The sequence below is a fragment of the Schistocerca americana genome, chromosome 5 (assembly GCF_021461395.2).
Source record: "Schistocerca americana isolate TAMUIC-IGC-003095 chromosome 5, iqSchAmer2.1, whole genome shotgun sequence".
Taxonomy (NCBI): Eukaryota; Metazoa; Arthropoda; class Insecta; order Orthoptera; family Acrididae; genus Schistocerca; species Schistocerca americana.
The window spans coordinates 689026220-689098308 of NC_060123.1; positions in this window are offsets into that span (position 1 = coordinate 689026220).

A 72089-nucleotide genomic window follows, 5' to 3' on the forward strand; every position below is an offset into this window, starting at 1 on the left:
GTGGTCGTTTGGTGTAGATCAGAGTGTCTGAATCAGAGGCAGAGGCAGTTCTGTGACCATATGGGCTGCAGATACCATGACTTGGGTTTCCGGGTCTGCTTAATAGAACAGGAGTCGACTACACACAGGAAGCGGCTAAAAGGGAAGCGGGTGCTGTGTGGAAGGGACTGGGTGGTTTTTTAGGTTAGAGGGTCCCATGAAACCACAGAAAGGGTGTCCGACTAAAATTTGCTTTACAACTAATTCTTACTTATCTTACATGTAATCATATTTTCTATTAATACATACTGATCTTTTGTAGCAGGCACTCATTTCATCATTTTAAAGAATAATTAATTTCTATTTACTCTTCAGACAATTTCATACACTCCTGGAAATGGAAAAAAGAACACATTGACACCGGTGTGTCAGACCCACCATACTTGCTCCGGACACTGCGAGAGGGCTGTACAAGCAATGATCACACGCACGGCACAGTGGACACACCAGGAACCGCGGTGTTGGCCGTCGAATGGCGCTAGCTGCGCAGCATTTGTGCACCGCCGCCGTCAGTGTCAGCCAGTTTGCCGTGGCATACGGAGCTCCATCGCAGTCTTTAACACTGGTAGCATGCCGCGACAGCGTGGACGTGAACCGTATGTGCAGTTGACGGACTTTGAGCGAGGGCGTATAGTGGGCATGCGGGAGGCCGGGTGGATGTACCGCCGAATTGCTCAACACGTGGGGCGTGAGGTCTCCACAGTACATCGATGTTGTCGCCAGTGGTCGGCGGAAGGTGCACGTGCCCGTCGACCTGGGACCGGACCGCAGCGACGCACGGATGCACGCCAAGACCGTAGGATCCTACGCAGTGCCGTAGGGGACCGCACCGCCACTTCCCAGCAAATTAGGGACACTGTTGCTCCTGGGGTATCGGCGAGGACCATTCGCAACCGTCTCCATGAAGCTGGGCTACGGTCCCGCACACGGTTAGGCCGTCTTCCGCTCACGCCCCAACATCGTGCAGCCCGCCTCCAGTGGTGTCGCGACAGGCGTGAATGGAGGGACGAATGGAGACGTGTCGTCTTCAGCGATGAGAGTCGCTTCTGCCTTGGTGCCAATGATGGTCGTATGCGTGTTTGGCGCCGTGCAGGTGAGCGTCACAATCAGGACTGCATACGACCGAGGCACACAGGGCTAACACCCGGCATCATGGTGTGGGAAGCGATCTCCTACACTGGCCGTACACCACTGGTGATCGTCGAGGGGACACTGAATAGTGCACGGTACATCCAAACCGTCATCGAACCCATCGTTCTACCATTCCTAGACCGGCAAGGGAACTTGCTGTTCTAACAGGACAATGCACGTCCGCATGTATCCCGTGCCACCCAACGTGCTCTAGAAGGTGTAAGTCAACTACCCTGGCCAGCAAGATCTCCGGATCTGTCCCCCATTGAGCATGTTTGGGACTGGATGAAGCGTCGTCTCACGCGGTCTGCACGTCCAGCACGAACGCTGGTCCAACTGAGGCGCCAGGTGGAAATGGCATGGCAAGCCGTTCCACAGGACTACATCCAGCATCTCTACGATCGTCTCCATGGGAGAATAGCAGCCTGCATTGCTGCGAAAGGTGGATATACACTGTACTAGTGCCGACATTGTGCATGCTCTGTTGCCTGTGTCTATGTGCCTGTGGTTCTGTCAGTGTGATCATGTGATGTATCTGACCCCAGGAATGTGTCAATAAAGTTTCCCCTTCCTGGGACAATGAATTCAAGGTGTTCTTATTTCAATTTCCAGGAGTGTATTTACTCCATTCCCACTCTCACAAAACTTATAACATCCAATACCATGACAAATTTTAATACTTCACAATAAGACATAAGAAAAATATACACATCACAAGATGAAACTGGGAGTACAAAGTGCATCATACTCCAAAAATAATTCTTCTTAAAACACTTCACGAAATTAAGTGGACGTACAAGGTATTTGTACACAGTATCGAGTAGTAATTCACAAAGACTACTGTTCATTCACACTCAAGGGTAAACCATCATTTCATATGACAAATTCGATTGTCATTTGGTATGGATTGCCGTAAAGTCTATAGATGTAATTTTGCTTGTTAGTGCATTCACAATTCAGTTCTCCAGGAAACACAACTGTCCAATAAAAATTACAGTGCAATTAAAAAATCAGTACAAACATTACCATTCCTAAAAAATCATCACACCATAGAAAAAGTTACGTCAGTTCGAGGCACAGTTAATGAGTCACATGAGAAGCAGAGTATCGCTGTCTGGGTATAAGAGGACGCAGTTAGGGTAGATAATCATTTTTCATTGGAAGTCTGTTCATTTTAAAGTAGCAGAGGGAGCTTAGTTCGACATAAGGGAACCTGTTTGCGATACATGATCATCCACAGCATAGTGTTTTTCCTTACTATGTTGCACATACACATATACTAATCAAAACCCTTTATTCAAAGCGTAGGTGACCTAGATATGGTTAGATAAATTCAAGTCTTTGACCAGAACACACCTGAGTGCAGTGAAATTTTTAGTTGCAGGTATTGAATGATTTGAGTAGTGTCTTTTGACGTTGACTTAAGTAGTCTCTTTTAATAGTGAAGGGTTACTGTCCAACAGCATTTGAAATTGTGGGCTGTAGACAGTGTTTATGGAAGGGAAGTGGTCAGAAATCTTTTCTAACGCAGTAACAGTTTGAGTTCATTCGTGTAACATTAGAGTTGTATTTTCCTTGCAACATGAAACATAGTCTCCCATTGTCTGTGAAACATTCAGTAAATAGTCAGCAGGCAACTTTAAGTGTTTCCTGGCATTGTAGACAGTGCATCTGTAAATGACGTCGCTGCCGTTAGCTGATTTGTGAGGTGACAAAGTGGCAAGACTCCCTGTGGCGACAACAGCAGATCGGGGATCTCCCCATGGCTTCGTAAGGCTGGCGGACAGCGACCCTCACCTCTCCTGCCCATTGTAGTCAGCTTAAGCTTTTGGATCATGGATCTCTCTTCTGGTAGCGACTCCAAGTTATGTACAGTAACTGCAGCCACAAACTAGAGACGTGGCCTGTTGGCCCAGTTTAGTTGTGTATGTGTCTCATGCCTGCCCAAGGTTCAACGCCTATACACTTAAATGTACCATTTTCCATTTGCTTTTTTTTTCCAAGCTCAAACCCTCGTGTAATTTTGCGGCCTCAAAACAAGTTTACAATGAGGTTACAGAGGCATAAATACATACAAATACATAATCCTTTCTTATAACATTTTCATAACTACTCTCAACATATTCAGTCATTACTTAACTTTCGCATCATGTTACATTGAGATTCAACATATTCAGATTATTACACTATCTTTTCCTCAAGTTACATAAAGATCTAATTATATTCAAATTATTATTACATTTGGTGCTTATTAAATGCTTACAGATTTAATCACCTTTATGTGAACTATTGCTGTCACTTCAAGATTATTACTAATGAAATGAAGGTAATTAATAATTTAAATGAAATTCAATAACACAACCTTTCATAATATGTATTCTGTTTTCTATTAATATTCTGCTTTTCTACATAATATTATTCATAAAATTTCCAAACGTAGTGTAAATCTCCGTTGCCTAGGTTCCGCTAAATTGGGCAGGTCCCCATTACATGCAGGAGCCAACTACACAGGTAGCTGGGGCTGTGTGGTGTGAACTGCGCGGATTTTTAGGTTAGGGGCTCTCAGAGAAACAGAAAAGGGGCTTCGGTACCAAAGGGTGCAGGTTGAACACAGCAAGAATGTAGATCTAGGTACCATCGGTACAACTGTTGTAAATTATGTAGCTGTGTTGGGAGGGAACCAGAGCTCCAAGCAATATTAAAGAGCACTGATACTCAAATCGTTGTAGGCACTGACAGCTGGCTGAAACCGGAGGAAAGTTCATCCAAAATTTTTGCGAAGAATGTAAGGGTGTTCAGAAAGGATATGCTAAACACAGTTGGCGGAGACGTGGTTGTTGCTGTTGGAAGTAGTTTATCTTGTAGGGAAATTAAAGTAAATAGTTCCCGTGAGTTAGTAAGGGTAGAGGTCATTCTTGGTAACCTGAATAAAATAATAATTGGATCCTTTTTCCGACCTCTCAACTCAGATTATGCAATTGCTGTAAGGTTCAAAGAAAACTTGAGTCCAATTTCAAATATGTACTCGAGTCATACAGTTATAATTCATGGTGACTTCAGTTTACCCTCGATATGTTGGGAAAATACTTGTTTATATCCGGAGGTCCACATAAAAAAATTTTCAGAAATTGTTGTAATTACGAGGAATTAGTTTATGAGCCCACTCGAATATTAAACGGTTGTGAAAACACATTTGACCTCTTAGTAACAAATCAGCTAACGACGAGAATCCAAAACGATACAGGTACTAGTGAGCGCGGGATTGCCTTGGAGAGACTGAATATTGTAATTCCAAAATCCTCCAAAAATAAACGAAACATACATTTACTGAACAAAGCAGATAAAAGTTCGCTCGACGCCTTCCTCAGAGACAATCTCTGCTCCTTCCAGATTAACAATGTAAGTGTAGACCAGATATGGCTTGAATTCAAAGAAATAGCATCGACAGCAGTTGATACATTTATACTAAATAAACAAACGACGTAACTGATCTCCCCCCCCCCCCCCCATGGTACACAAAAGCCGGCCGGAGTGGCCGTGCGGTTCTCGGCGCTACAGTCTGGAAACGAGCGACGCTACAGCCGCAGGTTCGATTCCTGCCTCGGGCATGGATGTGTGTGATGTCCTTAGGTTAGTTAGGTAGAAGTAGGTCTAAGTCTAGGGTACTGATGAACCCTGCAACGGGCAAGGATGTGTGAAGTCCTTAGGTTAGTTAGGTTTAAGTAGTTCTAAATCTAGGGAACTGATGACCTCAGATGTTAAGTCCCATAGTGCTTAGAGCCATTTGAACCATTTTTTGAAAACAATACGTACAAATAACTGTCAGCACACACTCTTCCACCTCTGGGTAGGATGTCAATGCGCAAAATTAACTTCCTGTCTCAGAACACCCTGGACATCCCTTTCTTGACCGACACAATGTGTTTGAATTTCGTTTTCACCGGAGATCCACCGTGATGCCAGTGCGTTGACTGCTGCCTGGTTTCCGGGATCAAGTGAGAAATCCACGTCTTACCGGCCGTGATGATCCTCTGGAGGAACTCGTCGCCGTCATCGCGATACCCCTGGAGAAATGTTAGTGCCGCTTTGGAGCAGCGAATTGTCTGCTCGGGTGTCAGGTTTTGTGGCAGCCACCTGACACACAGTTTCTCGAACAGCTGGGGATTAGTGAATTTGTTCTCCAGTATGCGGTGCTGCACCAGCTCAACCAGGTGATCATTGATGGGGGACGGTCGCCCACTGCACTCTTAATCATGGACACTTGGACGACCTTTGGAGAAAAGCCTGTAGACATGACAAAGCCTGACGATCGATTTAGACGAGCGCTGTGCTTTGTGCACTGAGGAACCTCATCACTGGCCGAACCTCGCAGGCGACGGGAGAATGAATAAAGAAAAGCCATTCTGGGGCACTGCTACCGCGGTACAAGCACCAGGCGGAACCTGTCTGGCAAACATTTGATTGTCACGTAATAGATCTGTTGCGCATGCGCAATTTTCCCGTGTAAAAAAGGCTACTTCAAAGGAAACATCAGGAAAGTTACTTTCTGGATGCGACCCATATTATGCTATACCAAAGAGCTACCAATGATTTAAAGTCCTCCCCCTAATACCCACATTTGTCATAAATTACTTAACCTCAAAACAACTGTGGCGACACAAAAGCTTTTAATTTAACCCCCACTTTTGTTCATTGTGGTCGTCAGTCTTTTCATTTATCATCTCGACTCTAAAATTCGTCATGCCCCCTTCCACCCTTTAAGTTGTTTCTTTACTTATTGTGGGATTCCTTCAGATTGAAAATCAGTTAGCAAAAAGATCAGAAGCATAATCTGGCTCTCAACACATACAAAACTTATCCATGTCAGTTCATTTCAATTCTTACATCTTTAGATTACCTGTGTGTTTTTTATATCACTCTTTATATGTTTGTTTTACCCTTTGTACCCCAACACACTGTTATTTGTCTGTCTCCATATTCAGGGGCAGACTCAACATTCGTGAACACACCTTCTTTTAATATGGATGTCCTCGTTTATTTTCTCCAATGTTTGAATTCTATATTACATGGATATCCTCCTCGCTCAATTTTCTGTCACATCAACAATACCTGCAGATACAGTAAGTCATCACATCATAAAAAGCTTCAGCGTACTGGACTCACATACCTCCATACAGAATCGTTCTGAAATGGCAGCATCTCCCCCTACGTCTGCTAAAACTAACTTTACAATGTCTCTACGCGTCTGGTAAAACCTGGCTTCTTGCTGAGCACGTCATTATATCTGATGTGCCTACAATAATTAACCTTCAATATACATTTCCCCATCAGGGCATCTACGGCCAATGATCTGTCTGATGTTCCTCTTTTTCATGTCTCTCTCCTGCATCATCGCCTTCACTCTGACTGATAATCTCGCTTACCCCACGCAAAACTGTTCCATGCCCATATATTTTACTCCGTAGGATCTCTTGATGTTAATTCTATTACTTCTTCCTTACAACTAAATGGAGACTACATATTATCTCATGGTTCAGTTGTATATTACTTTTAATTGCTTAAATGCTCTGATGTGCTAAATATTGTCAGTAGGCAGAGATTAAATTAAATGCTGTAGTTCAATGTGCCCGCCCCAGGTATTTTTCTGGTTTCAAGAAATAATAAAGATACGTTGTTACACTCATTCTTAAATCTTTCAACCCTCTAATGGACATAGCCGAACTCACAATAAGTCCGAACGGCAATTTGTCAGATGATGACGAGAGGCATTACGTAAAGATGACGTATATTTTGGACATGGCAGATACAACCTCATCAGCCAATAACATATCTCGTGTCAGTGGACGATAGAACTCTGACTCTTTTCATTGGGACAACTAACAACTGATTATTGTAAGAACTAACAGTAGGTTCAATGACAAGCTGCTGTAATATCTTATCTATCTCTGATCTATCCTGTCTGTATAAACCTATGGTGTAGGGTAGGAGCCGGCCGAAGTGGCCGTGCGGTTAAAGGCGCTACAGTCTGGAACCGCAAGACCGCTACGGTCGCAGGTTCGAATCCTGCCTCGGGCATGGATGTTTGTGATGTCCTTAGGTTAGTTAGGTTTAACTAGTTCTAAGTTCTAGGGGACTAATGACCTCAGCAGTTGAGTCCCATAGTGCTCAGAGCCATTTGAACCATTTGTAGGGTAGGATTTAACAATGAACTTGCTATGCTCCTCTCATACAAACTGATAAGGAAAACATGTAATCACATCTGGGTACTCTGAAAATATTTATGAATGACGCTGTAATAGATTAAATAAATCTCTTTTGCCCCTTTCTCTGCCTGATCAACACAACGAACTTACTTCTGCATTTCTAAAAAGGTATAAACATGTCTTTGGTAGTAAAACTAAAAAAAAAATACATGATCACGACTCTCACATTCAACTGGCTACCGACCAAATGACAATACTCATTTATTGAGAAACTTAGCTTTATTAATACCAATGCATTTTCATAGCGCGCATTATCAAGCGTGGGGCGTGGGGCGTACTTAATGCCCATCCTAAAACATAATGAAAAAATATTAAATTCGTTATTTATTTTTGTCTTACATCAACAACATAGTTTTTGAAGACATAATGATTTGTAAGTAGAGACCGCAACCTGAGAATGTCTCTTAGCATACTCCTACCAACAACAACACACCTAGAGTAATGTGTAATACCAACGGGACGTCGGAGTACTTTACGTCCAAGGAAAAAAATATTTATAGAAACGCAAATTTGAATTTTACTGACAACTTGCTAGTTAAGATGATTTTGATGTGTAAGTGGAGTCCTGAACCTGGAAATACTGAATACGACACTCATCAGGGAAGTAACTTCTACACTTAACGCTTAAATTTTTGTGTTAACTTTAACTGAAGAATTAAAATATGAGATCTGGAAGAATAATTCGTTAAAAACCGTTAACATTTTTTCAAAATTTTAAAATTTAGTGTAAATAACTAAATAAAAATATTTCTAAATGGTGGGCATAAAGTGCCCCCGCCCCTATCTGACCTTGGTATTGCGAGGGTTAAGACAATGATTTGAGTTATTTTCGCTAAATGCACATTCGACTAATACCAGCTTTATTGCAGACCCATTATTCGTTACTATAACTTTACCACAATAGAAGTTTGTCAGTCAGCCGCTGTGGCCGAGCGGTTATAGGTGCTTCAGACCGGAGCCGCGCTGCTGCTGCGGTAGCAGTTTCGAATCCTGCCTCGGGCATGGATGTGTGTGATTTCCTTAGGTTAGTTAGGTTTAAGTAGTTCTAAGTCTAGGGCACTGATGACCTCAGATGTTAAATCCCATAGTTCTTAGCTGTTTCAAAATGGTTCAAATATCTCTGAGTGTTGACACACGCTGAAAGAAGGCCACAGTTCAGACGTTCCAGTGAGTTGTCAGTTGTATTAATGACGTCACGTTGGCACCAAAGAGTCACCACAGTTTTGCCCCGTGCCATCGTGGACGCGGCACACGATGGGGAGGGTGACACACCCCCTCTTACCCAAATTTCACCCCGTTTACTGATGCGTCTGTGATAGACGTCAGAACCGCAACTCCCAGGGCTGCAATCACGCGGTTTCCTAATGGGTGGCCTCGAAAATATTTCAGACGTCCCTACGCTGAGAATCGACACAAAATGGTCTCAGGGTGTGTCATAAAGGCGTCGATGAAACCAACCCTTCGTCTTGTGCCTTACCAGGCTGATTTGATGTGATAGTGTGCAACATTACTATCCTCTCACTGCCGTTATTGATGGATCATTTTGGAAACTGCTTCGGAAAAAAAATACCCTGTTAGATGGCCATTATGTCTCGGTGAATCTGTTAGACCATAGGCAAAGGAGACAGCTACCCTTTTGGTCCACATGGACTGGCCACTAATGTAAATGCGTTTCCGAACGCCTCTGGCCGTGTGATTATAGAATATGTACTCGTAATACTCGTAGAGTGTTTACTCCTAATAATCACTCAAAGCTTTTTTATTTAGTAGAAGACGAGCGTATTACCTTAGCTATTCTTTTAGCCCCAGATAATTGTTTCGCAGTAGTCCATCACACTCAACAGCACACACGGCGCGGAATACCACGAAACAGGGATGAGTACGAGCTCAAGACACAGTGACATAATATTCCTACAGTGGACTATCTATATATATCACGATTCAGGATGTAGGTTATTTATGCTTTTATTAAGCTCTGTCCCAAGAGTACGTTTTACAGAATACAACAGTGTAGTCCTACGAGCCAGTAGCTGCTGTTTATTCACAGAAAAAATCGATATTTAGTTTATTTATCATCTCTCTGAACTTAATGATTATTAAAAATTTAGTAGTATAAATTTAACGACTCATCAGCTGTCTATCTTTTATGAACCAATCCAATACGCACTTCATTTCAAGTTTGCTGTTCTTTCCACGCGGAAGTAAAAAAAAAGAGAATTACTATTTCTCAGTTAATACCAGAATCTAACCACTCGAGGATACTTCAACAGCCACTTTTAATAGTTACAAATTATTGTAGATATTCTGATTTTATGCTGATAGCGCTGCAGTGTCCTCAGGTGGTGAAACGGAAAGTACATTTGTTTTATATGCTCATAAAAGGGCAATAGGATCTCCCTATCCAGTGGGTGTCGTATATTACAGAAAAATAAATATATTTTCATCCACCAATGTGTTAACGTAATTTTCCACTTAATTATTCACGTAGTTTATTTCGATAGATAGTCAGAGTTTTCGTGAACACACCACAGTATTGTTTGCTACAGCTCGAATTTTATTAATCATTAAATGGAACGACTGCTTTTGCTGCCTTATGAGTCGAAATAGAAATAATTACCTTGAAGTTGCACGTTATCCCTCCTCTCACAAGAATATCTTAAATTTTTTTCTGTGTTTAACTTCAGTTTATTTCTTTGAATGAAACAAATACGCCACCTTAGAGCAGAGATGTTCCTTGTATCCAACACAGTTTTAACAATACCAGCGACAAGCTCAGTGATTACTGCCACGGTCGTTCTCCTCACACATATAAGATAACTAAAAATGTATCTTTCCTTTTGTTCCTTTCTTTCAAAAATATTAATACTATTTTCTTATGGTTATTACTTCAGATTATTTATGATACCTAAAGCAACTACTTTCATTATTGATAGTTAGTATTTCTGTCGTCGTGACTCAGCGATATAATAATCTTTTAGAATTCTATTCCGAACGACAGTACCATATAACTTAACTATCACCTTGCTGACGTTTATGAGCATAATTAGTCGCGGGTGAAGGTTATTAGCCTGATTTCGAGAAAAATAAAGAAAAAGCTCTATTTTGTGTTGTTATAGAAAGAATCTTAGCTATATTTTGTAATAACTCTTTCTTCCTTAGCTACATAGTAACATTTCACAACAATACTACATTGGCATATTGTGACGTTCCAGTCTTTAATGGGTTCATTCTAGGGTTAAGGTGTGAGTAGGTAGGGATCCAAATTTCCAAATTTCTGGTTTAGAACACGGGTTTGTTTTATTTTCAATAAATAGCCATCGCTTTACTAATCTAAAGCGAGGAAACTGCGTGTTGCTTGACGAAGTATTGTGTCGAGTGTTCTCTTACTTCTCCATACAGAATCCCATAAAAAAAAAAAAAAAAAACCACCTCTTAGTCGAGGTATCATCAATCACTGTTCTTTCGTCTTCTAAAACTGAACAGGGCTGACAGCCCCCCCCCCCCCCGCCGCCCCCCCCCCCCCACACACACACAAGAAAAAAAAAACCTTCAATTAATTCTGTGTAGAATTTCGATAGCTTCCACACAAGAAACTTCCAACAATTCCATCCATAAAACAGTCGTCGATTGCCTTTTGTGTCCCTACCAGACCAGTCATCTACTCCGCCTACAATCTTGAGTTTAGTAACGAATTGGTAATCAACCAGTGTCTCCTAACAGTAAACCAGCATACACTGCGTTTCGCGAAACGCTAACATCGGTCAAGAACCACAATTTTTACCAATATTATCATCCGAAATATTTCATCAATAACCACACGCATAGAACCTTCACCAGTATCGTTCTTAACCTCGAAGTATTAATTCACAGCACCAGAGTCTAGTTACCAAACGCTTTTGTAAGTCTGTCTCTGGCACTACAATTATTTTCTTTGGTACCGTTTTAATGACTTTTCTTTAATTTACTAACCTCAAACAGCTGTAGCTATACATGCGCCTAGCATAGACTTTCTGCCTTTCCTTGAGCTCTAATTTCCGCCTCGGGATCTCGGATTTGAAGGCTGCCCTTATTACGATCTAAACCGACGTACAACCATTTACTCGACTAAAGGAACAGCACTACATTCGTGCAACAACATAAAATTTGCATTTGCTTGGCAATGGGGTTGAGCAGTGATTCATAGCAACTACGGCTCCTGACATGAAGAAATTCCCTGTCGGCCGAGCAAAAACTGCCCTGCCAAAAGTGTAGTAAGGCCCGTCCAAACTCCCAGTCCTCTAGTTACAATCATTTTACAACATATCGAACAACACGTTGTACTCTACCATAACCACTAGTTTACATCTCACACAAACTTCACTCTTTCTTAATACGTCTGATAATCCTGAGGCTGTCTGCCTTCTGACTCAATTTTTTTGCATTTTTCTTTTTTTCTTTCTTTAGTTTTCGTTCATTCCCACTTCTTATCACACATCTACAGGTTAAATATTCTCCATTTGCCGTAGTGAGAAGTAAAGAAGGAACATTGTTACCCCAGATGCATCAAAATTTCGCTTAGGGCAGTTATGATAAACAGCTTGTTATCCCCATCACAAAGCAGTAGCTGTGAATTCAATGTTGGAGCATTTCTTATTACACAGAAAAATCTGCAGATGAGGAACCTCACAGTTGGTGTCGATAATAGGTCTATCTGCTATGCAACTACTGGTGAAGTTAAAGAATGCAGCACAAACAAATGCAGATAATTACGTTAGTTGATGGGCCATAAGCAGAATTGAGAACAATGAGGGTAAAATTGCTTTAATATCAAATGAACAAAATTATGAAGACCCACACACCTTTAAATATCTGTAAAAAATTATGAAACAAGCAAAATGTTTTCCGCAATGAGTGTGCAAAATACTTGTCTTCTACAATGTACAACATTTTCAGGAGTTATTTCAGTAATTTTTTATTGGAAAGCACTTGTGAAGTTACAAACAAATTGGTCCACACACTGATGAGTCACTGTGCTCCTGTAGAGGGTGTTTGCGAAAATTGTTTCCTTTTACTGGCCAACAAATACTTTACGGTGCTGAATAAAGCATAAGTAAATAAAATAAACGACTCTTCTGCATCTCGGTCATCGTAAAAGAATGTCAAACTGAAGAAACTTATGAATGTGTGATGTAATAACTTTTGTAAGACGTCAGTTGTAAGTAGCGATATAGTCTCACATTCAGTTCGCTGTCGAATAAAATTGTTTATTCACAGCAAAATATTTCTCTTATGCCAAGATTCCCAACCTATAATTCATTAAATGCCTTCTTGTGGCCATTGCTTTACATATGCCCAAAAAATGATGGAATGAAAGAAATGATTGATTATTATATTTTCGCTACTCATACAGCAAAACTGCCGCATCCAGCAGGACCTTTTAATTTAGAGGAGGATATGATCAGAGAGATGGGGGAAGGAGGAGACGAACTAGAGTGGGATGGAGGAGATGGCTGAGGCAGGGAGAGAGGTAATGAACAGAGAAAGGGAAGAAGAGGAGATGAGCAGAAAGAGGAGGCACAGAGAAGACAGAGAAAGGAAAGAACAAGAGATGGGCAGAGAGAGGAGGAGGAGATGGACAGAGAAAGGAGGAGGAGCAAATGGACTATCAGAATTGTAATAAACGCATCCCTCGGCAAAGCCAGGAATTCAGTTTGTTTTAATACTAGCTGCAGTAGCTAGAGTTTCCTTTTTTTTTTTTTTTTACATAGGAAATTTAGCGACCATAGATAGCGAGATAGTTAGTCACGTGGAGCAACGACTATACTCTGAACTATGGAGATGCTTGAACGTTAGTCTCTTGCGTTAGAAACATTATGCCTGCTGTGGACAGTGTTATTAATTATCAACGAAAGAAGCACAGGAAATCTATTGCTTTCACATACGTAACACTTCCAATAAATAACAGACTGTACACTTACGCTAATGCAAAACGAGGAAAAGTTATGACAGAGAAATTACTTGAATAGCTATTCTTGCTATCACAAAAACCGCGCGTCGCAAATCCAACCGAACACAGACCAAAATGGTACCTTAACAAAGACGTAAGATACAAATGTGAAAGAATCCTAGCGCAAATCTCGATGCCGTTGCAGTTGCAATATTATTTATGTTCTAATTACTGCTGTCAGAGATATCAGACAAATACCAGTCGTCGTAGTTGATGGATATGCTTACACTTCTCGGTTTTTTTGTATTCGTATTTGTTAGTACTTTTCATTCCCCACCTCTAAATGTAGCAAAGCACGCAGGAAATTCTCAACCAAATACCAAGTTCCTGGGGCACATCTGTGTGCGGCGTATTTATAATTATGTATTATTTATATTTTAGGACAATTAATCTGCAAAAACACACCACATGTCATAAAGAAAGCATGTAAACCGTCTGAAGATGAATCACAACGATTTGAAACCGGTAACGGTACCCTTTGAATAAAGGAACTGAATGTAAATTTGTGGCTGGTTGCTGTCCTATCATCATCAACATTTGACTTCATGCGACAGGCACGGTCTCCATCATGTCATCATATGACAAAATTGTAGTATTCTAAGTACTATCCTACAAATGAGAAAAATGGCTGGAATTTTTGGTGTGCTACAGCTGCTTGTCTGGAGATGTTCTAAAGCCCCAATGGCGGATGAGGGACAGCATGAAACCAGATATGGATGGTCTGCCTGAATTACCTCTGAACACTCGAACAAAGAAGACATCAAGTTACTCTTTCAACTTCCTGTAGACTCCTTTACCCCATCTTGTTCGAACCAGTCTTTAGAGGCATAAGCGTGGTCGGCATTACACACGAATGATAAACGATATCGCTTTCGTCCTTTTGCAGCCCAATACATGGAATCTTCGCCCTTCACGCAATCTTAAAAAAGCATTAGTTTACTTCTACCAATTGAATGATATACGCAAGAAGAGAGATGAGCGCAGCTTATGCGTCTCGTTTTGAGGCTCTGTTTCTCTGTAACCATCCCAAAGGTCCGAAAACGACTTATCCCGCGACGTCTAAATGTGCATATGGGGAATCCGTCATTTGAACAAAAGTGGGTAACACACAATAAACTAGTAAAAAATGTGGATGGCTTTGACAGTGCGCTGTAGCTACGCAGGCAATGGTGCATCGGATACAAGCTTTTGTACTCACAGGAGAGGTTCCATGCGATGACCATAGCCGCATTAGTCCCTTGGAGAGAAGTTGGCATGTCATTTCGATTTCACATCGTCAATGTGAGGTTGCGAAGGTTACAGTAACCAGGCAGTTTAGCATTGGATACAAGCTACCGGACTCCAAGGAGAGGTTCCATGTGGTGACCGTATTTGCGTTATTCTCTTGGAGAGAAATCGTCATGGAGCCTCTAGTTTTCAATTGCGATATGATATCTGTGTCACATCGTTACTGTGATTGTGCAAGGGTTACACCAAATTGGCAGTGATGCATCGTATAGAAGCTACTGGCCTCCAATAAGATGCTCCACGTGGTGACCATAGCTCGATTAGTCTCTCGGACAAAAAAAAATGAGCGTATGGCATTGGTGGCTGGCAGACCCCTCGCGGGTCGGTTTGGCCGCCACTCCACAAGTTCTTCAACGCCACTACAGCGACTTGCGAGTGCATGAGGATGAACTGATGATGAAAGACACACAACACCCAGTCATCTCGAGGTAGAGAAAATCCCCGACCCGCCGGGAACCGAACGTTCATTCCCACTTCTTATTATACATCTACAGGTTAAATGTTCTCATCATATCGTGATAATCTCACCGCTGTTACAATTCTGTTCTTCACTACTTCATTTAGCAATAATAATTCAGTTCTGTTGATAACCTTTCTACTCCACCCACACTCATACGTACATTCTTACCACAACGCAAGGTACAATTCCTTCTCTACACCGTCTATCCCACAAAATTATGTTTACCATTACTTTTAGCAACATTAGCCACCAAGTACTTCTTAATATGGTGAACATTACGTTTCCCTACTTCCTTATCATTATTAACTTCTTTCAGCGCTACTGGCGTAGCATGAGGACACCTTTTAGCAATAAATGTTCGTTCAAACAGGTAGAAACACTTTTTCATATTATTATTTAATTTCTTCCTTTTATAATGTCCTCTTCATAGCACTAAATCTCCTATCCTGTAAGGGTTTACTTTCCTTCTCTTCCAAATCTGCTTTGTCTGGTTTCAGCACTCATCTTTAAATTGGTATCTACATGCTTAATTACTTCATATCTGAAGCTAGTTATTGCAGGTGGATACTTAATCTTGTCAAAAAGACGATACATTTGTATCTTGCTTTCTGTTATCTCTCTAGGCGCCACTAGAATAGTAACAGGAGGTTTATCTTTCAGTACCCTCTCAAATTCTCGAATAAATTTAGGCCAAGTCAAATTCCTCTTCGCACAACAAGTATGTCCAGGCCTCCCAATTAAGCGGATAATTCTCGCTCAAGATTCGATTTGGGTGGCGTTTGGCTATTAACAACTCTTGTACTTCGTTCTGTTTCAAGAAATCTTGAAATTCATAAGACACAAATTGCACTTCATTGTCTGACAAGAGTCGCTATGGTGTCCCTACGATAGGGAAATAAGACTCTCCAGGATATGCATAACTGTATTACTGGTCGCCACCTTCACTTGACACAATTTCACAAATTTGGACTAAACCTCCGATACATGCACAGCAAAAATCTCTCCACCAACCTCTCTTGACAATAGTCCTCGAATATCAACTGCTGAAATATCTCACACAAACCTTTGGGTACTACTGCAACAGGCTGCACTGTATCTTTCTGATTCTTAATCTTCGTTTACTGGCACACCTCACAAGTTCTCTACTCCTTCCTAGCTATCCTACTCTTACACTTTTCATGCAAAATAATAGTTATGTAAGTGTGCAATACACTAGTTTATACCAAAATACCCATAAACTCTGTTACAAATTAAGTTGGTACTGCGACTCTTCCTCTAAAAGGTTGTGGTAAGTTGTTAACGAATAAAACGTCATTACAGCAAATCCACTTCCCCTTCATTGGTTTCCCTCCTTTTCAACCTTCCTTGAATTTTCTAAGATGCTTATCCTTCGTTTGTTCTCTACTAAGATTTTTTTGCAATGTCTCTAACTCTTGCTCATATTCTAAATTACGAAATTTGGAAACTGAACTCCTTCCCCAGTTCACAACTCCATTCGCTTTCCATTCCACAGACAGGCGAGATAGTGCATCTGACGCACAATTGTCCTTTCCTATAATATATCGTGTTTCTAAATCATACTCCTGATGAAAAAGAAAACATCGCATCAAACGAGTGTGCAAAAGCTTCCTTCTCCTTAAAAATATCAATTGTCTTTGTATAGTATGAAATTCAATCTTTCTCCCATAGGATATATACCTTAACTTTTTTATAGACGTTGCTACTGCTAAAGTATCCTTTTCAGTAACTGAGTAATTCCACTCACAGATGATTAACATATGACTGGCAAATGCTAATGTCACAGTTCTTCCATCAGTTACCGTTTTCTGGATTACCTGACAACTCAATCCAAATCCTTACGCATCAGCAACCACACAAAACTCTTTGGTCATACCTGGATGCCCTAACAATATAGGATCACTAAGTTCTCGTACCAAAGCATCAGACTCTTGTTGACAACTCTCATCCCCTCTCCAAGATGTAGTCACTTATAACAACATATTAAGGTGCACACAATTCATTATATTACGAGGAATATTCCTTCTGTAAAACCTAGAAAAGCCTTCAGCTGCGCAGTCCGGAACCGCGCGACTGCTACGGTCGCAGGTTCGAATCCTGCCTCGGGCATGGTTGTGTGTGATGTCCTTAGGTTAGTTGGGTTTAAGTAGTTCTAAGTTCTAGGGGACTGATGACCACAGCTGTTAAGTCCCATAGTGCTCAGAGCCATTTGACCCATTTGAACCTTCGGCTGTTACCCACTTCTAGGGAAAGGACAACATTTAATTGCCAACAACTTCCTTGGGTTAGGTAATGTTGACTCTTGACTTACAATGTTTCCCAAAAATTCCCTAAGATTTTCAACTTTTAAATAACATTTCTGTGTGTTTCTTCCGTGTTCTAGACATTACTAATAGATCATCAACATATACAAATACTTTACTTAATAATTAATCTTCTAAGGAAAGGTCAAATAATTGAATGATCTCTGATGCACACAATTCAGTCCAAATGGTAGAACTTTAAACTGATAATTTCGCATGTTAAATAGAATTCCGCAATTCCACAGCGAGTATAACCTGGAAATGGCAGGCCATGAAACCAACCATACTTAAATATGTACTTTACAGTCACCCATTGAAGTCCCCCTGTACAGTTTCTTCTTTACATCAGTTTAAATAATGTAACTGATCTAATATTTCCAAGAGGGGTTGGATCTGAGTCCCTCACTCCTCTACCAGTCTTTCTCTAACACCATCTGGTAGTCGAGTAACAAGTTATTCGACGAGATGCAACTCGTTTAATTCATTTGAATGGTAGTTCATAAAATTGCGGTAGCCTCCCCAGGTCTCGTTGTATTTCTGTGGGCCAAACTACTCTAGTCTTAGTAAGCGAATACGTAAGGTAGATCCACAAATCACCAACTGAGTTTACAGTGACGTCAAGGTGTTGACCGGCTATTAGTTTCGTATCACAAAGTACCAATTTTAGTATCTTTCATCGTGTGTGTAATAACAACAGTTAATGTTTGAGTCAACCTGTAGAGCGAGGACTTGTACTCAACAGCATTAGCTAAGGTACTCACAAAATTACAATGAAATCTTCGTACAGGTGATGCTGTCTAAGGCGACAGAGTGTATATATTTTACTTTCCTGTACAAGGTAAAGCAATCAAGAAATGGCTCTGAGCACTACGGGACTTAACATCTATGGTCATCAGTCCCCTAGAACTAAGAACTACTTAAACCTAACTAACCTAAGGACATCACACAGCACCCAGTCATCACGAGGCACAGAAAATCCCTGATCCCGCCGGGAATCGTACCCGGGAACCCGGGCGTGGGAAGCGAAAGCCGTCATGACATGAGACCCAAAATACAGGGCGAATCCGAACTCTTGAAGTTCTTGTGGGCAGTTTATGAGTATTTCAGTATAAGGGTTTCGTGGTCACCAGCCCCTCGTTATAGAATAATAATGTAATGATGATTTATTCAACTTTTTTACCACATTTACGTATATTTCTTTGAAAGTATCCTCACAGTAGTAATAAACCATGTGATAAGCAATCCACAATAGATTCTGAACAGAACAGCGTAGCGCAAAAACCCTCGGACAGTGCTAGAGTACAGTGATGTTTTTCTCTGTGGCTATGGGAACAGTCAGCACGGAGTCGTGGCAGCCTGCCACCGCACTCAGTCAGCCCAGACACGAGAGGAAAGTCGGCCTGTTCTTCGTCAGTAAACTTATCCGCACTGCAGTGTATCACTGTGACACTATCGCAAATCCAAACCCAGGCAGAAACTTAGTGAACCCTACTGAATACAACATGGAGGACGAAGAGTCTAGCGGGCTTGTTGTTATCAACAAAAAGGACAATAGATAAATGGTACAAACGTGTTTGCAAACGAGACACACAGCACATATAGTGGACACTTGCAGTAATGCGCATATAATTTCCCTACAATACAGATACAAACAGAAAAGGGAATAGGAAACCAAACGTAATGCAATTGCTCGGTAAAAAGCAACCAGAACCCGTGGATCAATGATGCCAAAATGATGAAAAAATGTCCCTGTCAAACCAAAGAAGTTTTATCGCTGCAGCTCTACTTCACCTACCACGATGAATCCTGACTTTAGATAACAGTCGAGTGTGAAGTATATCAGAGTAGTACACCTCTTGTAACTGCTATCCAATAGTTGTGAAAAGAGCCATCATGAAGCCATAATGCTTGCGTTCTGATAACGACGCCTTGCCTTTCCTAATATCGATATATTACAACATGATTTTCTTTTGAAAACAGAAATATTATTGTACGGGATTTATAGGCAGTTTCGAAAACGAACATAAATCAGTTGATTACATTTGACTATCGCTAAGTTTGTAGCTGCAGAAACAGCGAACCAGCACTCTTCCAGCTGCTGTTCCAGAGGTGAAGCAGCAGGAGTAATACGTGGACTTGCATCGGTATGGAAAAGTAAAGAACGCAACCCATGCAGTATTACATTCAGTGCGTAGCTGCAGTAATTAGATGTGTTAGAAGTTACAGAACTATAAAGGTTCGCCTCGTTTCGCACACAATAAAACTCAATTTTGGTTGCTATAGACTTAACGGCATTCACCGTTGTAGGATGCGATATTATTTATTACAAGACCAATACAATGATGCTAAATTGCGCTTGCTACGCTAAGCCTCTCTTCTTATGGTCGAAATCGATGTTGTGTGTCCGGATTGAAAGTGCGTATGGGAAGTAGTGCGAGTTCGTCTTCTCCCTGACCGGCACCCAAAAATTTCGTATTTACAATTGAGTTAATCGAACTAAAAAGAAAGTAACTCTAAAGGTCTTCCGAGCCAACATTAATAATATATTGTGCCTCGACTATATCGTACTCAAGTTCCGCCACCTTACCGGAGTCTTTGTCTTTTTTTTTACGACCAAATGATGTATTTGTGTGTATTATCGTGACACGAATAATGATTCATATTTATGTGCGCAGTGACGTTCATCTTAAGTGTCTCGTTTTCTCAGTGTAAGTTTCAACATAATACGATTCTGTACGTTGACTTGATGTTGACAACAGCCACAGTTTTGATACAAAGTTTCCACGTATTTTTCTAAAAGGTGATTTTATTTCCATCAGCATGCATTACTACCCTGCAACTTTTATATTCATCAGCGAACAACGAATTGTGGGAAGCAGATGGTAATTATCTGTATGATGTAAGGTAAATATTAAATTGTTTGACGGAATGCTAAGCTAAGTAGTGACAATTTTTGTTTATCGTAGTTGTTGTGGTCTTCCGTCCAAAGACTGTTTTGAAGCAGCTCTCCATGCTACTCTATCCTGTGCAAGTCTCTTCATCTCCAAGTAACTACTGCAACCTACATTCTTCTGAATGTGCTTAGTGTATTCATGTTTTGGTCTTCCTCTACGATTTTTACTCCCCATGCTTCCTTCCAGTATGAAATTGGTGATCCCTTGCTGCCTCAGAATTTGTCCTACCAAACGATCTCTTCTTCTGGTGAAGTTGTGCCACAAATTTCTCTTCTCGCAAACTCTATTCAGTACCTCCCCATTAGTTACGTGATCCACCCGTCTAATCTTCAGCATTCTTCTGTAGCATCACATTTCAAAAGCTTGTATTCTCTTCCTGTCTAAACTGTTTATCTTCCACGTTTCACTTCCATACATGGCTACACTCCATGCAAATACTTTCATAACAGACTTCCTGACACTTAAATTTTTGCTCCATGTTAACGAATTTCTTCAGAAACACTTTGCTTTCCATTGCCAGTGTACATTTTATATCCTCTCTACTTTGAAAGTCATCTTTTATTTTGCTCCCCAAATACCAAAACTCATCTACTACTTTAAGTGTCTCATTTCCTAATCCAATTCCGTCACCATCACCTGATGTAATTTGACTACATTCCATTATCTTCGTTTTACTTCTGTTGATGTTCATCTTATACCTTCCTATCAACATTCTGTCCATGCCACTTGTGTTTATTGAAAAGAAAATTTCTTTTCAGGTAGCATGGGCTAGAAACTCACAAACTTTGTCAAGCACCTTACAAAATTGTGCTGTTAAATAAATCTCCATTAGAAACGTTGGCTTCGTTTGGGTGTTGAAATACTTTTGTAGCTCAAAACGCAAGAAAGTTCGACGAAGGTGACAAGAAATGTTGATTATTGCTGATGGCAGCGTATGACGCGTAATTTAATATTATTTCTGTTCTCGCCATTTAATTTGTAACACAGCGAAAGACCAGCACGGCGACTGAGTTTCTCCCTGTGTATCGGCCTCTCCATCTGCTGGTCACATTCAGTAAATGAATTCTCTGTCTTTAATGGCTTTGTATGGTAATGTAACAAAATGACACGGTTAGAAAAGCACAAGAATTTAATTCATACAACCGATTGTGGGTGATTGCGTGCTTCGATTTTTTGTAATTCTGGTTCGTACAATAATTCGAGAAAAGAGAAGCCTCGTACTAGACGTTCGGCTTTGCAAACCGGATTTAAATACTCGACCGCAATTTACACGTGACTCTTCGCATAGTTTTGTCGTCCTGTTGCGCTTCTTTATACATCTTGGACACATATACATAATTAGCAGCTCTGCTGGCACAGAAATAAAAATATATAGCTTCACTTTAGAAAATAATTTCCGTGATATTATTTAGTAAACTGATAGGAGGTAGGGCCATAACTAGATATATGACTAATAAACATTCATTCGAAGAGCTTTATACGTAATCTACAGAATAATCTTAAAAGTTTCTCTTAGCACATCGGTGCAAGCACGCTTTATCTTGTTCTTATTAACGATGGAACGTGATGAAATACATTTTTATAATAATTAATGAACTGAACGTTGACAAAAATTTTGATGTGAGTTTTACAATACGTTGACTACTATTGAGAAAATACCTTCGTTTTGGATATAGCATAATACCCCACATTCATTTCATCTGTGTCTCTCTTCCAGGTCCTAAGTACTGCTGCCGAATATAGGTCAATTCCACCGACATGCCCTACACGGAAGCTATCGTCAAGATTTACGAACTGTAGCTAAAATAATTCCTTAGTACATCAACGCAAGCTGTCGTTCTCACTTTTTTTACATTATCAACATTACATGTCGTTTTGTCCTAATATCACTCAATAGGCGTAATTACTGAATTGAATATCGATCAGAACTTGTGCTGACGGTTTTACAAACATTTACTGCTATTCACGAAATTCCGTGTCTTGCAATTTAGCGTAATACCCATTACTCATTGAATTCTGTATCTCTGTTACAGGTGATGAGCGCTGATGCAGAGTGTAGGGCCGTTCCACCTCTATAACCTGTACGGGAGCAAGATGTGGAGGTCTTGTTGAAATACCGTGAGTACCTTTCGGTGTTGTGAGGATGCGAGTAGCAACGATTCAAGTAGTGTAATGGTTTTGATGAGGTGACTTTGTTACAGAGCTTACGTTATATATCAGCAACTTGTTCCCGTATACCAGCTGCGTCTGCTATAATAAACACGATATGAATGCAGCGCTGCGTCTTTGTTACTTCGTTGCAGTCTGCTTTATACGTTACGTGCTATGGGCATTCTGTGACATTTGCTATGGGAAGGATATTCAGTTCTGCTAGTCTTACAGCTAAAGTCACTTTACCGATCATTTGTATTAGGAGTGATGCCAGGGAAGCCTCGTTTTAGGGTATGAGCTTTTACTGGTCGTGTTCTCTTCGTTAGCCTGGTCGTTGAGTAGCTAGGATATGAATTGTGTCTGTCAGTGAGTGCACTCGTTCCTGACGGATCTTTCAACTAGATCTATGTGGTAGTAAAAGAGATAGAGAAAACGATGTGGAGATCTTAATAACTCTCTGGTTTACAACTACAATCGTGTGTCATATTTCCACTAAATACTGTACTGCTAATGGGCAGCACACAGCCCTCTGAGATGGTCAGTAGATTACTTCACAATTATTTTGATCATGTCAAATAAATTCTGTTTACAGAGGGTGCTATCTTCATTATTATTTGTACGCTAACAGTGTCGACAACGTTGGGTTGCAGTAAGTACTATAAGATGTATTCACCTTTTCTGACATGCAAGAGCAGTAATGATAAGTATTATAGCTGTCTATGTACATACTGCAATTATGACACATTATTAGTCCGTAGCAGTAGATGACAGTGAGCTTTTGCAGATAGATGTTGTTTAGAGTGATGGTGAACTTTTATTTTACAGGCCACTGCTACCGCCACGATGTGCAGTCTGAGCCATCCCCGAGACCCGCGCTCACATATGTAATATCAAACGTGGCAGCAGGCAAGGCGGAGGCGAAACAGCCCGGCAGCAGCCGCCGCAGCAGCACCGGGATGTGGTTGTGGCAGAGGGAGGCGAAGAGGAGGAGGAGGAGGTGAGGGAGGCCAAGACCTGCCGCGGCCTGCTGCGGCGGCTGCTGGCCTGCTGCTTCTGCATTAGGCTGCCACGAGGCCGCAGGTCCAGGAGGACCACCAGGTGAGTCCGGCCTGTTGTGCCGTGTGTTCAGAATTCTTCAGCGTGGAACTTACCATGTAGCACAGCCGAATTCGTGAATGTGCCGTAATTACTGCCCCACACAGTGACCAATAGGGTTGGAGGGAGTGGGGGAGGGGTGTTTGGGCTTATCCAAATTTATGTTCTGAAGATGTGTGTGGGGACTTTAGTATCACTTCTCATGTTTCAGAATTCTGATTGTACGGAAATTGCTCACTCAAGTTCAAAGAATGCCTATGAAGAATGTCCAAATTCCAAATTATAACAGTAACTCAAGTGTCAACGAGTTTTGGTTATTTACGTGAGATAATCATGAATGTGTTTTAATCAAAGTAATCATAACTACTTAACAGTTTTGCATGGCAGCTACATGCATAATATCTTGTATGCATAATTTGCCCAAAAATTATTTTAAGTTTATGAATAAATAAAATTAAAAATATTTAATTAATTTCAGAGTTTATCCTGAAGAAGCGCTGACACCTGGCAGTCAGGCTACGCAGCAGAGCCCTGTCGTCAAAATCCTGGTATGTATTGAGAGAAACGTGTACAAAACTTACAAAATCTTTGTAAAGACATATAAGATGCTACTACTTGTCCAATAGCCGTATCATTAATTACATTAGTAGTTAACTGAGTAATGATAGAGAATACTTGGCATCATTTCACCTCAAGGAAAATTGTGATATACAGTTAATTGTACTTATTACAACAGAAGTCTAGCGAAGCTTAATTTAAATAACACTAGCAGTAAATAGTAACTCAGTCTGTGTGTGCAGTGTAATCTATGAGTCACGATGCAACCTTGGCTCTACCTGTAAAACAATTAATACTCTACGAATAAGCAAATGGTACAAAGTGAAAATTGGAAATTATCATATTTTTATACTTGTCATTCGCTACCACAGATAGTAGTGTGGATAGTTTGAGGTAGGATCCTCAGCCCAGGTCTTGTCCGTCAAATGGAAGCTGAATTGATAGTAATCAGATGGTACCCCATCTGGAAATATTTAGGGAAGATTTCCAGATTGGTATATGTCTTTAAATTAAGGTCAGCTGTAACACTCGTCAGGAAAATGACCGTATCTGCCCTGTTACACATGCTTAGGCATATGCCCTTGATAATTCCTGCTGGGGCATGTTCCTATCTAATCAAAATTAAAATGATTACAATTTCCCGGTTCTGTCCACTGTTTTCGGAGATTTGTCTTGGTTGTAAACTGTTGCAGTCACTTCTCCATTATCCGAAATCGAGAAACCTCTGGCTACATTAAATCCTCTGGGTATCGCATAGGTCAAATTGTACCAGTGTTAGCTGTTGGCTGGTAACATCCAAATTGATATGTTCTCATATGTTAATCAGAAATGCTACATTTTTAGAACACAAGAACTTGCGTTAGACGTTGGGATTTCCTACAGATAACGACGGACTGGGATGTTACATACTGGGATACAATGTGAAAAATTCCTGTCTTTATTCCTCTATATTGCACGTTGATACATACAGAACAGTGGTCAAACGATTATGAGTGAGGCGTAATCAACATAAAATTTCGAAATTGTCATGCCTTTCCCACTTTACCTGACGCGTTGATACACATTGTAGATACGGTAATGAAAGGGTGTGTGAGTACTGACCATTTCCATTAATTACAGATACAAGAAGAAGTGTCAAAATAAACATACTTTGTTTCTCATTCAAATCTTCATATACACTCCTGGAAATGGAAAAAAGAACACATTGACACCGGTGTGTCAGACCCACCATACTTGCTCCGGACACTGCGAGAGGGCTGTACAAGCAATGATCACACGCACGGCACAGCGGACACACCAGGAACCGCGGTGTTGGCCGTCGAATGGCGCTAGCTGCGCAGCATTTGTGCACCGCCGCCGTCAGTGTCAGCCAGTTTGCCGTGGCATACGGAGCTCCATCGCAGTCTTTAACACTGGTAGCATGCCGCGACAGCGTGGACGTGAACCGTATGTGCAGTTGACGGACTTTGAGCGAGGGCGTATAGTGGGCATGCGGGAGGCCGGGTGGACGTACCGCCGAATTGCTCAACACATGGGACGTGAGGTCTCCACAGTACATCGATGTTGTCGCCAGTGGTCGGCGGAAGGTGCACGTGCCCGTCGACCTGGGACCGGACCGCAGCGACGCACGGATGCACGCCAAGACCGTAGGATCCTACGCAGTGCCGTAGGGGATCGCACCGCCACTTCCCAGTAAATTAGGGACACTGTTGCTCCTGGGGTATCGGCGAGGACCATTTGCAACTGTCTCCATGAAGCTGGGCTACGGTCCCGCACACGGTTAGGCCGTCTTCCGCTCACGCCCCAACATCGTGCAACCCGCCTCCAGTGGTATCGCGACAGGCGTGAATGGAGGGACGAATGGAGACGTGTCGTCTTCAGCGATGAGAGTCGCTTCTGTCTTGGTGCCAATGATGATCGTATGCGTGTTTGGCGCCGTGCAGGTGAGCGCCACAATCAGGACTGCATACGACCGAGGCACACAGGGCCAACACCCGGCATCATGGTGTGGGGAGCGATCTCCTACACTGGCCGTACACCACTTGTGATCGTCGAGGGGACACTGAATAGTGCATGGTACATCCAAACCGTCATCGAACCCATCGTTCTACCATTCCTAGACCGGCAAGGGAACTTGCTGTTCCAACAGGACAATGCACGTCCGCATGTATCCCGTGCCACCCAACGTGCTCTAGAAGGTGTAAGTCAACTACCCTGGCCAGCAAGATCTCCGGATCTGTCCCCCATTGAGCATGTTTGGGACTGGATGAAGCGTCGTCTCACGCGGTCTGCACGTCCAGCACGAACGCTGGTCCAACTGAGGCGCCAGGTGGAAATGGCATGGCAAGCCGTTCCACAGGACTACATCCAGCATCTCTACGATCGTCTCCATGGGAGAACAGCAGCCTGCATTGCTGCGAAAGGTGGATATACACTGTACTAGTGCCGACATTGTGCATGCTCTGTTGCCTGTGTCTATGTGCCTGTGGTTCTGTCAGTGTGATCATGTGATGTATCTGACCCCAGGAATGTGTCAATAAAGTTTCCCCTTCCTGGGACAATGAATTCACGGTGTTCTTATTTCAATTTCCAGGAGTGTATTAGCAGTTGGAAGCATAGATGCTACCATACGAATTATTGAATCACAAACAAAGTCCATAATATTGTTGCAAAGCAGTATACTTGTACTTATCGGTATTGTTTTATTTGGAGGATAATAACAGTCTACATTGTGATTCCATGATGATACTACAGAGTCTCAGGTTTGATAGAAAAACGTAACGAAAGCGGCCATGGTGAGGACTTAATTGAAAGTTGTAAGCGAAAATTGCTCCGGTGTGTCTGGCAGTCGCCCTTCTGCTGCAGGCCCTTCGTTGTCCGGAGGAATTGGAATGGATCGAAAAAGCAAACTGGTTCATTAGATATGGACTCCAACGTGCATACCTGAAGAGCTATGAGCAGTTGTTAACTTGTTCAGTAGAAGACGTGTATTTCACACTAGCCAAACAACTGATAGCTCATTAGGTATGCGTTTTAGGGCCCTTGTTTGCTGGATATTTTTGTTGTTTTGGTTCACACTACCTAATCCCAAAACACGAAAAGCGAACAATTAGCAGTAGAAGTGATATACTGTCAGAGGTATCAAAACTATTTTCGGTCGTTTCTGGACGAGGGTCCCATGCGTTGGATTGATATATTTATCGCTCTCCATCACCCGTGAAAGTTTGTAAGATCATCACGGACCAACCCCGTGTAGCTCGCATTCTCTGTGCGTTCTTCGTTCACGCCACCATTTACAACAATGATCTAGCGCGCAGTATAGTGTGATGTTTCTATTTAAACAGACCTAGAATTTCGTTAACCCTATATTGACTGCAGTGACTTCATCTGTTGCAGGAAGGAACTGTAGACGAGATGAATAACAAAAGATCGGAAAATATCGGTTATCTTTTGGAATACAAATACTGACAACTCTTTGTTTTGATAGGTATATGTTTCACTGACGGGGAAAGTAATCCTGAAATAATCTAACTGTGTTTTCCAGTTGCAGGAAACCTACTCGACGGAGAAGCAAGAGCTGGTGTCTGCGTGGGTGCTGAAGCATTTTGGAAGCGGCCAGGACCGCTGCAGGTGGGTGGAAGGGCTGCACGAAGAAGCCGACAACACACAAGTGGCAGAGGTAACGTATTGCACAAGCTTTAGCTATGCAAGCAGTGGTGAGCAGAAGTATAACATAAATAATAATTCATATATACTAGGCACAGTAATGTGGTTATGTATCAAAGACTAAATCGTTGTGTCTCAATCTGATGTGAAATTGAAATTTTGGTGTGTGTGTTTACACCCTTAATTTACAGAATCAGAATATTTGATAAGAAACTAAGCGATTCCAAATAAGTTTGTTTACAGATTTTGTTCCATTTGTTGTCTAGCTATGCTTACTTATTTCAGTATTTAAATGTCAGCCATGTGCCTACCGCAGGATGTCCCTGTAATAGGAAATAACCAAAACAAAAACAGCACTTATTAACCCACCCCACTAACGCCCCAAAATACAAATAACTGTTCTAACATGTCTCACATTTAAACAATGTATCAGGGGTTCTGAAGACTGGAGATTATCAGTTAAACTGTCGTGGAGCCAAAGTGTTTCAAAAATGAAGACTGTGGAAAGTCATAAATTACCAGTAGACGTAATCGGATAGGTATTATTCATACAAGAGAATAGAATATTTTGAGTTACAGAAATGCACCTGTAATAACAGAACCGCAACAGTTGTTGATGAAACAGGTTCTTGGATCAAAAATACAAATTAAATCCAAGTTCTTGTCCGTGACTGCCAAACGACTTACTCTGAATATTATACCAAACTTTCATTAACAGATTTGTTCTGTGAGAACGGTCCAGTGAAAGTATATTTTTATTTATTACTAACAAAACCGGTTTTTTTAACTGCCTAGTTAAATGTAATGGATTTTAGTGAATTATTCACGAAAAATGTTTGCAACTGTTTAGGGGAGAGTGTCAAATGACCCCTACTGTGGTGTCGGGAGAAGAAGGTGTGTCAGGTGTCGTAAGTTTGGTGGATCAGCTCTGCCTGTCGTCGTAAATATTGGCAAACCCAAATTTTTTCAACGGAATGCAGTAGCGAAATGACGTCTATTGATTGTTACATACGAGCTGTCTGTGTATTCAATTAAACACGGATTCCTTTAGATATACAGTGAGATAGGAAAATGTAGTATAGTTATCTGGCTTGAAGGACAAAACTTTAGTCACCATAATGGTAGTGAAAAGAAAAATCCTGGAATGTAATTATCGCAGCTGAGTTATTGGTACTGGAACACAAGAAAGCCATGGCTGTGAATTAGTGAATCTAAAATGCAAAAACAAATCCGTAGAACCATTAATTCCTTGTGAATTTCAAACATTTTGCATCAGCAGAGGATGAACGTATAAAGGATCTTGCTTCTTTGAGTCTTTTCAATAGTATTCTAGCGTGGATTTTCCTTTGTTTGACATTTCCTTGAATCTCTGCCAGATTTAAAAATCCTAAGGGTCTTTTTAATACAGGTTTGGTGACAATTCAAGTATCAAATTAACGGATACCCTAAAGCAAATTAAAATAGAATTTTGGCGTTGTTTCCATCTTAAGAAGAATAGAGGCAGACATTGAATAATTTTTTTTATATCCCTGATCTAAGAAATCATAGCAAACTGTAACAACAGAAACTGAATAAGAATATTGGAATAAAATAGTGGTCTGGCACTACTCATACGTGAGTGTAATGAGAAATCAGCACTAGCTGAGTTACAGACCTGCTCGTATAGACTAACGTGCTGTGAGCTAGCTGGCGAGACAGGGAGGTTGACCAGACACGAATGTAGTGCAAATATTGGACTCACGACTACCGGTCTGGTCCACCAGCCAGACTAAGTATGATTTTTACGAGGTTTTTCACGCTCGTTAAAGCGAATGCTGGGCTGATCTCCAATCTCCACCTCATAAAGATATACCATTCACAAACAGCTGCATAACGAAGACATACAGATCAGCGTTTGAAACATTCGCAAACATTTGAAGAACACAGCTTTCCTCCATTGCGTTTAACTTATGGTTAGTAGAGTGGCACAGCTTTCTCGCTGGGAAAAGTGTGTTATTCAATGCCTCTGAGGTAATATGAAGGTTCTATAATGCAGCACTTATAAAAAAATATTAGGTTATCGATTATCAACTAATCGTCATGACATTGATCTTCAAACGTGGGCGTTGCAATTGAGCAGAAAAGTAAAGTATTTCAAGGCAAGCCCCAAATCACTATCCAGTTTTAAACAGACACTCGAAATTGTGTCATGGAGAATAACAGAGCTTATAACTAGAAACAATAAAAGCGACAAAAATTATGTCGAAAGTTTCTTTTTACAGTTTTAATGATATACTGTCTTCCAAAGGGTTGAAAAATCATCCATTTGGCAATCATTGTCATCTGTTACTCACAGTTTTACGATTCAGCTCAGAGTCTATGCGGCCTGTTTACGGATTATCCTGTTTCCATTCCTTTAAAAGAAACTATTGGAGAGTTTGCAGCGAAGATTCGAGAACCTCTTGTATAAAGCCCCAAATGTTTTCGTCACAGCATCGAAATTTGATAAACTAACGTCTGATCACATCAAAAGATATGACAGAAGAAAAAATGTGTCAAGTTTTTCTTTGCAGGTTATCATTACTGTAATGATTTCACATTATCAGAAAGAGTTACCAATTATTTTTAACTGATATCTTACACATATGTGAACTGGTAGACAAAGACAAAAAAACATGAATTTTAAAAGTAAAATATCATTTGGAAACATAAAGCGAAGCTAAATAAGGCAATGAATTAGAAGCATATTTCAATTACATATGTTGAAAATACTCCTACAGCACTTTTGTGTAATGTCTCTAATTCACGTTGTAACGGAAGTTTTAATTTCTCCAAATTTATTGATAGTGGTGCGATAGTTTGCAGAAAAATTCAGTTTATACCAGAGGAAAGTTAATACAGTTCTATGTGGACGCACTTTTTCTTCACCATGCACCAAATTATATTTGGATTGTGTGAAAATGGGCAAAAACGGAAAAAATGTGTATTGCATTATTTGGACCAGTTTACGTACCCACCAAATATCATCAAGACCATTTATTTACCTCTGGGACATTTCCCTTGTTAGGCAGCGAGTCAATATTTTCGCAATCTCCAGGCATGTTATACTTTGTCGACTGGACAAAAATGCATGTGTGCTTACCTCACACACCCTGGGGCTTGTAAAATGTAGAGTCATCAATCTTCGTTTTCCGCTGGTTTTCTGTCCACCTTGTGGCGCCTGACAGCAATTAGATGTGAGAAGCAATTAATTTGAGGATTCTTTCGATCTCTGTACGTTCAGAAACGCTGATTTACCTTATATTTTTGATAAATATGCTGCTGGGTGTTTCATATTTTTGAAGCCCCTTTAAAATACTACAAAACGCAGCAAGTTGCAATCTTTATCTAATTTTGGGATAAATTTGATTGTGTGTGTGTGTGTGTGTGTGTGTGTGTGTGTGTGTGTGTGTGTGTGTGTGCGTGTGAGCGTTGTGTGTGTGTGTGTGTGTGTGTGTGTGTGTGTGTGTGTGTGTGTATGCGCGCGCGCGTTCCTGTGTCAGTTTAGAAAACAAAATGAGTCTTTCGCCACAAAATTAGGTGCCTACTTTGGAAAAGAGATACCACATAGAAGGAGTACGTTTTAAATATACTTTCCTTATTCATTGAAATTACGAGTACTTGCACACTGGTTGCCTCATTTGCATACTACGAAATAATGGGAATAGTACAAGTCAGCATGTGACATATTTGTAAGGGGTCCCAAGACCCGCTGCTGTGTGATATTAATTTCTGTTTCCTCCCCTTCTCTACAGATCTGTTTCGACTAAACTGTCCTACTGTAACAAAAAATGTATAATGAGAGTAACGTCACCCACATTGTAGAACAGGTCACTCGTTAATGGCACTTATGTCGAAATAAATTGTTAGCCAAAGGGAAAAAATAAAAATTATCATCATACAGCAGCAAGTCCGGACATTGTTTATAAAAAATAATTCTCCCCAGTAATCTGTCTCATAAAAGTAACTCCACTGATCACGACGGATCAGTAACCAACCAATGTGATCTACACGAAACTCGCAGACTTACCTCTCCACATCAGGACTGTCAATACTCTGGAAGGCTTTTAGACAATTGCCCGACTTAGCGAGCTCCTTGAAGTTTTACGAAAATGTTTAAGCTCTCAGCCAGTTAACCACAGGAAAAGAGTGTAAGCATATTCTAGACTATGTCCTGCCCTCAACAAACAGCAGTCTTTAGCAAAATGATACTCCCGTCCAGGAGTTCTCAGAATGTCTTGTAAAAGATCTGCTGTTTCAGGAAAGTCATCTACCATTAGTTTAGTACGGTAGCCCCGACTACAACCCCTTTAGAATGATTATGGGAATAACAGCCCATCAACCCCCAGTCTGCATAAATTCACCCTCCCCAGACACCATAAACTGGATATTGCCTTCGTAGTATGCATGCAGACACACATTGTAGAGTCCTCCTCTCTTGGCGACAGTTTAAAGTTATTCATAAGGGTAAACAATACACTGGGATTAAAAACCCAAATAACATGTAAGTAGGAAGACTACCATAACAGCAGGTAATGAGTCAACAAAGTGATAAAATATTATGATGGGACACTTTAATGAAAAGCCCAATTAAATTCTCAGGAATGCACAATGTACAACATGATGATAATGTAAAATTAAGATAAAGAAAGATGGCTCTGGTAGCATTAAAGACCAACATATCATTGATTGAAACATCCAGATAATCAGGGAAATAAAATACTTATAACCCTCAACGCCTTAAATATCACTAAACAACAAATGTAAATGTGTGGAAATAAGTTAGCTAGTTCAGAATGAATTGTATATCTTGCTAATAACAAACAAATTACCATCTAATAATACAAACAATCAATCCCACAATCTGGGCCAACTCTACGAAACCAGGCTCTGCCTGTCACAAAAAAAAAAGGAGAAGGAAGATATTCGTTCAGCCGCCCCGTCTGGCAGCAACTTGGAAGCATACTTTTCCAAGATTACAGATGAAAAAAGTAAAACGGTTTTTAAGTCAGAAGAGGACCATTCGTACCAAAGGTGTACAAAGCAAACGAACTTTGAGCTTCATGGCATAATACTTTGAATCTACTAACGGGGAGGAACAAATCCGATCCACATTTCTCTAACAATCAGACATCAGGGAGAGTTGTCAAAAAGAAACCACTAATCCCAGTGGCAACTGCAGGCAGAAACCCATCACCGTTAGGTGTGCAAGCATATCTTTGGATCCTTTAGGCCTGCAGCTACATTGTTAGAGAAGTCAGAGGGACTTGCATGTTCCGGATCGAGAAATGTAAAGTTGAAAACGAAACAAAATTATTACATCGGTATGATAAAAATGAAATATTTGGGAAAATTTGGTCAACACGAGGGATTTACAATTTGTTGGACTACCAAAAAATCACAGTCCTGGTTTTCTAGGTACATATTATCAGGACGAAAACGTTGTTTTCAATGTAGGGTATACGACCTATGAAAAAAAGGAAGCCATGAATATGAGCAAGAATGTATCAATTTTTGGAACAGATTTCTCTGTAAATAAGACGTTTATCAACGCAGTAGTGAATTTTTATAGCGTATCAAATAACCGTCAATACTGACTGTTTGCTGAGGGAGGCGGCTACACCCTGTTAATTGTACATGCGGCCATCTCACCTGTGAGAACAACAGACACAGTCCAGAGAAAAAAGAACAATTTTGGGACCTCCGACAGAAGGAGAAGGCGGAAATAACTACAAAGAATGTTAACATTTTTGTGGACGACTGTAAGCTGACGTGGAATAGAAGCAAATTATGAACCGGTACAGGAAAACATCCTACACAGGCAAGGAGCAACACATTTTGAATTTGGTTATGTCGAACTGTCTCGAACGTTTAGTGTAATATCAAACGCAAACTAATTAAGGAGGAGACACGGCGTCCACTTGGAAACGTGAACGATGAAAAATCGTCCACATACTCCATTCTAGGAATGCAATGAAGGAAATCGAGAATATTAAAGTCCAGAGAGGTACCAAGTACGATTTTGATAATTAACTCTCCAGGATAAAAATACCAATAACTGGAAAGAACAATGGCAGAAATGATGTGGCAAAATTAAAGTATTGGGTGAGTGCCATCAGCAACTAACATTTCAGTCTAAGAAGTGGACAGACAGTACAATACAATATACACTCCTGGAAATGGAAAAAAGAACACATTGACATCGGTGTGTCAGAACCACCATACTTGCTCCGGACACTGCGAGAGGGCTGTACAAGCAATGATCACACGCACGGCACAGCGGACACACCAGGAACCGCGGTGTTGGCCGTCGAATGGCGCTAGCTGCGCAGCATTTGTGCACCGCCGCCGTCAGTGTCAGCCAGTTTGCCGTGGCATACGGAGCTCCATCGCAGTCTTTAACACTGGTAGCATGCCACGACAGCGTGGACGTGAACCGTATGTGCAGTTGACGGACTTTGAGCGAGGGCATATAGTGGGCATGCGGGAGGCCGGGTGGACGTACCGCCGAATTGCTCAACACGTGGGGCGTGAGGTCTCCACAGTACATCGATGTTGTCGCCAGTGGTCGGCGGAAGGTGCACGTGCCCGTCGACCTGGGACCGGACCGCAGCGACGCACGGATGCACGCCAAGACCGTAGGATCCTACGCAGTGCCGTAGGGGACCGCACCGCCACTTACCAGCAAATTAGGGACACTGTTGCTCCTGGGGTATCGGCGAGGACCATTCGCAACCGTCTCCATGAAGCTGGGCTACGGTCCCACACACCGTTAGGCCGTCTTCCGCTTACGCCCCAACATCGTGCAGCCCACCTCCAGTGGTGTCGCGACAGGCGTGAATGGAGGGACGAATGGAGACGTGTCGTCTTCAGCGATGAGAGTCGCTTCTGCCTTGGTGCCAATGATGGTCGTATGCGTGTTTGGCGCCGTGCAGGTGAGCGCCACATTCAGGACTGCATACGACCGAGGCACACAGGGCCAACACCCGGCATCATGGTGTGGGGAGCGATCTCCTACACTGGCGTACACCGCTGGTGATCGTCGAGGGGACACTGAATAGTGCACGGTACATCCAAACCGTCATCGAACCCATCGTTCTACCATTCCTAGACCGGCAAGGGAACTTGCTGTTCCAACAGGACAATGCACGTCCGCATGTATCCCGTGCCACCCAACGTGCTCTAGAAGGTGTAAGTCAACTACCCTGGCCAGCAAGATCTCCGGATCTGTCCCCCATTGAGCATGTTTGGGACTGGATGAAGCGTCGTCTCACGCGGTCTGCACGTCCAGCACGAACGCTGGTCCAACTGAGGCGCCAGGTGGAAATGGCATGGCAAGCCGTTCCACAGGACTACATCCAGCATCTCTACGATCGTCTCCATGGGAGAATAGCAGCCTGCATTGCTGCGAAAGGTGGATATACACTGTACTAGTGCCGACATTGTGCATGCTCTGTTGCCTGTGTCTATGTGCCTGTGGTTCTGTCAGTGTGATCATGTGATGTATCTGACCCCAGGAATGTGTCAATAAAGTTTCCCCTTCCTGGGACAATGAATTCACGGTGTTCTTATTTCAATTTCCAGGAGTGTACAATACAAGAAGTAGGTAATGTTTCAATCTTGAAAGGTCGCAAACGGAAACGTAGATGGTGCAACTAGACCTGGAACCAAAATTACGCACATAGAACACATTCATTGAAAAAATGAAACTCCCCGAAGGAACATGAAGGTTTTAACTCCTTTTGTAAAAGTCGGAAGCACACAGCCCTCTGATTCCACTTATAACGCAATTATTTTACAAACAACAGATGGAATGTATTGATCAGGATATTCTAAAGAACAATTTCAGGGATTTCAACCAAATTTTCAAGTCTAAGCTGAAAGTGTATCAACCCCCAGTCATGTGCTTCAGAGAAAAAAAATGGCACTGGGCATGAACAAAAAGTCTAATAGGCTAATACTCTAATATCTCGGCAGCGTGTTTAAGAAAACTGCGTAATTGGAACGAACCAAAAGGGAGATTACCCATACGACAAGCCACTCGAATAGCGACAAACGCGCATCCACACATCTAAGACAGATATTAAACAGATCATGGATGGCCTAAGGAATAATATTGCAGCTAGAAGGGAATCAATTGTTGCAGAGTTCCTGAAGCTGGCGTATGAAGATATTCTGAAGATATCAGCTGAACTCTGTTTGGCTGTCGGCCCTAGTCCGCCAACTCCATAAAATGCTGGCTCGAAAGGTTATCGGCCGTTGAAGGCATATTACATTAGTATATGAAGGCATATTACATTAGTATCTGTTCTATGGGAGAAGCTGTCGTAAACACTACAGAACTGAATTGAAGATTATCTTAATGAACAAACTAATGAGTAACTGGCTAATATCAGGAAAGGACGTTCTTGCCTAGAGCAGATTTTCAACTTCACAAACATTATCAGGCATAAAATGTCTGTTAGGTACTACTGTGGGGTCGTATGCATTGTTAAAAAAAGGTGCACGGCGCAGTTGACAGTGAGTCACTGTTGAATGTTATGGAAGGATTTGGAGTGGATGATTCAACAGGTTCTGATCGATACAGGGTAAAAAATGAATTTCATTGACAATATCTCAGACCGCTTCCAGAACTAAAACTGGTATCAAACAACTCGATGAAGTTTCTCCACTCCTTTTTATCTGTATGTTGGAAAAGGTCATTCGAGAATGGAGGAAGACGGTAAGCTAAAAGGATGGGAATGAATAACTATTCAGAGTAGGACCCAAACTCAGCCATTTTTTTCAACAACATTAACTCACCAATCACTATGATTCATCAACTATCAGAGATAGCAGAGAACGTAAGATTAAATACCTGGTCGGGATAATTGAGGAGGAAAGTTTGGAGCTAGAAGCGATTAATCTTAAGATCAGCAAATTTCATCTATCTTATGAAATGACGGAAAGCATCTATAAGAAATGTCAGATAATATTGGAGCCAATTTAAAACTGTATGGTACGGTTGTCTAACCAGAAAGGTTATATGCCTTGAAGATAATGAGTTGTTTTTGAAAATTTTAATTTATTTATTCACTCATTTATTTAACCTGGCATGCGGATGGGGACATTAGACTCTATCTCACATCTAACCAGGTGATTCACTAACTTTACGCAACAAATATCTGAATAATCACGTAATACTGCATTTAGAAATTGAAGACTATAATAGTGCACGTAAAAAAGACACATTTACAAAGTTAATATTCGCACATGATAAATAGCATAATAGAAATTATGGGATGTTGGTTTTTAATTGTCAGTGCTAGCAGCAGTAGGCATGAGTCAAAGGAATACAGAAGGGAGGGAAAGGAGAAAGTAACAACACACATTTAAAGAATATCAAGGAAGAGGATGACGTGACTCATAGAGAAAAGCAATGCTATAGTGTCATGACTGGCAGAAGACAGGAGCACTGGCTACGCTTTTTGACTGACGGAAAATTGGGCTTATACTTTAATTCTGGGGATGACAGACTTCCCCTTGAAATCTGCAAGTCTTTGAATTTTTCGCATTATGCAGCGAAGCGCCTTCCAGAAGCGGAAAGTGGCAACAGCAAATGATATTGCGAGATGGCAGAGCTAGGGTACTAGATAAATGGACCTTGTGTTTCGATTGCGGTGGTGTGTTTATTCTCTAGTGGAAGGCAGTGATTAGTCTGCACTCTGCGGAACCTGTAAAGTAGACACTGCGTGCGGTAGACCCCTAACTTATTTGGCCTCAACGATCCTCACTGAGCTAATGAAGCACCGGCTGGCCGTACTGATGGATGCTGCAGATGTAACGCACATGGTTATGTCTGACAGTCATGTGTTTTCACCACTCGTGCCACGATGAATTACGTCTCAGTACTGGAGGTTCGGCAGAATGAGTGTTTGCTTAAGTTTACGTTCACATCCTGCGGAAAAGGTTTCGAAACTATTTGTAATCAGGGACTCAATTGAGGGTGCTCTTCCACATTGTGACATTATTCTCTACCCAGTTGAGATGATCTTCCAACGTTACACCAAGTTCTTCACTTGTTTCTGATGTGATACCGGTATATTTTGAAGCTGGATAGAAGCCAAGTGTTTGCGAAATTCCGAAATTATTAATTTCTGGCGAGTTACTATGATTGCTATGATTACTATGATTACTTGTAACCTCTTTGCATACAGTTCAAGGATCAGGTTTACGTCCACACTACCACTGAAGACAGATCATGAGCCACCTCAACGACCATAATATTCGTATTTATATCTTCAGGTCTGGCACTTAGGTAAAATTGCGTGTCGGTATTGAAACGATATTTACAGAACAATGGAAATGAAGAAATGTCACTGACATACAAGGAGAACGAATGCAGGAGTGAGACTGACCCCTTTGGCAGTCCGCAGTGTTCATGTTTCCACGATGACTTTTCATTCACACAGAAAACATTTTGCTATCTGTTTTTTCAAATAGCTTTCAAACCAATTCAGCACATTACCTGCGAAATTTCGTTTTGACATTTTCCTGAGCAGTATGCGTTATAAGTATTAAAAGCTTTGCTAGCGTCTGGTTGTGTCAGAGTCGTTGCAATACGGTCGTCAATAGCATATCTCATATCATCAGTTACCTTATCTAGTCCTGGGTCCGTGCTGTGGTACCTGTGAAAGCCGGAATTATTTGGTCATATGGGTTGAATATGCGCAATTGATCGGTGATTTGCTCTTGACCAATATATTCTGGCGCTTTGAAAACAGTAGCTAATATACTTCCATATTAGAAATCGATAGGATCATGCTTCTTTTTCCGTGGAAAGCGATATACACCTATGAAAATGAAATCACAACACCCGAAGTAGAAACCGATGGTACAATGACATAGTGGAACTTCACTTAGTGTCCTCTACGTTCTGTTTCACAGTGCGGAACAGCAAACGGTTCTTCTTGTGCAAAATTAAGCACGTCAGAGCCAAACTGTTGCAACTCACGCGCCAAAAGATGGATGAACAGTCGTTCGAGCATAGCGTGGCTACAGAGCTAAAGAGTCGCTCATGAAACATCCTACCTCGAGGAGGAAACTTGTCACACGACTTCCGACAGAGGTGTCACATAAGGCAGAGATGAAACTGTTTGCGCATTAGTACGTAGAAAACGCCAGATGCGGCGGCAGTCGACTAAATGCTCATTTCACTGCCACGCGTACTGCTCCACGAGACTGCTGATGAGATACAATAATATACAACGGAAGAGGAGGTGACAACGCCTCTGGCGAAGGGTCTCAAGAATAAATCTCCTGGACCGGATAGGCTGCCCACAGAAAGAGGGAATTTCAACATACGCAAACTCCGATACTGCGACGGTTTTTCCAGTATTTACTGGCCCTCCAAGTAATCGTACCTCGCGACTTTATACAAGGTCTGACGATCCCCATTCTGAAGACGTCGTCACGATACTCGAAGCGCAAATTACGGCCATTGACACTTCACAACGCCGAGTATAAAATTTTCGCGAACCCTTAGAACGTTGACTGGAGAAGATTAGACATGAGCCGGTGATAACAGCGCTATTCACAGGGCATTATGTGACCGCCTGCCGAATACATGGCTTGATGCTTGTGGTCGACTTAGAGAAAGCCTTCGACGCTGTCGGCCTTTACTGTTTGCGAGCAAAGATGGGAGCCATGAATATACCACAACAGTAATGTGGCACGGATCACAGTGAATGGTCTTAGTGAACGGTCTTTTGTCAAGACCAAAACGGATTCAGTGCTTTGTAAGACAAGGGTTTTCCCTATCAACACACCTGTCTGCACAAGTTACTGTGCCACTGTTGATGCAACTCCACAAAACGCTATATTGTGTCAACGTGCGAGGAGATAAATATGTGTATAGGCGTACGCAGTTGTTGTGGGACGATAGAGATTGCCATGACACTAGCTATGACTGAGTGTTGTGGAAAAGTGGCTGATGCCCAGATGAACAGGCGAAAATGGGGGCTCATGAACATCGGTCACAATTTAATTGCGGAACCGGATGGACTCATTGATGTGACCACTGTAATGAAATATTTGGGAGTGGTGTACACCTCATTTTTGTGAGACAACAGGAAGGTATCAACAATTGGAGGCATTGTTGGGAGCATGTACATTGTCAATGCATGTGAAACCTTTATGGTGGCTCTCTTTCGAATAGTATTTTCTCGAGTTGTGAAAAAGCAGACAGTTTGGTTATCTATCAGTGAATCTTACAGGGAACATTTGGAACTTGGGAGCAACGTACAGCTATTGAGGAAAGGAACACCTCGAAGCATTTACTGGCGGCAGAACGCTGGTCCCAAGAATTTCTCGCACCAGTGGGCAGACAGTGCTTTCTGCCAAAGAGGGCAAACAATTGCCTGCCTGGATCTACCTGTTAAGGGCCTCGCCAAGGCGTTTCAACAGTGTCAGAAATGACCACTGTGTATAGGGATGGAGGTGTAAAAATTCACTAGTTTCCATGTTCAACTTGGACTGGACGCTATTGAGGGAGCCTTCAGGTGGTGCCGTCGCACTGCCTGTCAAGTTTTCTGGGAAGCCTCAGGCTTTCAGAAGAAATTTAAAATGGAACACAACATTTATTGCTGCTCCGAAATGGTCCATGTTTGGACATAAAAGTGCTAAGTTTTGCTGAGGGCTGTAACGTTCAGCCCATCTGCATAATGATCTTAGTGATAAAGGCCTTGTTCACTTTGGGCCTAAAGGGAAACTCAGAACATATTTGCCAAAGTGTCTGTGGGAAAACAAGTCAGTAGCGAACGTCTTCTCCTCCTTGCAACGGAATTTGCAAGTCAGGGATTGGCTGCTTCTCCAGAAAAGAAAAGAATATTATTAACTTTGATTGGGATTGGCCTGTGGGTAGAGCAGATGAGTAAGAGGTGGAACATGGAGGTGGTCGAGTCTTGTGATTGGCACGAAACGCTCGTGGGAGCAGTTGTATGACTGCTTTCGACGAGTTTACTGAGGTTTGGTTGAAAGAGGGGAGTGGAGAAATGTGGGTTTTCAGATTCGGACTCCAGTCTGACGAACACATTCTGATCGGGACTCTTGTTATGAATGGGTTGCTCTTGGGACACTCGTCCTGAGCGTGACTACGCAGTGGTATTGGTCTTGACCGGGAGATCCTGTGGTGAAGTCTTAGCTGTATCAACAGTCTGGACCTTAGCTATCTCAGACAACTCGCTGTGCCGAGGACTATCTTACAATCTTAGTCGTATCACGTCTGCCGCCTTGACGTTTGATTTCCCTGTGTGCACTGCCGTATGAGTGAATCAAATTGGTCAGTGGTATGACTGGGGAACGCGCGTGTCACATGCTGGAACCTACCGATGTTTCAGGGCTCCATGAGAGATTAATTGCAATCTATCAAACAGATCTCCAGCCACGACTTTGGTTATTTCGGGCCAGCGATAACGAATTACAGGCGTCGCACGTCAGAGCTATGCTGACGCTTGCTCCACGGCTGTCACCTCAAACAGTGCTAGGCATCGAGAAAGGGGTATAGTATTGCTGAACCCGCTCGTTTTGACAGACAGAATCCCAGTCTTCTCAGTTGCACTCAGCTGCACCAACGTTGTCTAATTTCTGTGCATAATAAATCCATCAAAATCTATTCACCGTTAGATAATTTCAAATTGAGCTGGAGTAGAGAGAATGAATAGACAAACCTTAGTATTAGCCAATCAGTCTTCACCCAGTGGACTGATAATTATTTGTTACATCTATTTGTGCAGTCAGGAAAGCATGATTTATTTGGTACTTCCCTTTACCGCTCATGCTGAGAAACAAAGCCTGTTTCATTTCCAAACTTACAGAGACCAAAGTACATCTGAGTATTCTAAAGCAGTTACTACAAAAAGGGCTTCCCTGAAAATACACCCACAGTCATATGAACAAGGCCGAACACTTAATTTGTTTTGGTTGAGTGGTACCTGGCTAGAAGGCCCCGAAGAAGGTAAACCTGATTGGAGTGGCTGCATGGAAATACATTAACAAGTGAAAACTTCCTAGCCGAATGAAGATTGACTTCAATAAGCTATCACGAGGTGCCTTTGCAACTATTACACGACAATTAGCGTACAAAGGCTGATCAAAAGTCACTGGTGTTATGCTTCATCCATTGCTGGTCCATTTTGTGGCAGGTTGAAGACGATCCGCATAAATTGGTGACGGATTTAAAGAAGCCAAGTTGATGAATGGAAGAGGAACTATAGAGGACCTTTGGAACTCTCTTGTCACCGCTAAATCTTCGCATGTTTACCTGCAAGACACGCTGGAACTTCACAACAAAATGAGACCAGAAAACGACTTGTTCGTTAACTGTGGTTATTTCACCATCCGACGTACTTGAAAATCTTGATCTGGAATCTGGAGTGACATAACGATTGAACCGGTTTCGATGAGAACCTCGAATAGCATTTGTGGAATGACTGGAGGCAGAGGAATAACAGCGAAAACTATTGCAACTTGAATTAACTTGTTCTCGGCTGTGAAAAGCAATGAAAGAATATGTACGTGTGTGCAGCATCTCTTCAGAGCTGAACGTGGAGCTACGGGACGCAAGGCAGAAAAGAAACTGCAAGGACTTGCAAACTTTTATTTTTTGGATTGAGAAACACAATCCGTTTTCTAAAACACCCGAACTCTCTCCGTTACCGACAGAGGTTGTAGCAGTCGAGAACGTGAATTCTGATAAAGCGCTTGAAGTTGAAACACTAGCCTTGAAAGAGATTGAGAGCCAAACATTCAATGAAATTCACTTGAAAAGAAAGTCAGCTGTTAAATCTCTATCCTCTATAGCCAAGTTTATTAGAACTAACTACAACACTATGTGTGAACCCTAACACTCTCTTATATTAGATGGTGTGCAAGGTAAGGAATGGTGAGAGACTTGAAGAAATATTTCGATCAGAATTATGTGCTTATCCTCCATCCTTCTACGACTAATCTGGCTTAATCAGGAAGGGATGCAAGTCTTCAATGGTGGCTGGTTTGATTCCAGATTCAAATGAATCATCAATCACACCACGTTCAGAGTAAGTGTCCTACATCAATAATGGAGGTCACCTCCTTCATTGTGATGTCTGGCTACACCCAGCTACCTACAGACAGGTTTCACGCAATACGCAGATTACGTAATACTCATTATGGGCCAGCACCTGTTTTATTTTATCGATACAAGCAAGGAAACACAAAAGATAAAGAACACTTACGCCGATCAAGGTCAACCACTAAGACTGATGTGAAAGTAGAAGATCCATCCATGTAAATGTCAATCAAAGAGAATTTCTAGCTAACGCTAAAAACTAAATGGGCCTTATTTCTCTCCTTACATGGCACTTACAAAGAGATGGTTCACAGTTCATCAAGCATCGGATGATGATGACTTATTAATAGTTTTAAAACGATTGATGAAGCTATGAAAGAAGTGAAAATGGTGGTACCAAAGAAAGGCAATCAGCAGCAGAAAGTGTACACTATTTCTGACGTTCAGCGACGCATTGGGGATATGAAAGGTATACCCTTAGCAACATACGCCTTCACAGGAAGTGACACTGTATCAACTATCTACAAGATGGGGAAAATAGCATTGTACAGAAAAGTGCAAGCTAACAACGCTCTTCGCAAGAAACTTCTGATCTAGATTGTTTTCACTACCAGTGTTACTTGTAGGTTGTTGTTGAAGTTGGCTACTCTTTCACCCTCCCCCCCCCCCCTTCAGCAGCTTTCAGGCAGCATTCGTTTACAACCTACCACCCTACCAGGTGCAGCAGTGGCTGAATGAGAAGAACAACACGCTCGAGTGCGGGTGGAAGAAGATTGGCGAAAATCTGAGACCAATTACAACAGTACGTCCTGCAGCTGCCTGGGAATTACTGTCCCTTGTAGTGTGTGCTTGCAAAGACGTATGCATCCGTAACTGCGAGTGCAGCAAGAGGGGTCTAAACTGAATAGGTGGTAATTGTGCAGCCCTAGTAAGTGTTAACAGGGACACGAATATCATACATGAAGATCTAGATGAGGACTGAATACTAATGAATACATTAATTTTAGGTCACATCTAACATTCTACAATTTTATTTAATATTACTCCTGAACTCAGTTCCTGAACTTCAAAATTTGAGTAAAATATGGTTGCAGCATACAACCAGATATGCCTGTTTTCTAAAGAAAAGCCTCCAAAAGCCTCAGTTTAAAAAACATTATGATTAGATGTGATATAATTATATAACATAATTATTATACTCATCATATTTTCATAATTTAAAATCATTTATCCTGGAGAGATACTCATACTTAATGTGGCTTTGTCCTGAGGAAGTTCAGAATGGGTTTCTCCGTACCACAGGTTTATATAGCCTAGGCCTGTGAAAGCCTCTTTTCCCTTACAAAGTAGTGCCCCTTGAGAAGGTGGTGAGGTTGTCGTTCCTTCAAGGGCTTATCACTAACATACCACAGGCCACCAAAATCACAATTTGCTTTGAGAAAGTACAAGACTATTTGAAAAATTAGTTTCGTTAGTGACAATGTCATATGTATACAAACCAACTAGAAACCCTATGTAACTCTTCAACCGTTCAGTTTATCAAGATTGTGCACAGGGCTATTATTGTTCACGATTAAATGTAGATTAAATTGCGAAGTATTTAAGAAAAACTGATGAAAACTACTAATTTACCAAATTTTCCGCTCCTTCCACCAAACACGACGCTTAAAATGATGTAACATTTTACCAAACAATATGTGGACTCTATGAAACACTCTGGAGCTGGAAGGAGACTTTCACTTTGGATGTTGAGGTTTTGGGTCTAATTGCACCGTACTATTTCCTCGCTCAGCCCTGGGCCACTATTAGGCCCACTACGAACATCTACATGCAGTAAATAATCCGCAAGCCACGATATCGTGAGTGGCGGAAGGTACCTTGTATACCTCTATTTGCCATATCCTTTCCCGTTCAACTTACAAATAGGGCGACACGTAAAAGGCGTTCTCTCGTATGTGTGTATACAAGCCCTCCTTGATCTTGTCTTTATAAACCTTACGGGAAATGTACGTTGACGGCAGTATAATCGGTCCGCAGGCTGTTTGAAAACCCGGTTCCCTAAATTTTCTCAGTCGCGTTCCCATTTGAGTTCGAGAACCACTTCAGTTAATGAAACCCACCAGCAATAAACCAAGCGGCTCGCCTCTAAAATGCTTCGATGTCTTCCTCTAATCCGACCTGTTGCGAATTCCAAACACTTGCGCAATACTCAAGAATGGGTGGCACTAGTGTTCTGTATGCGGTCCCCTTTACAAATGAACCACTCTTTCCTAAAATCCTCCCAACAAACCTATTTCGATCGTTAGCCTCCCCTGTTATTGTCCTTCCGTTCTCGTTCGATTTCAGATTTGCAATGTTACTCCTAGATATTTAATCGACGCGACTATGTGAGGCAGTACACTGCTATTGCAGTATTTGAACATTACGGTATTGTTCCATTGGATGTCTATGGATTCATTACAGGTGGTACAGACAAGCCGTATTGTGAATTACTTTTGAACACATTATACGAAAACTGTCTTGGGCAGCTGAATCGACAGCCAACGCGTAATGGAAATATTTTAGATCTGGTAGCCACGAACAGACCAGACCTCATCGACGGTGTCAGTGTTGAGACAGGGATTAGTGATCATGATGTCGTCATTACGACTGTGGTTACGAAAGTTAAAAAGTCGGTCAAGAAGGCTAGGAGAGTATTCTAACTAGAAAGAGCAGTTAAGAAGTTGTTAGCATCCCACTTAGTAAAGAATCGACTTCATTTACTTCCGGTACGATGGACGTGGAAGAATTATGGGCAAATTTTAAACACAATGTAAATCACGCATTGGAGAAGTATGTGCCGAAAAAGTGGGTTACAGAAAAGACCCACCGTGGTTTAACAGCGCATTTCGGTGAATGCTCAAGAAGCAAAGACAGTTGCACTCGCGGTACAAGAAAGATCGGGAGAATGAGAACTGGCAAAAGTTAGTAGAGATTCGTGCTGCTGTAAAAAGAGCGATGCGCGAAGCATACAACCACTACCACCGTCATACCTTAGCAAAAGATCTTGCTGAAACCCAAGGAAATTCTGGTCTTACGTAAAATCGGTAAGCGGGTAGAAGGATTCCATCCAGTCACTCACTGACCAGTCTGGCCTGGCAACGGAAGACAACAAAACGAAAGCTGAAATTTTAAATTTAGCATTTGAGAAATCTTTCACGCAGGAGGATCGTACAAACATACCGCCGTTTGAGTCTCGTACAGATTCCCGTATGGACGACATAGTAATAGACATCCCTGGGGTTGTGAAGCAGCTGAATGGGTTGAAAATAAATAAATCGCCAGGTCCTGATGGGATTCCAATTCCGGTTTACAGAGAGTACTCTACTGAATTGACTCTTTATTTAGCTTGCATTTATCGCGAATCTCTTGCCCAACGTAAAGTCCCGAACGACTGGAAAAAAGCGCAGGTGACGCCTGTATATAAGAAGGGTAGAAGGACGGATCCTCAGAATTACGACCAATATCTTTAACATCGGTTTTTAGCAGGATTCGCGAACATGTTCTCAGTTTGAATATAATGAGTTCCCTTCAGACAGAGAAGTTGCTGTCCTCGCATCAGCACGGCTTTAGAAAGCATCGCTCCTGCGAAACGCAACTCGCCCTTTTTTCACATGATATCTTTCGAATCATGGATGAACGGTATCAGACGGATGCCATGTTCCTTGACTTCCGGAAAGCGTTTGACTCGGTGCCCCACTGCAGACTCCTAACTAAGGTACGAGCATATGGGATTGGTTCCTAAATGTGAGTGGCTCGAAGATTTCTTAAGTAATAGAACCCAGTACGTTGTCCTCGATGGTGAGTGTTCACCGAAGGTGAGGGTATCATCTGGAGTGCCCCAGGGAAGTGTGGTAGGTCCACTGTTGTTTTCTATCTACATAAATGATCTTTTGGATAGGGTGGATAGCAATGTGCGGCTGTTTTTGCTGATGATGCTGTGGTGTACGGGTAGGTGTCGTCGCTGAGTGCCTGTAGAGGATACAAGATGACTTGAACAGGATTTGTGATTGGTGTAAAGAATGGCAGCTAACTCTAAATATAGATAAATGTAAATTAATGCGGATGAATAGGAAAGAGAATCCCGTAATGTTTGAATACTCCATTAGTAGTGTAGCGCTTGACACAGTCCCGTCGATTAAATCTTTGGGCTTAACATTGCAGAGCGATATGAAGTCGGACAAGCATGTACTGGCAGTTGTGGGGAAGGCGGATAGTCGTCTTCGGTTCATTGGTAGAATTTTGGGAAGATGTGGTTCATCTGTGAAGGAGACCGTTTAGAAAACACCAATACGACCTATTCTTGATTACTGCTCCAACATTTGGGATCCCTATCAGGTCGGATTGAGGGAGGACATGGAAGCAATTCAGAGGCGGGCTGCTAGATTTGTTACTGGTAGGTTTGATCATCACGCGAGTGTTACGGAAATGCTTCAGGAACTCGGGTGGGAGTCTCTGGAAGAATGGAGGCATTCTTTTCGTGAATCGCTAGTGAGGAAATTTAGAGAACCAGCATTTGAGGCCGACCGCAGTACAATTTTATTGCCGCCAGTTTATATTCCGCGGAAGGACCACAAAGATAAGATAAGAGAGATTAGGGCTCGTACAGAGGCATATAGGCAGTCATTTTTCCCTCGTTCTGTTTGGGAGTGGAACAGGGAGAGAAGATGCTAGTTGTGGTACGAGGTACCCTCCGCCACGCACCGTATGGTGGATAGCGGAGTACGTATGTAGATATAGATGTAGATGTAGTCATTTGGATTTCCTTACTTTTTCTTTATTTAGAGCAAGCTGCCATTCATGGCACCAACTGGAAATTTTGTCTAAGTCGTCTTGTACCTTCATACAGTCACTAAACGACGACAGCTTACCGTACACCACAGCATCATCAGCAAACAACCAGAGAATGCTGCCCACCCTGTCCGCCAAATCATTTATGTATATGGATAACAACAGCGGTCCTGTCACGCTTCCCTGGAGCACTCCAAACGGTGCCCTTGTCTGTGATGAGCACTCGCCGTCGAGGACAACGGACTCAGTTCTGTTATTTACGAAGCCTTCGAGCCATTCTTGCATTCTCTGTATCTTCGAACCTCCTTTAACAGTTTGCAGTGGGGCACTGTATCAAATTGTTTCCGGAAATCTACGAATATGGGATCTGTCTGTCGCCCCTCATCCATTGTTTGCAGTATATCACGTGAGAAAAGGGCAACGTGAGCTTTGCATTTGCGATGCTTTCTAAATTCTAGCAGATTTGTGAACAGATAACGCTACTTTTCAAGTAATTTTATTATATTCGACTGAGAATACGTTCAAGAGTCCTGTAGCAAACGGATGTTGTGGATATTGATTTGTAATCTTGTGAGTTCTTTCACCCTTCTTATATAAGGGAGTCACGTCCGTTTGTTTCCAGTCGCTTGGGACCATGCGCTGGGTGAGAAATTCGAGATAAATGCATGTTAAGTAAGGGGTAAAGGCCGTAGGAACTCTCTGTAAAATGGTACTGGGACTCCTTTCAGACCTTGTGACTTCTTTGTTTTCAACCTTTTCAGTTGCTTCTGTACATCAGTGAAGCCTATTACTCTGTCCTCTCTACGGGAACTTGTGCGACGGTCAGACGACGATATGTTTGTACGAACCTCCTGGGCGAATGATTTCTTAAAAGCTAAGTTTAAAACTTCGGCTTTACAGTCATTGACTTACGTGGCAACGTTGCCACACTAGACTGGTCACAAAGTGAATGGGTAGATGTCTTAGCCCCGTAGAGAGACTTTACGTGGGACTAGAATTTTCTCGGGTTCTCGGGAAGATCTTTCGCTACATGATGGTGGTAATTGTATATTTTGCTCCTCGGTCTTCTTACAGATGCACGATTTTACTGTCTGTCATCATTTGACGCACTAGCGCTCCAAGCGGTGAGAAAGCAGACAGCCAGGTGCGTCTTGACGATAACGATGGTTTTTAATTATTTTTTATTCGATTAACGAAACGGTTGTTATAATTGTGCGTTCCTTACGTTAGTAAATTACCTAAAGGCATGTATTATCGTGAAAATCATGTGAAACCTAACGATTTACGTTAATTCAATAACATAAGCCACAGCTTATTTCTGAAGATGTACGTTCAAGTAGGAACATATTTGCAGCTTACTCCACTAAACACAATGGAATATAAACGTGTATTTCGAGCATGTGAATCCCATATTTCTCATGTTGTCTGTTGTTATCATCACAAATACTTTCACTGACACTTAAACAATTTTATGCAGTAAAACGATTCGCCTATTCTTAAACTTCACTCGTCTCTCTAACGCACGAATAATTTTGTTAATCTAGTTACTTTTGCTTCAAAAACGAAAGTATTGATGTTCCTTGCTGTTTGTGGTTCAAATTTAGCAACATGTTTGGAACTGGTTCCTTCCTTATTGGGAAACAGTTCTATTGCTTTTGATGATTTATTATCACGTGTGAGGCGTTTTATCTCAAGCTACAGCTGTGGTGTCGTATTTCGTACATTATGTAATGTAGTTGAAATCATGTTCCAAATTCATTGAATTGGCCTGAAGTGTAGCGGACAAAATTCGACTTTGTAGGGTAGACATATAATGTCTTTATGTTAAGGGTCAGGTCTTCTGGTATTTGCTAACAGTTTTTTGTTTTTAAAGGAACACATTATTCGTTAAATATCTGTACGGTACAACAGAATCGTAAGTCAACAGTTCTGTGATGTACCGTTTCGTACCTTCCAGGGTCCTCAGGAAACTACAGAGTGACAAATGTGGTGTGATTTTGTAGTTATTTTCGATTTTTATGTTAGTTAAGGTTCCCAACATGGGGGTAATTACCCTTGAGGGACAAAATGAAATTTTCTGAGAAATGAAAACAAAATGGGTTCGAATGTGTTTGTCACGAATTTAACTTATTTTTAAAATATTATGTCCATTATTACTAGTGAATTGTTTATGACTCTTTGCCGTACCTCTGTATTGTGTGCGAGTCGACTGAGGTTCTGCGGTGGTTTCGTTTTGCAAGCTGCCTGCCACGCACGTGAACTCAAATGCAAACGACGAAACAAGTGATTCTGAGCTCAGGCAGAATCCAACACAATAATACAAATGTTAAATTGATAATTATTAATGCTGCTAAATGCCAATGCAGGTGAAGTTCCGTTATTCCAAAAAAAAAAAAAAAAAAAAAAAAAAAAAAAAAAAAAAAAAAAAAGAAATTCAGTTCGTATAATTAGAAAGCGTGCAGCTAACTTTCCAAATTAAAAGAAACGAAGGTGTAATGGCACCTGTGTTATATCGGAAACAGCGTCATATTGAGACTGCAGTTCAGTGAGCTATAGTCCTCTGACGATATTTTTCATTAAAAGGGTCGCTTCATAATAACTAGACTGAGGAAAACTCATTTCAAAAATAATTAATTTATTTTCTCTCAATCAATATTTTTCAAGTTGAAGTTGGATTGATCTACAATTATTTTCATCAAAAAATTTAAACCGCAATATGCGTAGAAGGTTAAGATTGTTCTGAAGCACTAGCGTAATAACATGCAAATCGCCTCCCAAACGCTGCTCAACTCAGAAAAGCGACATATAGTGTATAGCTTCGAGTTAAGATCCCAGTATGAGAGAGAACTAACGATAGAAATCAACCACAAAATCACGAAAAAGACTAGCAAAGTGTCAGCTACGCAGTGCACAGACGACGCAAACACGAGTCTCACTCAGAAACAGTGAAAGGAGCGTGACGCTGCAGCAGTGCGCCGCAGAGAGACTCTCGAACGAGACACGAACCGCCGCTAATGTGTGCTCGCCCCAAAATGCACTACTGACTACCTGCTCTGACATAAATCTCCAAATTACCGCAAGAGGAGAGAAAAGTCACAGGGTTGCCACTGTGTCAACTGAAAATCTCCCTCTTTGTTGCTGCATGTAGCGAAAGCTTGCAGAATTTTCTTCCCCAGTACTTGTGTTTTCTGTCAACAAACTGAAAGTAGCCAGTGTCCTGACCCTCACCTTACGATTTGCGGCATGATGTCTGGGCGTGTAAATGCAGTTCGCTTCCCATACCGTTCACCGAAACATAGCGGTGTTCAGTTGTCCCCTACCGCCTTTAGGACAACCTGTAAGCTTTTATTGAAACTCTCTGACGATCTCCTGTGATTTGCACTGCTTTAAAAGAATCTTTTGAAGTACTCTAGCCTAAGAGGCACTCACAGTGGTTCACTCACACGACCGCTGTCCATTGGAACTCATGGTGGTAAACCTCTCGGATTTCTGCCATTGTCTTCGCAACACGTAAAACTCGCAGGTGGCACATCTCGGCACATTCCAGCAGCTGGGAGGAACAGGAGCTAAAATGCTAGAATTCACAGACCCTGCTCTTCCATTTATATGTTGTTGTTGTTGTCGTCAGTCCTGAGACTGGTTTGATGCAGCTCTCCATTCTACTCTATCCTGTGCAAGCCTCTTCATCTCCCAGTACTTACTGCGACCTACATCCTTCTGAATCTGCTTGGTGTATTCATCTCTTGGTCTCCTCCTACGTTTTTTACCCTCCACGCTGCCCTCCAACGCTAAATTTGTGATCCCTTGATGCCTCAGAACATGTCCTTCCAACCTGTCCCTTCTTCTTGTCAAGTTGTGCCACAAACTCCTCTTCTCCCCAATTCTATTCAATACCTCCTCATTAGTTATGTGATATATCCATCTAATCTTCAGCATTCTTCTGTGGCACCACATTTCAACAGCTTCTATTCTCTTCTTGGCCAAACTATTTATCGTCCATGTTTCACTTCCATACATGGCTACACTCCATACAAATACTTTCAGAAATGGCTTCCTGACACTTAAATCTATACTCGATGTTAACAAATTTCTCTCCTTCAGAAACGCTTTCCTTGCCATTGCCAGTCTACATTTTATATCCTCTCTACTTCGACCATCATCACTTATTTTGCTCCCCAAATAGCAAAACCCCTTTACTACTTTAATTGTCTCATTTCCTAATCTAATTCCCTTAGCATCACCCGACTTAATTCGACTACATTCCATTATCCTCGTTTTGCTTTTGTTGATGTTCATCTTATATCCTCCTTTCAAGACACTATCCATTCCGTTCAACTGCTCTTCTAAGTCCTTTGCTGTCTCTGACAGAATTACAATGTCATCGGCGAACCTCGAAGTTTTTATTTCTTCTCCATGGACTTTCATACTACTCCGAATTTTTATTTTGTTTCCTTTACTGCTTGTTCAATATGCAGATTGAATAACATCGGGGACAGGCTACAACCCTGTCTCACTCCCTTCCCAACCACTGCTTCCCTTTCATGCCCCTCGACTCTAATAACTGCCATCTGGTTTCTGTACAAATTGTAAATAGCCTTTCGCTCCCTGTATTTTACCCCTGCCACCTTTAGAATTTGAAAGAGAGTATTCCAGTCAACATTGTCAAAAGCTTTCTCTAAGTCCACAAATGCTAGATATGCAGGTTTGCCTTTCCTTAATCTATTTTCTAAGATAAGCCGCAGGGTCGGTATTGCCTAACGTGTTCCAACATTTCTGCGAAATCCAAACTGATCTTCCCCGAGGTCGGCTTCTACCAGTTTTTCCATTCGTCTGCAAATAATTTGCGTTAGTATTTTGCAGCTGTGACTTATTAAACTGAAAGTTCGGTAATTTTCGCATCTGACAACACCTGCTTACTTTGGGATTAGAATTATTATATTCTTCTTGAAGTTTGAGGGTATCTCGCCGGTCTCATACATCTTGTTCACCAGATGGTAGAGTTTTGTCAGGACTGGCTCTCCCAAATTTGGTTAGTTGCTAATGCTGATGGGAACTAGCAGATATGTGATTGCTCTCAGGGGGTAATGGTCTCAGAAACCACTGCACTAAATAGACGCTCTGTTGCAAAAACTGTGCTGCAGAGCAGTATAAACGTTAGTATCCTCACTCATCCGGTGTCGTATTCAGAGTGTTTCTTACTGGCCGCTTAGTGCGTTGCTATCGGTGTGGGTCACGAAAACGAGACGGAGTTTGTTCCGGCAATTCAATTGTGGGCCGTTAGTATGAATATTTGGGTGCCTTGTTGGCCGTTCCTGCTGAGTCTAAATTAATTACACGTTTTCCTGATAGTGCCCTGTACGTAGCCTCCACTGAAGTTACGATTACGTGGTGCTCAAAGAGCGAGATTTAAATGTCAGTGAGTTCCTTTAAAAGGCCCGCTGACAGAAGTAAATAACTAGCTCACCTGTATTGGTTTGCATAATTTACCAGTGATTCATTCAATCATACCATGCAAGGGTAAATTACGGTGAATTACGTAATATCTTTCAATCAAGTGTCATTTAATTTAATATCATCCGAATGTGTTAGTCATTCTTGGCGCCAAGTTTATTTTGACCACGACTGATTCACCACAACCGTTAGGTGGCCGACCGTTGTATCGTTAACACGGACTGTCATTGTCTCTATACAGACACAGTCGGCAAGGTCAAGTTTGTTCATAGCTACAAGATTTGAAACACTCCTATTATGTATTGACTCTCGAACTAGATGCGCGACATATTTTCGGAAAACTTGTTCAAAAGTACTTCACAAGACTTCCTGTCTGTGAAACGACAACGAATCCGCAGGTTCTGCCTGGGTTGATGGTTGTTTCCCTAGCATCTCGTGGAATCCCTATGGAACGGTCTCATCAAGTTACTGCTACTGGCAGGACGGATGTACCATCAGGTAGTACCTACACCCACTCATCACACAGAGCGCGGCTGGTCAGTCCTCCCGAAAAGTCTCAGAATCATAGTAACAGGGCATTAGTGTGTCATAACACTGTCATTGTAATCAAGCAAACTGAGGGAACCGTTTCTATGTTCACAAGGCACTGGAAGATATTGTGGGGTCTCTAAAAAGTGTCAAACTACTCTGTAATGGAACACTTCTAGTTGAAACTGCTAATTCAACCAAAATATCTAGGCTCCTGGGGTGTAAGGCCTTAGGTGGCTACCCAGTCGAGTCTGACTTGCATAACACTCTTCACTTTAGTAATGGCGTGGTTACCTGCTCCGATCTAATGGAGGTGAACCCCGACAGTTAGTGAAGATTGGAAAAATATGGTCGCCACGAAAGTGCAAAACTATGGCACATTAGAAAAATCGGCAGCATCCAATCTAACGTATAGTACTCTGGAATTACCTGAACAAATCCTTGCAGGCTATATCCGTCTTAGGGTTCGCCTGTTTGTTTCTAACCTAATATGATGCTACAAATGTCAAGGTTTGGAAATACCACTGTGGGGTGTAATTGGAGGGTTACGTGTGGCAATTGTGGAGGCTCAGCTCAGGAATCAGGCAATTCTTCTACACTTCGAAATGTGTAAACTGCTCTCGGGATCACCCAGTGTGGTGCAGAAAGTGTGAGGTTGCAACGAGGAAAGGAAAATTCAAAGCAGTGCAACACTCGGTTTTTGCTACTTCTTTTGCATCAGCCCTTAAGTGTGATGTCTCCACACAAATTCAGACCACAGATTCAAGTAAGAACACATGCACTTGCCATTGTACCTGTGGGTGGAATGCTCCACTTGAAACTGAAGTCGTTCGGAAGCCATCAGCAATGGGCCACATACCACTACCCAACATCAGAAGCCAACTAAACTGTCTCCACAACCCAGGTAACCACCTCCTCCCATCAGTAAAGATATATGTCCTTCAAAAAGTAGTTCCAAGACCAAGAAAGCGGTAGTTAAACCTTCAGATCGTCGAGCTCTCTCCCTCTCTGATGGGGACTATGATCTTGAGGATATGAACTTCCAGCCAGAAGAAGCAGAGACCAGAAAGCCGGCTATCGTTCTCCCTGACCTCTGCGGTAAATAACCGCCTCTGACGGAGAAAGGAAAGAACAAACATCGCTAAACACTGGCTTCCCAGGGACCTGCGTGTTGCAATGGAATCTGAATGGATATCGCTCACATTTGGAAGAAGTATAGCTCCAGGTCCAAGCGAAACTGTTGCCCATCTCCTTACAAGAAATGCATCTTAAAGTCACCTACACACCAGCATTACGGGGTTACCACACATATAGGAAGGACGATACTACTGGAGACAGGGCTAAAAGTGGAGAGGCTGTTTCCATTGGTACCAGATGACATTTCTCTTCTGTCCCTCTTACCACGACCATACAGGCAATTGCTGAGAAAGTTCTCACACCTTTCTATGTCACAGTGTGTTCTTTGTACCTTACCACTAATGAATCTTTGAATGCAGAAGCACTGGCAGCACTCTTTGGGCACAGCCATGCCCATTCCGCCTTGTGGGGGACTTCAATGCACACAATGTACCGTGGGGCTCGACTACCACTTGCTACAGGGGTAGGATGATCGAGCGACTCGTCCATTCTGAGATTATCTGCCTTCTGAACGCAGGTCAGACGACACACATTTCTGTAGCTACAGGGTCTTTTTCAGCCATTGACCTCCGTTTTTGTTCCCCAGAGGTTGCAGACTCATTTCAGTGGGAAGTGGGTACAGATTCACATTCTAGTTACCACTTCCCAGTGTGGCTTCATCTGCCGACTAGGATGGTGGCTGACAGGAGACCATGCAGATGGGTGATACCAAGGGCAAATTGCTTGCGGTACAACCGACAGGCTATTTCTGAACAAAAGCATTGGGCACAGAAGACAGTGGCCAATATCATTTGTGAGATGCAACAGGCTGCAGCAGAATCCGTCTCTACTAACCACCTCAGACGATGGCCTGCACCTTGGTGGAATGACGACTGTCGATTGGCAATCAGCGCCAGATTTCAGACATTGCCCAACTACAGAAAATCTTTGTGCAGCAGATCTGCGACAGCACATGCGAGGCAAGTGATAAAAAGAATGGAAGAGGGCTTCCTGGAGGAAATTAACGACGTCCATTAATCGGTCCACTTCCACTGTGCAAGGTTGGGAATCAATAAGATGGATTTCGGGCAAGAGTGGTAGTACACATCCCCTTACGTCCTTGTCAAGTAATGGGCTCTCGGTGACCACGCCAGATGACATGGCTCAGGTTTTAGCAGAACACTTCTTTACTGCCACTATATCATCCACAGAAGCTCCTGCTTTTCAGGTGTTCCATCAGACTGCAGAGAGGAAGTTCAGCTTCCTCTTGCATAATGAGGAAGACTACAATCTTCCATTCTCCATGTCGGAACTGGAATAAGGTTTGTCTGCAGCTAGAGACACTGTTCCAGGGCCTGATGAGATTGCTGCAGGGACAATCATTGATGGAGCCAATGACTTTCGTTAGCGCCTAGGTAAAGATAAGCCCAAAAATATGCTAATTCCCCTATTCGTCAGTCAAGATGGCATGGCAGGCTGACAGCAGTTATCACCATGGAAGGCAGAGACTCCCGATGATTCAGTGATTTCTGATCGAATGTTGATCAAAGGGAAACCTCGCACTAGCAGGTTTTGCATTTGTTATTAAATTATGGTTGGCATTACACTGGATCTTCTAATCAGTGACTGATAGAAGTGCTCCTTACAAGATAGCAGTCTCCTTCCTATAGGTGGTTACACAGTAACTTACATCCTCGTTCTACCATTCTCTATAGAAATGTCACGTCTCTCTCTCTCTCTCTCTCTCTCTCTGGGACCATTCAGGTAGCCTTGCAGTCACCGTCCCGTGTCTCTAACTTACAGTTTATTTACATTAGCCATTGCTGATGAATTTTGTGATACATAAATATTTACTGAGAGATGAGACAAAATGATCAGTGCTTCACAATTTCTCAGATGCCCAGGACTGTGGATGGCCAACACATATTGAGAAGCTTATCTGTAGCTTTGAGTATTTTCTGGAAATACTGCTAGTTTTCTAGATTTTCAGAACAATGTTATTTTCCACTTACAGGAAGCCCTCTCACTCCACTCTCAGGTCGTAAAATGTTTTCACCGTGAGTTCACTCTACGGGAAATGTTATCGGTGTTCGTATATGAGGTGGCTGGACATCCTAAGGCGACACCAAGGAGATGGCAGGGATCCATTTGGCTACTGTCACTCGGCTCTACATCGTTAACCCTCCACGAATTGGGCCTATTGGGCGGTTGGATCTACTGACCCTGGCAGTCCTTGTTATTCCTCACCATTCAGAATGCTTTCAACGTTTTCTCACTTCTACCAGATAAGCAAAATGAAAATTAGATCTAGGAGTAAAAGAATAGTAAGTTACGTCACACAGTTTCTGACAATCACTAGTAATGCTGCTTTTCGTTTAACTTAAATATTCTAATCAAATGGGACTTGCATTATGAATGAGCATACATTATGTGAGTGGTTCTCGAAAAAAGGTCCCATAACATAACCCTTCCTTCCTGTTTTAAATTTATGCCAATGCAGTTGTGCCCAAAACTTGTTAAAGCACCAGTGCGTCAAAGACATTTTGGTGCTGTGTGACATTAGAATTATGTGCACGGTTGAAACTGTTGCCGATATGCACCCATCAGTTTTGCTGGTGTACTGAATCCGTACTTCGCATTATTGTCCCAGATTATACTCATTTATCTATCTTGAAAATTTCCTTTACAACTAATTCTTACTTATCCTACATGAAATCATATTCTCTATTCACACATACTGATCGTTTGTAGCATACACTCATACCATCATTTTAAATGATAATCAATTTTCATTTACTCTTCAGACTATTTCATATTTACTCCATTCCCACTCTCACAAAATTAGATACTAGATTCTACTAATACGTCATCAACATATAAAAATACTTTACTTAATAATTAATCTCCTAAGGAAAGATCTAATAATTGAATGCACTCTGATACACACAATTCAATCGAAATGGTAGAATTTTAAACTGATAATTTCGCCCATTAAATAGAAAAGTCGCGTAATTTCGCAATTCTACAGCGAGTTTAACCTGGCAATGGCCGGCCATGAATCCAATCATACTTAAATATGTACTTTACAGACACCCAATGAAGTCTCCCTGTACAGTTTCCTCTTTACATCAGTTCAAATAATGTAATTGATGTAATATTTCCAAGAGGGGTTGTACCTGAGTCCCTCTCTCCTCTATCAGTCATTCTCTAACACCATCAGGTAGTCGAGTAACAAGTTCCTCGACGATATGCAATTCGTTCACTTCATTTGAACGGTAGTTCATAAAAATTGCGGTAGCCTCCCCAACTCTCGTTGTATTTCAGTGGGCCAAAACTACTCTAGTCTTAGTTTGTGTTGGGTACTCTATGACGAATACTTTGCTTTAAAAGTTTTAATAAATTGATGAACAGTTGAAAATAGATTTAAATTTAACATCACACTTATATTATTACCCCATGTCTCTGGAAGAATACCTGTAAACGCTTTAAGAAATGTTAAGAGATGAACACAACCAATAGTGTCGAATGTAGGAAAATGGTTACTACTGTCTCTCAGTTCCACTAAGCGATCATACTCACTACACTTACATTTACTTTTACTAAAGGTGTGTGAAAATCCTAATGATCCTTCTCCGATTTCCTTCGATCCACTATCAGCACACTATCTGTACTACTACATGGAGTGGAATACACGCAAGTCCGATTACCACCATCAGGTTTTCGGTTACTGCTGATTTTATTCTGGTTAAAACTGCCTTCAGATACTAAAAGGTTAGCATTTTTCACATTCTCTACTACCTATCTGCGTGCTTTAGTTATTCAGTCTTATACACTAGTACTTAACTAATTAATCACGGAATTAACTTTAACATGGTTACTACTAACCTGGTCAGTCACATCCTGAAGCGAGGGACTAGTATACGTTTCCTGTTCTTCTTTTGCTTCATTTAATTTTTCCTCAATATTTCCTATTTTTGTACTAACATCTGTGAACTCAGGATTATGGTACAACTTCTTAAGTCCTGTTTTGCTCTAACTAACTCATTCCTTGAAACATTGTTGACCTTGTGACAAATTTTCAATACTCTGTTTTGTATCCCCACAGAACTGTTTAGTATCTTCCTTGTCTTCTTACGAAACTGTTTAATCTCCTATAGAATTTCTCCTAAGAGTAGTGGATACTGCTCTGTCATTTTAAAAAATACTCTAGCATTTCCTTTGAATATCCGAACTTTACTTCACGAGCGTTAAATTCTCGTAACCACACTTAAACAAGTCACAGTCTGCTTGGGTTATCACTTGGTGCAAAATAACTCCCTACAGTGCTTAACTCGATTCGCAATTGAAAAGGAATAGCTGTCTTGACAACAATCCCAAAAACATTTATCTAATCAGATAAACTAGTAACTCTTGTTTTATTACTTAACGTTATTTGTTCTCCATTCTCCGGAACCTTTCGAGGTGGCTACAAATAGGTCGCCGTTGGTAGGCGCAATGAAGACAGCAGAGGCACAGCATGAAGTACAATCAGGCTGCATCCTCGTTACGCCTTATCTGTAATCGACTATGTCTCATTTGAAGTACTATAACTAATCAAACCAATATGCTTTTTTTTATTTAATTATATCGAACGTTCCACTGTGAATAGATCCACTCTCTCCTTCATGTATGTTCTGTATCATTTTCACAAAAAAAGTTTTTTCTGTCACCTAACACCCTCAGAATGTACCAACTTTACTATGTACAAACAACAGTACATCCTGGACCACATTGTCTAAGGACACCTGTACTATTCCTTAGTGCTGTGATATGTCCTCATAACAGACAACTATACTATTCTCACAATAAAAGTACTGAACGATTAGTTTGTACCCTGTTTCTGGAAAGAAACAGCTTTTTTGGTAGCTGCTAAGTTTCGCTGCATATTCTATACCGTAGACGAAACGGAAAAACCCTCTGCTGTCCAGATGGACTGCAACTAAGGTGAATGCGTTCCCGAACCGCAAAGGCCATATAACTAGCGACTATTTACTTCCAACAGTCACTCAAAACCTTTGTATTTAGTAGAGGACAAATGGGTTACCTCCAACTATTCTTTTAGCCCCAGGTGAATTGTTTCTCGGTAGCCTGTCACACTCAGCAAGATACACAGCTCAGAATATTAAGAAGCAGGGATTAGCCCTAGCTCAAGACAAATCCGCAGACTATTCGCGCAATGGACTGACTGTATATATCACGATTCAGGATGTAGGTTATTTATGCTTTTATTAAACCCTGTCCTAGGTGTACATTTTAAGCAGAATACAGTAACATAGTTACATGAGACAGTAGCTGCTCTCTATTCACAGTAAAAAAAAAAAAAAAATTAAAGACTAGTTCACTTATTACCTCTCTGAACTTTAAGATTGCTACCCATTTAATGCAAATCTTAGCGATTCGTTAGCAGTCTTTCTTTCAAGGGTCCTTCACGTGTACTGTTGGTACCACTCGGAAGTTAAAAAAAATAAAGCATTTCTATTTCTGTGTCAGTAAGCAAAGTCTAATCACTCGGGAATAAAACAACAACCACCCTAATAGTAAAAAATTATTTGAGATACTTGAATGTTATGCTTACAGCGGTGCGGTGTTCTCAGCTGCCGAAACGAAATGTAAGTATGAATCAGTAATTGCGAAAACAACATTTGTCCAAAAATGCAAATTTTTCAAAAGAAGAAGAAACTGTATACTAGCTATATGATGAAATGTAGGATGCGTGCATTCATTTAAAAGTCAGCTGTATCTGTAATGTAAACTTTAACAATAAAATAATGAACTGTAAATGTACCACGTTGCATGTTGCATTTCTAAAATAATTTACGATTTTATGTGGTAACGGAGGTTGAACATTTTATACTAACATTTTAATAACAAAGTTTTTTTTATGTTACAAAATATTAGTTTATTATGTAAATTTAATATACAATATTACTTCTAGGATAGCTTCACACCAATTGTTTATTTTTTAAAAAGGACATTGACAAAAATCTACACAAAGCTTGTTTTAAACAACAGAATTTTTTATAAATCATAAGCAGGAATGTCTACAGACGCCACTGAGCCAGTTCCAGATAAAAGGCTTTGCGCCCTTCAGGAATGTACAGCAGTAGTTGTCCTATGTCTTTCAGCTTTTTGACATTGATTGGGGCTATGTTCAAATGGCTCTGAGCACTATGGGACTCAACTGTTGTGGTCATAAGTCCCCTAGAACTTAGAACTACTTAAACCTAACTAACCTAAGGACAGCACACAACACCCAGCCATCACGAGGCAGAGAAAATCCCCGACCCCGCCGGGAATCGAACCCGGGAACCCGGGCGTGGGAAGCGAGAACGCTACCTCACGACCACGAGATGCGGTCTGGGGCTATGTTGTTATGTGCCATTTATGAAGGCAACTTTGGTTGTGCCTATAACGAGAGTCGCAAAGAAGTTTTTTGAGACCATCACTATGATAGTAACACTCAATTTCCCCCATAAACTGTGATGGAAGCTCGTAAATGAGGGCCCTGTGAATTAAACTGTACAGTTCTGGTCCATACAGTTTACGCAACTGTCATCAGACAAACAGTATTGCTCATAAAATTTGGGCCACGATTTGTTGTAAACCAAAATCCCTTCTGTGTTAACAAGCTATGCTTGAATATTTTGATTTTTGGACCAAGTGACCATCTTTCCGACATAGCCCTACAAGGAGTATATTCTGTCTTGTTTTCCCATCACCCGTTTCACGCAAGCAGGTTTACGATGACATGCCAAAACTACATGACCACGCACAGCAAAACGCTGGAACACACCTTTGAATTTGCCGGGATTTCAAAGCATTAGCTTAACCACTGAGTTGTTCTTGTATTATGCTGGGGACACGTCAGAGAACACGTGCTATTCAGAAACACATTTATTATGCACTGTCCTAATGTAATCAGCCAAAAAGGAACATATTTCGTTAGGTCCTTTGTCAGCTGTATCTTCATGGTACAGATATAGCTTTGATCTGTTGCTTTTTAGGTATGTAACACAGAATGCATTAACGTTAAGTCGACGCAAATTAAATACTTCCTGCACTGTGAGCTCAGGAATCTGCAGATACTGCATGTAACAGAAACACAAATTTCATATATATACTCTCTTATGAAATTTGTTATTAACAACCAAACCCAATTCAAAAGTAATAGCAGTGTGCATAACTACAATACTAGGAGGAAGGATGATCTTCACTATTCAAGATTAAATCTAACTTTGGCACAGAAAGTGGTGAATTATACTGGCACTAAAGTCTTTGGTCACTTACCAAATAGTATCAAAAGTCTGACAGATAACCAACAAGTACTTAAGAAGAAAATAAAAGAATTTCTGAATGACAACTCCTTCTACTCCATAGGGGAATTTTTAGATATAAATTAAGAAAAAAAAGGAAAAAATATTTAAAAAATAAAAAAAAATAAAAATAAAAAATAAAGAAAAACAAAAAACACAAAAAAATAAAGTTGTTATATTAACTTAAGTATGTTGTTAAATTAACCTAATTATGTCATGTATTAGAAAATTCGACTCGTTCCACATCATTACGAAATATCGTATTCATGATCCATGGAACTAGTATTAATCTAATCTAATCTACACTACATGCTCATTTTCTGCACACATCTTCTTTACTGCATCCATCTTTGAACTGAATTTTCCTACTACCTTTTTTATGTACCATTAATTCCTCATAGCTGTAGAATATGCTATATCGTTGAACGATTGCCTCTCAGTTTTCGCTGCAAGTGACTCAAAAGAACATCAAATTCGGTTAGTGGCTGCTCAGAGCATAATTAAAACACTCAGTGAAACCCCTGAAATATATTTCATATGACGCGCAAATGTAGCTTTCTGAGCATTTCACAAATAGTTTTTACAAACAACTCAGCATCTAAGTAACACACTTCTTCGGTAGAGTTATGCGTGATATTCATAGGGGATGGCTTAATATGCTTCTCAGTTATCTGCAGGTCTGGGGTGCCGCATTGCTTGCAGTAGCACATCCTATCTGTCATAGGGTTCAACATTGTTTTTCACACAATACCAAAAATCGTCGCACACGTTCATTTTCAATGCCAAAAAGGCTGCAAAATTCCGGTTTGCACACTTTGACATTCCCGGCCTCTGTAGATAAACACGCGATATCGATAATTTTTTTCCGGGGTCTTTTGTGCACCACGCCTTCTTTCTCGATCAGCCGCGGAAGGTATCCATTATGCGTGCTCTTACTTTCAAAATCATGAAATTTACGGAATATTTCAATCTATTCGTGATCAGAAATCACATTTCGATACAGTTTCATACACTTGAAACATATCAGTACACGATTATCAATGCTATATGACAGAAACTGACATCACCATACAATCCAGAACTCATGTTGTTTCTACCAATTTTTGTAATGATAATATGAGAGCATTTGCAAACATAACTTATTTGTCTGTCTTTGAGGAAAATAAAAATTCTGCCTTTAATGTTTTTATAGAAAGAAGCTTCCAGATATTTTATAAAACTCTTCCTCCTCCTGTTAAATCGTAAGTTTCTTCAGTGCTTTGTCTTACTGAGACTTTTCATTCTTTATCTGGTTTATTTTATGGGTAAGATATGCGTAGGTAGGGAACTATACTCTAATTTTAGAATACGAACTTTTTTTTGTTCCGACAAGTAACAACGGGTTTATTCAATAGAAACAAACACTACTGCAGGGTGCTTACCAAAGATTTGTCACGAGTGTCCTCCAAACATTTCTCTACACAGAACTCCATTTATAAAAAAATAAGAAAAATGATCGCCATCACCTCTTTGGACCCTGACATTAACTACTTGAAATTATAAATGAGCACACAACAACTCAACCTCCTCAGGCAATGGCTAGCAAAATCTACTGACACCCCAATAATCTACACTGACTCCGTTGGACCACTCGGCAGTCCTAAAATGCATAACAGAATGTACGGTGTGAAAAAAATTATTGATAAATAGTTCCAGAAAGACTTCCTTGTTACGGGGATCTCTGGATATTATTCAGCATTATTGGTCTCTTTGTCAAAGTCGACTTCCTGTCACCTGTAACAGTGCTTTGGTCTTCTAAAATCGAACAGGGCCGCAACCTCACCACCATCCCCCAAAAAACACCGTCAATTAATTACGTGGAGCATATGAATAGCTTCCACTTAACAAACTTCCAACAAATTCTTCCATGAAATAGTCTCGCATCACCTATTGTGTCCTCCTGAACTGGTGAGTCACCTAACCCACCTACAATCCTGACTTTAGCAACGAATCAGCAGTCAGTCGATTTATGTCATCAATATACCAATGAACACGCAACCTGGCCACATACAATTAAGTAAGGCTCAGAGTGAACTCCCAACTGCGTAACTGCTCCAGCACACACTGCACTTGGAGAAATCCTATTATCGGTCACGAACGTCAATTCTGTCCAGTATTATCATCGCAATCATTTCATCAGCAAACGTATAGACAGGGCCTTTACTATCCTACTCAAACGCGCGGGAAATGCTAAACACTTTTCGGCTAGTATGTTAAGCAGCCAACCGGATCATCCCCAGCACTTCTATACTCGCGGTATTTCTAATGTCCGCCAGTCAGATTAGCACAAGTAATTTAGACTAGAAATGTCGTAATTGCAAAACTACATAAAATTTAGTGAAAACAAAATGCGATTCCTTTCCACAAAACACATTACTAATAAATTTAGTACTCTATGCCATTTCTGGCTGCCTTATAGAAAATCAAGCTCACTCGGACATACGTCACAAATTGCCCTATTGCGCAGCAACATCCTCACTCATGCATTTACATACTTTTAGTAAAATGTCACATTCTCACTTTACGTATGTCCTTCATTTACTCTCTGTCTCTCCAAAGCACTCACACCACCAAAATACAATGAAATAATAATTTTCCAACGTACTCCTAATTACGTCAGGAATCTGTGGTAATGAAACTAGAGAAATTCCATAAAATTAGGTTATACGAACCCATACTCTTGGTTGAAGTTTCAATTAATACTGCAGATGAATACGTTACAGTCCCTAATACGGGGCCGGCCGTTGTGGTCGACTGGTTCTAGGCGCTTCAGTGCGGAACCATGCGGCCGCTACGGTCGCAAGTTCGAATCCTGCCTCGGGCACTGATGTGTGTGATGTCCTTAGAACTACTTAAACCTAACTAACCTAAGTCTAGGTGACTGATGACCTCAGATGTTAAGTCCCATAGTGCTCAGTGCCATTTGAACCGTAATACGGTTTCACAATGCCAGCACGGATATTTTGTGTATTAGGTAAAAATTTACATCTTCGAAATCACGGAAGCTTTTGATATAAACTTGTAACAGTATGGTTGCGTTATCCATAGAAGTTGGTGTACCAAGTATGAAAACGTATTGCACGCAGCGTTAAGCAAGTACAACGCTCGTTCTCCCCAGGAGAGGTTGCAAGACAAGACAGACAGACAGAGGTGTAAAAAGAGAGAGGGCAGAAGAGAATATGTGAAATGCACGAGGCGTGTGAGAAAATTATAGAGATGAACAACAATGCGAGCGATCTGGTAACGCTGTGTTGTTCTTCTGCCGACCAGTTCTTTCATCCCTTCCTGATACTCAGTCTGAGTTTTCACCTCCGTATATCCATTATGTAACTTCTGAGACGCCATCAGTGATGTGGCGTTTTTATTGTCTGTTACGAAAATGGAACAGCGGAATCTAGAGCAACGTTATGCCGTAAAGGTTGATGTTGCATTGGGGAATCAGCGTGTGTGACCTTAGATCACTAGAAACTGGTCCTTAGGAAACATATCAATCAAGAGCGCATGTTTTTACTGTCGCAAATAGATTTAGGAAGGCCGACAACACGTTGAAGAAGAATTGTGCTCAGAGAGAGACTTCAACTTCAAAATCCAACCAGAACATCGAACGTGTGTGGGCTGTTGTGAGATTCTTCCTCCGCGACAAAACCGTCAAGCAAGAGTGTTACAAAGATGTCCTTTAAAAGCCAGGAAAAGGGTGAATCGACTGAGGCCGGGAATACAGGCAGGTGGATACTGCATTGTGACAACACTCCACTTCAAGTGGTCACATCCATCACGAATTTATTGCCCTCAAACGGAATTCTGTTGTTCCATAGCCCCAATATTCACCTGATTTGAGTCTCTGCCACTTTTTTTCTCGAAACTGAAAAATATCTGAAAACGACATCATTTTAGATCACTGAAGAACATTCAAAAGAGTGTGACAGACGTGTTAAAGGACCTGCCAACTGAAGTCTTTCAAGTCTGATACCAATACTGCAAACAACTCCACTGGAGTGCACCTCCTGAAGGGAACTACTTTCGAGTGGACAAAATTCTTGTTTGAAAAAATTGTAACTATGATAAAAAAAATCCTTCTCATTACTTTTCTTACACATCTTGTACATGACATAGCTACACTTACCTGGGCCAAAGTGCTAGTACAAGGGTTGTATTCTCATAAACTGTACTTGTACAATATGTGTTCTTTGTATGCTGTTTTTGCATTTTGGGAGAATGCATTGAATGAAGTGTACAAGGAATTAATGCTTTATATTTTTCCTGTTCTTGGTGTGATACTATAGCGTTGAATCGTTGTCAATGCTAAAATTTATTCTAAACTTCTTTAGTCCCAGTACTTTCCGTAAACAAAAGTGATATTTTTTCCTGGTGTTGTAGGTTAGCTTGTGGCATGAGGAAGCAAGACAACTCAGTCGCAAAAACAGCGCTCCACATCAAGGCAGCAGGAACAAGACCGGCAAAGAGATGGACTGACAACGTCAGGGGAGACATGCACGTTGTTGACTTAAGACCAGAAGATGTCAACGACAGGGAGAAATGGAGGAGATGTAGCAAAACAGCAGACCCCGCAAGTCGCTATTAATGCTTGGAAAGAAAGAGAGAGTAGGTCACCTTGTATTAATTTTCCTGTGTCATATTCTCCCTTATATCCATGAAATTTTAATTGTGGAATAGACTCCAATGCCGAATCGTCACTATCGCTTAATTAATGCAACTCTGAACTGGTTTACATGGATCTCAAGTGTGATGGTATACTTCGAAGCTGTCATTGTGATAACCATTTTACATGCACTTTGGTCCGTCTGGTTTCATTCCCTCATTTCCGTTTCAAACTATATAAACTCCTCACATCCGAGCGCTCCCACACTTCCAAAAACGTAATGCATCCCCCAGCCCTCCTTTCTGTTGGTGTTATAGTATCCACCTCTCTAACGGAGGGTTAAATAACAGAATTTTCAAAATGTATTTCTTGTTTTCCCAATTCCATAACATGGTTTGTTGTACATTACAAAATATCTTTGAGGCAATAATTTACTTTTTCTGTACAATCACAGTTTTCAGGCTCACGTGTACTTCGTCAATAGGCATAATAATAACCATTTAATATCTTACTTCCCATTCACACCATCATTCTGCATCTACATCTACATCTACATGGATACTCTGAAAATCACATTTAAGTGTCTGGCAGAGGTTTTATAGAACCACCTTCACAATTCTCTATTATTCCAATCTCGTATAGCGCGCAGAAAGAAAGAACACCTATATCTTTCCGCACGAGCTCTGATATCCCTTATTTTATCGTGGTGATCGTTTCTCCCTATGTAGGTCGGTGTCAACAAAATATTTTCGCATTTGAAGGAGAAAGTTGGTGATTGGAATTTCGTGAGAAGTTTCCGCCGCAACGGAAAACACCTTTCTTTAAATGATGTCAAGGCCAAATCCTGTATCATTTCTGTGACACTCTCTCCCATATTTCGCCATAATACAACCTAAGACGGCTCCTCAGATTGTCTCCCAAATCGTTTATATAGATAAGGAACAGCAAAGAGCCTATAACAGTACCTTGGGGATCGCCAGAAATCACTTCTGTTGTAGTCGGTGACTTTCTGTCAGTTACTACGAACTGTGACCATTCTGGCAGGAAATCACAAATCCAGTCACATAACTGAGACGATATTCCATAAGCACCAAATTTCACTACAAGCCGCTTGTGTGGTACAGTGTCAAAAGCCTTCCGGAAATCCAAAAATACGGAATCGATGTGAAGTCCCTTGTTAGTAGCACTTTATGTGAAAAAGAGCTAGTTGTGTTTCACAGGAACGATGTTTTCTAAACCCACGTTGACTGTGTATCAACAGACAGTTCTTTTCGATGTAATTCATCATGTTTGAACACACTATATGATCCTAAATCCTGCTGCATATGGACGTTAACGATATGGGCCTGTAATTTAGTGGATTACTCATACTACCTTTCTTGATTAATGGTGTGACCTGTGCAACTTTGTAGTATTTGGGTACGGATCTTTCGTCGAGCGAACGGTTGTATATGATTGTTAAGTATGGAGCTATTGCATCAGAATACTCCGATAGGAACCTCACTGGTATACAGACTGGACGAGAAGACTTGCTTTTATTAATTGATTTAAATTGCTTCACTACTCCGAGGATCTTTATTTCTACGTAATTCATGTTGACAGCTGATCTCGATTCGAATCCTGGAATATTTACTTCGTCTTCTTTTGTGAAGGCATTTCGGAAAGCCGGCCGAAGTGGCCGTGCGGTTAAAGGCGCTGCAGTCTGGAACCGCAAGACCGCTACGGTCGCAGGTTCGAATCCTGCCTCGGGCATGGATGTTTGTGATGTCCTTAGGTTAGTTAGGTTTAACTAGTTCTAAGTTCTAGGGGACTAATGGCCTCAGCAGTTAAGTCCCATAGTGCTCAGAGCCATTTGAGCCATTTCGGAAGGCTGGGTTTAGTAACTCTGCTTTGGCAGCACTGTCTTCAATAGTATCTCCATTGCTATCGTGCAGAGAAGGCATTGATTGTTTCTTGCCGCTAACATATTTCACATAAGACCAGAATCTCTTTGGATATTCTACCAGGTTTCGAGACAAAGGTTCTTTGTGGAAACTGTTATAAGAATCTCGCATTGAAATTCGTGCTAAATTTCGAGCTTCTGTAAAAGATCGCCAATCTTGGGTAATTTGCAACTGTTTAATTTAGCATGTTTGTTGCGTTGTTTCTGCAACAGTGTTCTAACCTTTTTTGTGTACCAAGGAGGATTAGCTCTGTCGTTTGTTAATTTATATGGTATAAACCTCTCAATTGCAACCAATACTATTCCTTTAAATTCAAGCCACGTCTGGTCTACACTTATATTATTAATTTGGAATGAGTAGAAATTGTCTCTCAGGAAGGCGTCAAGTGAATTATTATCTGCTTTTTTGAATAGGTATAGTTTTCGCTTTTTTTTTTTTTGGATTAACCGATTACAATATTCAATCTTGCTATGGCAACCCTGTGTTCCTAATCCCTGTATCGGATTTGATGCTCGTTGTTAACTCAGAATTACTTGTTGCTAAGAGGACAAGTGTGTTTTGACAACCGTTTACTATTCGCGTGGGCTCATGAGCTAACTGTTCGAAATAATTTTCAGAGAATGCGTTTAGCACAATTTCGGATGATATTTTATGTGCACCTCCGCAATCTCGCCAACATATTGAGGGTAAATTAAAGTCATCACCAACTGTTACCGTATCACTTGGTTGCGTGTTTGAAATCAAACTCAAGTTTTCTTTGAACCTTTCAGCCACTGTATCATCTAAATTGGGAGGTCGATAAGAGGATGTACCACATTCCGCGAACGGTCCTGTCGACTATTCTGCAAATGGTCAGTTCCGCTTTCATCTTGCAAGCAAGACTAGCAGCCTTTACCACTTCTGTTAGCCGCTCGAAACCAGAGAGAATCTTTTATGATCAAAAATGACACACATCATTGGTACCGACGTGAGCAATCACCTGCAGTTGGCTGCATCCTGTGCCTCTCATGGCATCCGGGAGGACCATTTCCGCACCTGGAATGACTCCACCCGGTATGCACACGAAGTCCCTAAGGGGCCCCATAATGCGCATAACGTTGGAGCTCCCAATTTCCAATAAACCCACCCTCTATGATTGCCCAGATCTTGCATGCTGAGTGGTTTAAAATTATTAAACAAATCAGCAATAATTAATGACAGTCGTAAAAAGCATAATAACCACAGTTTTGTTTCAAAATTATGTTTTAACTACCAGATAACTTCATAGTCCGTAAGAAGCTGATGCCTTTCGACCACAGACGTAACGATAACCATGACTCGCTGTTGAAAGCTGCTGCCCGCTCCCGTATCTTACTTAATATAGGCGCGTTATGATGCGCTATGCCTCATGGCCATTCTTATTTTTTTTTTCATAGAATTGCTCTTGCAAAGCATGGTGGTTCAGTTAATCGGGCAACTGGCGAAGATAACAACAGAAAACACGTAGCGATACCTTCAATGTAAATGATGACGTTCCTAGAGAATTTATATAAAAAATTGTCCTGAACGCCTACAGCGTATAGTAAGAAATTGGCATCAGAATGAAAAACAATCTGAGTCACTCCAGTTTATTTTCCTTACCCAGATTTGCATAATCACTGTAGATCTAACGATAAATATGTGAAAGACGTGAATTGGTAGAATGTAAGACATATCTTGGTAGTTATGAAAACCTCTAATCACGTGGACAAATGCACAGGTTGCGCATTCAGTAACAGAAACTGACTGACTGACTGGCCGACAATGTTATCACAGCTACAGTCCACCTGTAATTTAAAAGTGTTGCATCAACAAGGAGCGGCGCTGTACGTTTACCAACACTTTTCTGGATACTAATCTGGTACGAAACTTGTGGGAAGGTTATTACTTAAACAAGACAATTTTCCATAACTCCGCACACGCAGTACTCAAAAAACTTTTACGCGAGTGGTGCGACATTAAACACCAATCACAAAGGATTACCGTTTCATTCGTATTTCCACTTCTTCTCCTGCTGGGCGACAGCACAATTTGTTATGAAAACTTTGCACTTGGTGTTTTGCCTGGCAGCAGCAGTGATTTGCCTTTGTATAGTCAAAAATCTGTGCTTACATTAGCAATACAACCACCTTTAACCGACTCTGTTGTGCATTACAACCATTCAGCTTAATATCCGAATTGGATATTCTAACGGGAATGGTTGTACTTATTATCTTCACCTTTAGGTCGTCGTTTGTAGAATGATTAGTAGAAATTTTAGAGTACGGTACGTTTCCCATGTGAAAGGAAAAGTGAAATTTTCGTTACTTTTTACTCAGTACTTGAGTTACATATAAAATTTATTTGATGCCTCTTTCTGGTCACTTACTGTTTTGAGTGAAAATCATTTCAAAAACTAAGTTTCATGGCTTTACCTCAAACTATTCGTAAGCCGTGACGCCTCTTTCTAGGTGATGATGTAGACATATAGCATTCTCAAAGGGAAAACATCAAATAAGTGAGATAAAATACGTGGTTGCAACCAAAAAAATAAGTTTTCGAATGAGCAGTTTCAATTATCAGAAACTATCTTCATTAAATGTAAATATCGGATAGAAAGCCACTTATATATATGGTTCTATTAAATATTACATGCTGTTTAACGCGTCGGCAAGAAGACAACTAATAATTCCTCGGATAGCGGTAACGATTTTAGATCGAACCTATTTACTTCAAAGGTACATTCATTTTTCGACACACACATTATATTTAGTTGTCAATTAACGACAAAGCTCACATTTTGCTAACGGATGTGGTTAGTTATTCCCATAAACTACTCAGACAAACAGCGTAAAAGAAGCCTTAAATACTTCCTGAGTGGAAGTATGAGGATTTAGCATGTCACGTGCGAGAATCTCCACTCCGGTTTAACACTCTGAAATGATTACAGGCGCTATTCGTGGGCATGCAGTCCGTTTGACGGCTCGTCTTTAATCCTCCAGAAACAATAACATCGATCGATATTGCAGAAGAGACGGCACACGCAACAATGAATGACAGTTGACGATCGCTAAGATCATATCCGCGGAAACGCACCCTTTCATTTGCTTCAAGATGTCGGAGCGCGTCGGAAGTGTTCCTGTCGCTGTGCCCGAGGCGAAGCGGAAGCCGTACTACGTGCCGTGGCACGAGTACGGAAAGGTAAGTGATAGGTTGCAC